Here is a 63,692-nt window from a genome sequence, read left to right on the forward strand (position 1 = left end):
GCCCCAACTTAGCTTTAACTTAATTAATAATAATTGAAATTCTGCCAAACAAATTAATTGAATCTTAATATTATGGCTTTGGTTTCATTTCATACTATCACAAAAAAAAATCAAGGAACAAGATTAGTAACTAATTGTTGGAGTAAATCAGAGAAATGACATCAGGGAAAATGAAGGAAATTGATCATTTTTTTGGGTATTAGGGCAATTGATCATTATTTCATTGTCATTGTCATTGACAAACACATACACTTATAGAGATAGGAGTGTGGGAAAACAAATAAAAGAAGGCCTTTGTTTCTTTAATCTTTAGGGCTTTAAGAAACTTTGGTCACACTCTTACAAGGAGAGTCTTTCAATAATACTTAAAAAAAACTAAAATAAACTTTCCAGGGAGGAGGAGAAAAAAAAGAAAGAAAGAAGGCTTCAACCTTAAATCAGCCAACAACTCGCTTCGAGAGGATCAAAACACGCCGGATTGAGTCTTCAAACTATTTTGGAAGTGGAGCGGTTCGGAGCGAATTCGCTCCTTCCTTTGGTTAGTCGCAATGATGCTATTTTAACAAATGTCAATCAGTAGAAGAAGACATTTATCTGCCTCTACTAGCTACCCGCGCTGCAACTACCTCATAGAGGACGTCCTTCCTGTGTTACGTGATTGTCCTTATGCCAAATTAGTATTGTTACGGACCAGAGTCCAACCCCACTAGTCGTCGGGTCGGGGCGCCACCCCTGACCCAGGCCTAAGCCATCCCTCACGACAGGAAGAGTCCGACGGGTCAGTTTCCAACAATCGACCGGGGGCATGCCCGGCTTACACTCCGTACGACCCAGGTCACCAGTCGGGTCGGTATCCTTGGGGCCGCCCCCGAGTCCCCGATCCAAAGTCTGGAACGACCTGTTCCTCCCACGTGGACTAGGACAGTTCATAGAAGCTCCTTGACCAGTGGGCTAGGTCATCCATGGGCCCGCCCTGCACAGTATATAAGGGGAGAGGACAGCTCTCCCCCCAAGGTACGTCACATCTTACCTAATTTGGTCATCCCCTCGTACGGACACTAACTTGACCGTTGGAGTGTCCTTGCAGGAAGCCACCCCCTCGTCCTCCTCTCCTCCGGCACCATCAACTCACTGAGCACACCTCAAACGCCCGTTCCAGATTAACCCAGGGTTTCCCTCTCTAACCTTCTCATCACCACCCGATCCATCGAGCACTTGAGATTCCACGGTAACGAACATTGGTGCCATCTGTGGGGACCCTGGAGTAGACATGGAGAAGTTCCAGATAGGGAAGTCGGTAGAACAGTTTACCTTCATAAACAAAAATCTTCCCCATGAACTCAAGGGCCCCCTCATGGAGGTCGTAAGGGCAAACAGTGACCTCTTCGCGTGGACGCCATCAGACATGCCGGGCTTGGATCCCGAGGTCATGTCCCACCGACTAGCCGTCAAACCAGACGCAAAGACAGTAGCACAGCAACGAAGGAAAATGTCCCAAGAAAGGGCTAATGAGGTCGCCAAACAAACAGCCGGGCTACTTGAAGCCGAGTTCATCAAAGAGCTCGAATACTCGACATGGCTATCCAACGTCGTCCTGGTCAAAAAAGCTAGTGGAAGATGGAGAATGTGTGTCGACTATTCCGACCTAAACAAAGCATGTCCTAAAGACTCTTTCCCCCTCCCCAACATCGACACCTTAGTAGACTCGGCGGCAGGATATCGTTTCCTCAGCTTCATGGATGCGTACTCCGGCTATAATCAGATCCCGATGCACCGGCCTGATGAGGAGAATACGGCGTTCATAACACCAGGAGGCACTTATTGTTACAAGGTAATGCCATTTGGATTGAAGAACGCGGGGGCCGCCTATCAAAGACTAATGAGCAGAGTCTTCCATGACCTCATCGGCAAGACAGTAGAGGTTTACGTCGACGACATCTTGGTAAAAATAGCAGAGCCAAGCAGCCTTATAGACGACCTCCAAGCTGTCTTCGAAGCGCTAAGGAAATTCAAAATGAGGCTCAATCCACTCAAGTGCGCGTTTGCTATGGAGGCTGGAAAGTTCCTAGGTTTCATGATAACACAATGGGGGGTAGAAGCTAACCCAAACAAGTGCGAAGTCGTCCTCAAAATGACAAGCCTAGGGTGTATCAAAGATGTGCAGCGACTCACCGGGAAGCTTACGGCTCTATCCCGGTTCCTCGGAGCTTCGGCGGAAAAGGCCCTCCCATTCTTCAACCTAATGAAGAAAGGAATGACCTTCGAGTGGACCCCGGCATGCGAAGAAGCATTCAGCCATTCAAAAAGATACTTTTAGAACCACTCGTGCTCAACAAACCAAGAGAAGGAGAACCTCTGTACCTATACCTAGCAGTGACCACACAGGCCATGGCGGCGGTTCTTGTCTGAGAAGAAGATAAGACCCAGCGCCCAATATACTTCATCAGCAAAGGACTCTAAGGGGCGGAGTTAAAGTACACCAAGCTGGAAAAGCTGGCTTATGCCCTGCTAACCTCATCAAGAAGACTCAAACAGTACTTCCAAGGGCATGTGATCATCCTAAGAACCAACCAGGCCATTCGGCAAGCTCTCCAGAAACCCGACCTTGCAGAGAGGATGATGACATGGGCAGTAGAGTTGTCCCAATATGATTTGCAATACGAGCCCAGGCAAGCAATCAAAGCCCAAGCAATGACAGATTTCCTGGTAGAGGTCACAGGAGAGGCACCCGACATACCGAACACACGGTGGAAGCTCCACGTTGACGGAGTATCCAACCAAACGTCCGAAGGGGCCGGGATCATTCTCGAAAACTCGGCAGGGGTAGCTTACAAGCAGTCGATCAAGTTCAATTTTTCCGTCTCCAACAACCAGGCAGAATATGAAGCACTGATAGGAGGGCTAATCCTAGCTAAAGAAGTGGAGCATCCAGGGTAGAAGTTAGTAGTGACTCCCAGATCGTCACATCCCAAATAAACGGCAGCTACCAGGCCAGGGACATACTACTACAAAAATACCTAGAAAAGGTAAAAGAGTTGTGCAAAAACTTCAAGGAAGTCATAATCCAGCATGTTCCTAAGGAAAGGAACGCCCGAGAAGACCTCCTCTCCAAGCTAGTGAGCACCAAGCCTGGGACAGGGAACAGGTCTTTAATCCAAGGACTGGCAACTGAACCAGCAATCATCTTATGTGCAACCTAGACCCCAAGCCCCACCTGATGGATAGACCCTATCTTCCGATACCTGGAACACGACGAAATACCCCAAGACGAGAAGGAAGCACAAGCCACCAGGAGGGAAGCCCCCAAATATGTGATCATACAAGGGCAATTGTACAAGCGAGGGCTCCACCAACCCTTGCTCAAATGCCTGCGCCCCGACCAGACGGACTACGTCCTAAGCGAAGTCCATGAGGGTGTTGTGGTCACCATATTGGAGGAAGGTCGCCGGCAAGGAAGATCATCCGAGTAGGGTATTACTGACCCACGATGATGTTGGACGCTCAGAGGTTCGTCAGGAAATGCAAGAAATGCTAAGAAAATGCCAACTTCCACAAAGCTCCACCTGAGGAACTTAGTTTGATGATGGCACCCCGACCTTTTGCCCAATGGGGAGTCAACATCTTGGGGCCATTCCCACCCGGGCCAGGACAAGTGAAATTCTTGATAGTAGCTACAGACTACTACACCAAATGGGTAAAGGCATAATCACTAGCCAGCATATCCTCAGCAAACTGTCAAAAATTCATGTGGAGGCAAGTGGTCACCAAGTTCGGAATCCCAGAGTCTTGTCATATCAGATAATGGGGCACAATTCACTGACAAGAAATTTAAAGAATTTCTCTCAGGACTAGGGATCAAGCAAAGGTTCTCCTCAGTCGAGCACCCTCAAAGCAACGGACAGGTAGAAGCAGCCAACAAAGTTATCCTAAAAGGGCTAAAGAAGTGACTCGAATGAAAGAAGGGCTCATGGGCAGACGAGCTAGCCTCAGTCTTATGGTCTTACAGAACCTCTTCCCATTCATCTACCGGTGAAACCCCATTCTGACTCAAATACGGGGTCATCCCAGTCGAAATAGGGGAGCCGAGTCCAAGATTACTTCTTGGGTAGAGGAAACGAGGCAATTGAAAAAGACCTAGTTGACGAAACAAGACAGATGGCACACCTGATAGAGACAGCAATCAAGTAAAGGATAGCCCTAAGATACAACGGCAAAGTGCTAAGGAGAAGCCTCGGGGAAGGCGACCTGGTCTTACGACGTAACGACATAGGGCCGCCAACCCCGGGAGAAGGCAAGTTAGACGTAAATTGGGAAAGACCTTACAGGGTCAGAGAAGTCCTCGGAAAGGGCGCATATAAGCTAGAAAAGCTAGATGGAAGCGAGGTGCCGAGGACATGGAACATGGCAAACCTAAAAAGATTTTACTCATAGGAAAAAGCGACCTGACGGGCTGACGACCCCTTCACATCCACTTTAATTTTTTCCATTTTCCTTCGTTTCCATTTTCTTTAATTATGTATCACATTACCCCTTTATTTTAAGTTCTACATATACATATATAACAACTCTGTCTTTTGCAAGATTTTCGCCAAATACAACAAAAAGACAAAAACTACGAGCGGTCGATCTAACGGAAACCCGGGACTGATCACCCTGGGAACCAAAGGGACCCAAAGGTAAAAAAGTAACAAACGATTAAAACGGTAAATACCATAAAAGCGATAAACCAAAAGGCCACGATGGCCCGGATAAGCAAAATCAATAAAGTAGGCAAAAGCCACGACGGCCCGAGCAAGCGAACAATTATCATAAAACGGCTTAATTAAAAGGCCACGACGGCCCGGATAAGCAAAATCAATAAAGTAGGCAAAAGCCACGACGGCCCGAGCAAGCGAACAATTATCATAAAACGGCTTAATTAAAACGAAGTATCAAAATATTCATTACAACCAAAGGCGCCTTAAAAGGCCCAAAAGCAAAAAGCAAAATTACAAGAACAAAGGCAAGGAGTATAAAAGCTGAAAAGAAGAAGAATCCATCTCAAGGCTTGAGGATGTCAACAATCTTCCCGTCCTCAACAATCTTGAGAGTGCCCACTGGAGAAAAGTCGAGGTCGGGAGCTAGCACAGCAACCTGAAGCTTAATCTCCTCCTCAATCAGCTTCACGGCCTCCCAGGCCCCTTAGCAATCTCCTTATTTTTCTTCTTCAGAGCGGCTGCTTCCTGACGGGCAGCCGTTGCCAAGCTCTCCGCCAGTTTCAGCTTTTCCTCCAAGTCTTTGATCTTCTTCTCGGAAGTAGCGGTCTCACCACGGGAAGTGTTCAAATCCTTCATCAAGGTGATGTCCCGCTCCACCAACCTATTGATTTCCTTGGCATCTTCCTTGGCCTTCTCCTCCTGCTCAGATAACTTCTTCTTCAAAGACTCCTCCCGGGACCTTGAATCAGTCAAATCCTTTTGGGAGTTCCGAAGCTTCCCTTCCATAGAATGAATATTTCCCAAGATAGGCTCCACCTTCTTAGCGATAGCAGCAGCACAGAGAAGACTACGATAGATCCACCTCGTAAGGTTGCAGATACCGAGATCTCTAGATATTCGTAGACCATTTCAAAACAGCGAATAGCAGCCCAGCTATACGGGTGCAGCTGTGACGGAGCAACATCGCACCGATTTAGCAAACCCATGACGAAGGAAGAGAAGGGAAGGCGAACTCCCAAGGTTGTGAACATGGGTTTATAAACCCACAACCAATCAACAACTCGAGGGGAGGCCAGGTTCTTTTGAGAAACACGCTCCCGATCGGCAAGAACGTAAACCTGGTACAACGCCTCCTCGGGTCTTCCTCTGCACAAGAGTCCGGCCTGATGAAGATCCTGGAGGCTCTCACGGGTGACCTTAGAAGGGGCGTCCTTCACATCGGAAGTAACCCAGGCATAGTGATCAACAAAATCGGCTAGTGGCCGCTGAGCCATGTTCGGGAGCACAAGGCGGTCAGCCATACCTACAGCGGGGGTACCACTTAGTTAGAACGGGAGGTCGGGAACCCTAAAAGTAGTATAAACAAACTACAACTCCCTAAACCACCCCTAGGTACCCCTACACTAACCCAGAACTCAAGCAAAACCTAAGAAAAACCCAGTGGTGCCCCCTCTAAAAGAAGAAGCAGCAAAAGCAAACAAAAACCCAGGCATGCATAGGGAAAAACGCATGAAAAAAGCACAAAAGGAATACCAAAAGAAAACCAAAAAGCAATGAAAACCATAAACAACATGCCAAAAAAATGCAGAAGTTGGGGAAGGAATCCAAAAGAAAGAAAGAAATCTGGAAGCGCGAACGGAATCAAAGCAGCAGCAAAAGAAGAGAGTAGAAACAGCAGCAGTTCAAGGAAACAGAAGAGGGAAAAAAGAAGAATGGGGAAATGAGGAGGTTATGAAAATAAAAAAGGGGGCGAAGAGTGTAACCGTCAAGGAAGAAGCGCCAAAAGGTAGGGACATACCTGTCATTTCACGCAAATTTCAAATCACGAAATGATGGACATTTAATGCCCAGCGCAGACACCAAGGAGGCAGCGTCAGAGACGAGATGACCACGCGTGAGAAACATGAAACGCTATCAACGAGCTCCCGAGAAGAAGAGCACATCCCATCTCGGCGAGTAGGACAAATGCGCCAAGCCACGAGCCCCAAACCTCAAGGCTGATGCGTTGGGGCACTGTTGTGGACCAGAGTCCAGTCCAACTAGTCGTCGGGTCGGGGCGCCACCCCTAACACAGGCCCAAGCCATCCCTCACGACAGGAAGAGTCCGACGGGTCGGTTTCCAACACCGACCCGGGGCACGCCCGGTTTACACTCCGTATGACCCAGGTCACCAGTCGGATCGGTATCCTTGGGGCTGCCCCCGAGTCTGCGATCCAAAGTCCAGAACGACCTGTTCCTCCCACGTGGACTAGGACAGCTCATAGAAGCTCCTTGGCCAGTGGGCTAGGTCATTCATAGGCCCGCCCTGCACAGTATATAAGGGGAGAGTACAGCTCTCCCCCCAAGGTACGTCATATCTTTACCTAATTTGGCCATCCCCTCGTACGGACACTAACTTGACCGTCGGAGTGTCCTTGCAGGAGGCCACCCCCTCGTCCTCCTCTCCTCCAGCACCATCAACTCACTGAGCACACCTCAAACGCCCGCTCTAGATCAACCCGGAGTTTCCCTCTCTAACCTTCTCATCACCATCCGATCCACCGAGCACTCGAGATCCCACAGTAACGAACAAGTATGGAATCTACTTCATGCGCATCAGTTTGTTCAAAACTTTTACAACCTCAATGCTAGAGATTGACTCATTAGTAATCTCTCAGCGAAGAGTGATTGAAATTGCCGACTTGGTGTTGCAGCTTCTTCTTTGTGGTACTATATATATAGAAATCTCCTCATCTTTGAAGGAAAGAGTTTTCTCCCCGTTGCAACTGTTAGTACTATTCAAGCTCGGTTTGAAGACATTCAAACTGCATTGAAGAATAACTTCAAACGAAATTCTGCTACAAGAAGCTTCGGGCAGCTCATATGTTAGGTCTTTCTACTAAGATTGTGTGAAGCTTAATGTGGATGGTTCTTTCCTCTCCTCCAATAATAGTGTGGCCTGTGGGGGTGTTCCGAAATCACTTGGGCAGATATATTGTTGGATTTTTGTGTAATTTGAAAAGTTGTTCCATCACTCATGCCGAGCCTTGGGAGATTGTTGAAGGCCTTCAGATTGCTAATACACATAATTTCCAACACCTTATTATTGAATCTGATTCTTGGACTTTCCATTAAGTTTATTAAAGATGGGTGTCCAGCCTCTCATCTATGCAAACCACTGTTAGAAGACATAGCAATTTTGGAGAGACGTCTTCAGAAGGTGGAGTGGATCCATATTCTTAGAGAAGCTAATGTTGTAGCCAACACCTTGGCTAAAAAAGGTCAGGAGCTCCCCATAGGTCTTCATTTGTTTGAGAGGCCACCTTCTGATGTTACACATGCTCTACTTTCTGATTCTCGTGGAACTCTTAGAATAAGGCTTGCTAAAATTTTTATTTTCTATGAGAAAAGTTAATTTTTAAAAAATAATTTTTAAAAATCGTAATATTTATATTTGGTAAATCAAATTAAAAATAGTTTTTAATAAACACAAGTAATAATAATTGCATTTAGTAAAATAGTTTTTAGAATTTAAAAATATTATAATAAATATAAATGCAAGCATTAAATTTAAAAATTAGTTAACATATGAGGTTATATTAGACTTTTAAATTTTGAAAAGTACAAGCCAATTTTAAAAAGTTTTATCTTAGGTGCTTTCAAAATATCTTAATCTTTTAAAATCTGCAAACACAAGCATATGATCTTTTTTATTTACCAAATATAAAATGAAAAACTTGAGTTTTTAAAAAACACAACCACCTCTTCAAAAAATTTTATCAAACCAAACCTAAGAAGAGCTGATTAGCCTTGTTTTATTTGTTCTGTTTGGGGTATTCACATTAACCCCCTTTTCTAAAAAAAATTAATAATATGATTAAGTAGGTCTAATAATATATATTTTGAGTATTTGTAACTAAAAAATTGTTATTATTATAATTTTATGTAAAAGTTAATTATATATAACCGTTGTTTTTTAATTTAATTGAGTAATAATAGATATTAAATTTAATTGACTAACATGATAAAAATTTTTGTTTTTTTATGTGAATTTTATTATTTTTATATTGCAATCAAGTTGTATTAATCTAATAGTTAGATCACTAATTTACTTAAACAAATGTCGAGAGTTTGAATCTCTCCTTATATAAATAAAAAAAATAATATGCTTTAAACTCAATTTTTATATAAATAGATAAATAAATGTATGTTCAAAATTATCACTTACACAAAATTACTTACATGAAAAAACTAAAAAAAAAAAGTAACATACTATAAACTCAAACTTTTAGTTAAATGAATTATTAACTCTTTCAATATTTGTCTGTCCTAAATTATTAACTCTTTCGCTAGTTATCCTTGCCTACAAAAAAGAAACAAATTTAACCATTTCAGTAATTAATACGCAAAACTAAAATTTGAAAGAAAAACTAAAAAGACAAAAGAGTAGACACTTCTTTCTTCCAATCAATCCGAACAGTTATGATCATCAGACCAAGTACTTGAATGACAAGGGCACATATAATTCCAAGCCAAAGTCCCCGCAGAATATTTATTTTTATTATATAAAATTTGATATTTAAATTTTTTATATTATATTTAAATTATATTTTTTAATAATTTTATATTAGTAATTTTACTTACCTAAAAATTAACTAATTATCTTTTAAGAAAAAATTAAAAAAATCTTAACTACAATTATTTAATTAAAACATAAAATATTAATAAAACACAATAAATATATTAAAAATATTATAATAATAATTATAAAAACTTTTAGTTACAAATATTAAAATTTGACAACTTAAACATATTAATAGTCTAACTATTACATTATTTAATCTTTTTATGCATACTATAAGACTATGCTACTCTTTCTTTCTTAATCTCTCGTATTAATTAGTAAAATTTTTTTCAAATAAATTTAAATTTGTCGTATTTTCTTACTAAATACATTTAAATATATTATGATTATAAAATTAATTTATAATTTTATATTTATATTTTAAATATTTTTTATTCTCGTTCATTTTTTTAAACCCAAATAAGTTTAAATTTGACACATCTTTTTAATAGGTATATTCAAATCTATCATAATTATAAAACTAATTTATACTTTTGGTATTTTTATTCTCATTTATTTTTAAAATATTTTTTAATTATTTACAACTCAAAAAACACCATATAAAAAGACAAAGTATGATAACTAAAATAAATATAAAAATAAAAGCAACAAATGAAGATATAATTTTGCATAACTCTAATATAAAAGTCTATGTCTTTTTTTTTAAAATAGATATTCAAATTTTTTAAATAATAAATTATATTTTAATTTATATTATATTTTAATTGAATAATTATAAAAAATTATATACAAATTATTAAATAAATATTCTATAAAATATTTTTAATATAAAATAATTTAAATTTAACATTAATTTATATATTATTTAATTAATTTTTAAATAATATAATACTTATTAAAACACACTATATAATATAATTAATTTACTTTTTTGTGTATCGGGCATATCTCAATCTAAAATAATTAAGACCGTCCACAGATAAAAACAATAGATTTCAATTTGGTATTTATATACCTTTACTTCAAGATGTAAGGCGAAAGCTAACACAATAGCTGACGAAACTCCAACTACATAATATGACCCTAAGTTAATAAAAGTACCCATTTTTTGCCAACTGCATCCTACAATTCCTGAAACAACACCCTGCAGCCCGTCCAACAAGAAGTTGAACACAAAGTTAGTCGATTCAATAGAAACAGTTGGCAATGAATTAGTAATCGATTCTAGTTTCCATGCCATGGAGGGGAGTAATCGGATTTGGTGTTGAAATATTTTCATAACTAACACCGAACAAAATATTGGGATGGTTCAGTTTGGATTACATTTATTTGATATTTTTTAATAAATTCAAATTATAAAGGAAAAGAAGAGGAGAAAAATCCGATTAGTGAAATCGTAAAAAGAGTGTTAACAGATATAAAAGGAACTGACTACTAAACCAATGCTAAGAAACTCAGTATATTTTATCCGAATCCTTATTTTCCCTCTCAATCATGAGCAACTAATCATCCATTGTTAAGGTTAGGAGCTCGGTCTATTTCTATGGATTAATTTAATTACTTTTTTCTATTTTAATTCATGTATGGATTTATAATTTAAGAATTATTTTTGCTTTTTATTTTATGAATTTGGGTGGAACGGAAGTAGGACCCTCTTTTTACTTGAGTTCTTGTAAAACTTGGAAAAGCTCTTTACTTGAACAACAGTTTGAAAACATATTCTCCTAAATTTTAATTATCTGGATTTAACGGGATACGTGACATATAATCCCTTTATTTTTGGGTAATTAGAGTTTTTGTAGCATACAAACTGGAATTTGATCATCACCCTCTAATTGGAATTAATTGACCAAAGAATTGGCTGTTGATAAATTTTAGAGGAGACTAGGAAGGTCTAAGGAATTAGGGTCTAGTCACATATAGTTTGCCATAAATTAAATCCTACATAATTAAAATAGTTAGTAAGAAAAGTTAATCGGAAGAATAGATAACTCTGAAGCCTTAACTATTTTCTCCATATTTTTTGGCCATGGAAACGCCGGAGAGAGCCAACTCACTGACATGATCCATAAACATTATGGAAATAAGCTCAATGGCGAAATTAAGAAGATTCACCATAATTAAAGATACTGCCAGACATATTTGCTTTCTCACTTCTTTAACCACTGATCTTAACTTATATTTCTTGGATACATTAGGCTCAACAGAGACACGGGTACTAGTCTTGTATTCTCCCTCCATGGACTAATTTATATATTCTTACATAGGTTGTGAAATTAAGAAGTTTATAAAGAAGAACAAGTTAGTCTCAGATGATAGAGCTTATGAAGAGTGTGTTGTAACACAATAGATTAAGTTTATATTTAGTTGAGTTTTATGGAGGCATAAAAAATAGTAGCTAAGAATGACATTAGGTTAATCCCCTGTTTGAAATAATTTTTTTTTAAAATCTACTCTCTTTTTTTTTTTTTTTTTTTATCAAAGATAGGATTGAGACTCGAATTAAATTAAAATTATATATACATATTGTGTTTTAAAATTTAAATTTCATTTGGATGTTTTTTTTATTATTGTTAAATAAAAAAGTTTTTGTAATTATTGAATTTTATAATATTTAAAAAATTTTATTCTTTTATCCCAATTATATTTGTAGAAATGTTTTTATTTAGTATTTTGTTAAATTTTTTGTGCGGATTTTAAAGTTCGAGAGTTTTATGTGTTTTAGTGTCTATAAAAGTATAAATATCAATAATAGTCTATTTTAAATATAATATTAAAATGTAATCACAATATTTAGATTGAAATTGCATAATAAGAAAGAAAATTAGTTTTTAAGAATACTAATAAAGTGAAAGAGTTGTGACAAATAAAATTAAAAAAAAAAGATAAATAGAAAAAAATAAAGCATTACTATTATTGGAAAATTTTTTTTTACTAATTTAATTTCAATTATTTTTACACTGATAATTACAAAAAAAAAAACGAATTAAAAAGCACGTTAGCATATATTTAAATATAATACATTAATTTTCAGTCTCAGTAATTTTAATTTTATGTAATTTTTTTAAAAGAAATAAACAAAACAAAATGAAATAAATGACAATTCAATTATTTTAAGAAAGTATTAATTAAATTTTATTAATTAAAAATTCAACTATTAAGTATAAAAATGCTCATCAAATTCAGAATCTTAAAAATTTTCAATAGCAAAATTAAAAAATTTTTGTATTAAAATTAAAATATTTTAGCGTCACCATTAAGAAATTTTATTAAGCATGGCTTACTGAACGTGTACGCCTAACATGCCATGCTGTCCTACTCCATATGATTGGTCATAAAAGGTATCCAAGGCACCTGCCATTCCCATCTGTTATTATATGAAACCAACAAGGAGTTGAACACAAGGTTAGTCGATTCAATAGAAACAGTTGGCAATGAATTAGTAATCGCTTGTAGTTTTCATGCCATGGAGGGGAGTAATCGGGTTTGGTGTTAAAATATTTTCATGACTATCACCAAACAAAATATTGGGATGGTTCAGTTCGAATTATATTTATTTGATATTTTTTAATAAATTCAAATTATAAAGGAAAAGAAGAGGAGAAAAATTCGATTAGTGAAACCGTAAAAAGAGTTTTAAGAGATATAAAAGGAACTGACCACTAAACCAATGCCAGTGACAGAAGAAAAGGAGTTGGTCATGGAAACTCCAGAGAGAGCCAACTCGCTGGCATGACCCACAAACATTATGGAAATAAGCTCAATGGCGAAATTAAGAAGATTCACCATGATTAAAGGTTCTGCCAAACATATTTGCTTTCTCACTTCTTTAACCATCGATCTTAATTTATTTTACTTGGATATATTAGGCTCAATAGAGACATGGGTATTATTCATGTATTCTCCCTCCATGGACTAATTTATATATTTTTGCATAATTTGTGAAATTAAGAAGTTTATAAGGAAGAATAAGTTAGTCTCAGATGATAGAACTTATGAAGAGTGTGTTGTAACACAATAGATTAGGTTTATATTTAGTTGAGTTTTATGGAGGCATAAAAAATAGTGGCTAAGGATGACATTAGGTTAATTCCTTATTTAAAATAATTTTTTTTCAAAATCTACTCTTTTTTTATCAAAGATAGGATTGAGGCTCGAATTAAATTAAAATTATATTTACATATTGTGTTTTAAAATTTCAATTTCATTTGGATGTTTTATTTATTATTGTTAAATAAAAAAATTTTGTAATTATTAAATTTTATAATATTTAAAAAATTTTATTCTTTTGACCCAATTATATTTATAGAAATATTTTTATTTAGTATTTTATTGAATTTTTTGTATGGAATTTAAAGTTCGAGGGTTTTATGTGTTTTAGTGCCTATAAAAGTATAAATATCAATAATAGTCTGTTTTAAATATAATATTGAAATGAAATCACAATATTTAGATTGAAATTGCATAATAAAAAAGAAAATTAGTTTTTAAGAATACAAATAAAGTGAAAGAGTTGTGACAAATAAACTTAAAAAAAAAGATAAATAAAAAAATAAAGCATTACTATTATTGGCAAATTTTCTCTTACTAATTTAATTTCAATTGTTTTTACACTGATAATTACAAAAAAAAACGAATTAAGAAGCACATTAGCATATATTTAAACATGATACATTAATTTTCAGTCTCAGCAATTTTGATTTTATGTAATTTTTTTCAAAGAAATAAACAACCCAAAATGAAATAATTGACAATTCAATTATTTTAAGAAAGCATTAATTAAATTTTATTAATTAAAAATTTAACTATTAAGTATAACAAGGTTATTAAATTCAGAATCTTAAAAAATTTTAATAGCAAAATTAAGAAATTTTTGTATTAAAATTAAAATATTTTAGCCTCACCATTAAAAAATTTTATTAAGCATGGCTTTCTGAACGTGTAAGCCTAACATGCCATGCTATCCTGCTCTATACGATTGGCCATAAAAGGTATCCAAGCCACTTGCCATTCCCATCTGTCATTATATGAAACCAACAAAGAATTGAACACAAGGTTAGTCGATTCAATAGAAACAGTTGGCAATGAATTAGTAATCGCTTCTAGTTTCTATGCCATGGAGGGGAGTAATAGGGTTTGGTGTTGAAATATTTTTAAAACTAACACTGAGAAAAATATTGGATGGTTCACTTCGGATTATATTTATTTGATATTTTTAATAAATTCAAATTATTAAGGAAAAGAAGTGGAGAAAAATCCGATTAGTGAAACCGTATAAAGAATATTAAGAGAAATAAAAGGAACTAACCACTAAACCAAAGTCAGTGACAGAAGAAAAGAAGGTGGCCATGAAAACGCCGGAGAGAGCCAACTCGCTGACATGACCCACAAACATTATGGAAATAAGCTCAATGGCGAAATTAAGAAGATTCACCATAATTAAAAGTCCTGCCAGACATATTTGTTTTCTCACTTCTTTTACCACTGATCTTAACTTATTTTGCTTGGATACATTAGATCAACAGAGACACCGGTATTATTCTTGTATTCTCCCTCCATGGACTAATTTATATATTCTTACATAAGTTGTTGAATGAAAAAGTTTATAAGAAAGAACAAGTTAGTCTCAGATGATAGAACTTATGAAGAGTGTATTGTAACATAGTAGATTAGATTTATATTTAGTTGAGTATTATGGAGGCATAAAAAATGGTGGCTAAGGATGACATTAGATTAATCCCCTGTTTGAAATAATTTTTTTTCAAAATCTACTCTCTCTTTTGTTTTATCAAAGATAGGATTGAGACTCGAATTAAATTAAAATTATATATATATGGTGTTTTAAAATTTGAATTTCATTTGGATTTTTTTTATTATTGTTAAATAAAATTTTTTTTGTAATTATTGAATTTTATAATATTTAAAAAATTTTAACCTTTGACCCAATTATATTTGTAGAAATATTTTTATTTAGTATTTTGTTGAATTTTTTGTGCAAAAATTTAAAGTTCGAGAATTTTATGTGTTTTAGTACCTATGAAAGTATAAATATCACTAATAGTCTATTTTAAATATAATATTGAAATGAAATCACAATATTTAGATTGAAATTGCATAATAAAAGAGAAAATTAGTTTTTAAGAATACTAATAAAGTAAAAGAGTTGTGACAAATAAAATTAAAAAAAAGATAAATAGAAAAAGTAAAGCATTACTATTATTGGCAAATTTTCTCTTACTAATTTGATTTCAATTATTTTTACACTAATAATTACAAAAAAAAAACGAATTAAGAAGCACGTTAGCATATATTTAAACATAATACATTAATTTTCAGTTCCAGCAATTTTAATTTTATGTAATTTTTTTCAAAGAAATAAACAAAACAAAATAAAATAAATGACAATTCAATTATTTTAAGAAAGCATTAATTAAATTTTATTAATTAAAAATTCAACTATTAAGTATAAAAACGGTCATCAAATTTAGAATCTTAAAAAATTTCAAAAGCAAAATTAAGAAATTTTTGTATTAAAATTAAAATATTTTAGCATCATCATTAAGAAATTTTATTAAGCATGGCTTTTTAAATGTGTACACCTAACATGCCATGCTGTCCTGCTTCATATGATTGGCCACAAAAGGTATCCAAGGCAATTGCCATTTCCATCTGTCATTATATGAAACCAACAAGGAGTTGAACACAAGGTTAGTCGATTCAATAGAAACAGTTGCCAATAATTAGTAATCGGTTCTAGTTTCCATGCCATTGAGGGGAGTAATTGGGTTTGGTGTTGAAATATTTTCTTAACTAACACCGAACAAAATATTGGGATGGTTCAGTTCAGATTGTATTTATTTGATATTTTTTAATAAATTCAAATTACAAAGAAAAAGAAGAGGAGAAAAATCTGATTAGTGAAACCGTAAAAAGAGTGTTAAGAGATATAAAAGGAACTGACCACTAAACCAATGCCAGTGACAGAAGAAAAGGAGGTAGCCATGGAAACGCTAGAGAGAGCCAACTCGCTGACTTGACCCACAAACATTATGGAAATAAGCTCAATGGCAAAATTAAGAAGATTCACCATAATTAAAGGTCCTGCCAGACATATTTGCTTTCTCACTTCTTTAACCACTAATCTTAACTTATTTTGCTTGGATACATTAGACTCAACAGAGACACGGGTATTATTCTTGTATTCTCCTTCCATGGACTAATTTATATATTCTTACATAAGTTGTGGAATGAAGAAGTTTATAAAGAAGAACAAATTAGTTTCAGATGATAGAACTTATGAAGAGTGTGTTGTAACACAATAGATTAGGTTTATATTTTGTTGAGTTTTATAGAGGCATAAAAAATAGTGGCTAAGGATGACATTAGGTTAATCCCCTATTTAAATTTTTTTTTCAAAATCTACTTTCTTTTTTTTTTTTATCAAAGATAGGATTAAGACTCGAATTAAATTAAAATTATATATACATATTGTGTTTTAAAATTTGAATTTCTTTTGGATGTTTTTTTATTATTGTTAAATAAAAAATTTTCTGTAATTATTGAATTTTATAATATTTAAAAACTGTTATTCTTTTGATCCAATTATATTTGTAGAAATATTTTTATTTAGTATTTTGTTGTATTTTTTGTGCGGAATTTAAGTTTGAGAGTTTTATTTGTTTTAGTTCCTATAAAAATATAAATATCAATAATAGTCTATTTTAAATATAATATTGAAATGAAATCACAATATTTAGATTGAAATTGCATAATAAAAAAGAAAATTAGTTTTTAAGAATACTAATAAAGTGAAAGAGTTGTGACAAATAAAATTAAAAAAAATAAATAAATAAAAAAAATAAAGCATTACTATTATTGGGAAATTTTCTCTTACTAATTTGATTTCAATTATTTTTATACTGATAATTACAAAAAAAAACACGAATTAAAAAGAGCGTTAGCATATATTTAAACATAATACATTAATTTTCAGTCTCAGCAATTTTAATTTTATGTAATTTTTTTCAAAGAAAAAAACAAACCAAAATGAAATAAATGACAGTTTAATTATTTTAAGAAATAATTAATTAAATTTTATTAGTTAAAAATTCAACTATTAAGTATAAAAACGGTCATCAAATTCAGAATCTTCAAAAAATTTCAATAGCAAAATTAAGAAATTTTTGTATTAAAATTAAAATATTTTAGCGTCACCATTAAGATATTTTATTAAGCATGGCTTTCTGAACGTGTATGCCTAACATGCCATACTGTCCTGCTCCATATGATTGGCCACAAAAGGTATCCAAGGCCCTTGCCATTCCCATCATTATATGAAACCAACAAGGAGTTGAACACAAGGTTAGTCGATTCAATAGAAACAGTTGACAATGAATTAGTAATCGCTTCTAGTTTCCATGCCATGGAAGGGAGTAATCGGGTTGGTGTTGAAATATTTTCATAACTAACAACGAATAAAATATAAGGATAGTTCAGTTCGGATTATATTTATTTGATATTTTTTAATAAATTCAAATTATAAAGAAAAAAAGAGGAGAAAAATCTGATTAGTGAAACCATAAAAAGAGTGTTAAGAAATATAAAAGGAACTGACCACTAAACTAATGCCAGTGACAAAAGAAAAGGAGGTGGCCATGGAAATGCTGGAGAGAGCCAACTTGCTGACATGACCCACAAACATTATGGAAATAAGTTCAATGGCGAAATTAAGAAGATTCACCATAATTAAAGGTCCTGCCAGACATATTTGCTTTCTCACTTCTTTAACCACTGATCTTAATTTATTTTGCTTGAATACATTAGGCTCAACAGAGACATGAATATTATTCTTGTATTCTCCCTCCATGGACTAATTTATATATTCTTACTTAGAACAAATTAGTCTCAGATGATAGAACTTATGAAGAGTGTGTTGTAACACAATTTCGTAGCGGTTTTCACTGCCCAGCCGCTATCGAGGGCCATTTTGTGCCTTCTACCAGACCGCTGCTCACCTCTGTCGCAATCCTTCCAATTTGTGGCGATTATGAGCACGGTGCTATTTACCCGCTGCTACTCTTTGCCTCTGTCGTAGTAAATTATAATAAAGTTAATCAATCTAATAAGACTAGTTATCAAAGATTAAATTATCATAAAAAAATAGCATTAACTACCCATTCTACATTTACACAGCTTTCTATTATTAGAACACAATAAAATTTTTAAGTTATTCTTTTAATTAGTGCACAAAGCATATTCCAATACACTGAGAGAATAATCTTTGCTAGAATGTTATAAGAATAATAATTAAAATTTGTTATATTATTAATAACGGTGTAATGTATGTGTCCTGTTTTTTTATTCAGGATTTTAGTGAAAAGAAAAGATAAAAAATAATAAAAATAACTATTTTTATTTTTTATTTTTATCTTTTTTATTTTTTCATATAGAAAATATTTAAAAAATACAAATCAAATGAACACTTAATTTCTTATATGAGATAACAACATATTATATATATAACTATTTAAATATATTATTATTTTAAATTTTTAGAATAAATGATTTTGTGATGATATTGTTTTCCTTTTATGCAATGATCTAATTATTCATTTAAATGTGTATTAAATTTTATAATTTATATTATCAATAATAATAACCTTATTAAATGTAGGTCCGTTTCTAATTAACATACAGTGTGGTGTATATAAAGTATTTTCAGTGAAATTCATAATATGTATAAAAAAAATTTTAATAATATTTTTCTTATATTTGCAGATATTAAAGATTTTATTTAACCAAAAAATTTAATAAGACTTTCACATGGGTAATTAGCGGATTCTCCCTATCAATGTTTTATTACCGTGAAAAAATGTGTACAGATTCTAGAGTTTGAAATAAAATTGTGTTAAATAAAATTTGTCATATTTAAAATTTAAGCAACCGATCAAACTATCAAAATTATGAGCATTTTTTTTTTGGTGTTTAAACAAGGAAAGAAACAAAGCAAAAACTATCCTAAATTCGAGCGAATGATTCGTTGGAGATCAACACCAGGCTCAGACCAAATAACATGATTAGAGTTACTCTTGGCACCATATTTAGCCATCCAATCTGCAGCTCTATTTGCTTCTCGGGACACCCATTCAACGTGAACAAGCCAAGGACGAGATAAAAACTCCTGAATCTTGTGAACCAAATCTGTTACTTCAGATGAATACCCACTTGTAAGCTCATGCATGATGGGCAGAATGTCAAGACAATCCGTTTCACATATAATATTCCTCAAACCGCAATCTCAAGCTAAAACCAGCCCCCTCCAAGCAGCAAATAATTTACATCTGATTATAGACCAAGGGGGAATGCTTCCAGAGCAGCCCGAGATCCAATCTCCCTTAGAATCTCTAATAATACACCCAAATCCCGCTAAATTTGAATCCATATGCAAGCTTGCATCACAATTAACTTTAAAACTATTGCCTACCGGTGGTTCCCAACACAGGCAATTTCGGAGAGACCTAAAGGCATTGCTTCGATTCCTGTAAACCTGTAAGTCCTTGGCGGTAATTCTGGCCAAGGCAACAACCTTATGGTCTGTCCAAGGGTTGTCAGTGTTGAATATGTCATTGCACATATGTCTCCATACCCACCAAAGTCCTGCACCAAAGGACGCCTCATTGTTAGCCAAGGCCTTCCGAAACCACTCTTCAAGAGCAGTACCAGCCGTCGAGTCCAGGATACTAGGATCCAACATATACCAGATTGCCTTCGATCGTTCACAGTCTCTAAGGCAATGCTCCATAGTCTCCTACGCCTTGTTACATCTCTTACACATATCTGAAGAAGCTAAATGCCGTTTGAATCGAAAGGTCTCAGTTGGTAGAGTATCATGTAAGCTAAGCCACATAGTAAATTTGAACTTCTCTGGAATGTTTGTGTTCCACAACCAGTTCCAATTACTGTTGGCATTCCAATTTAATGTTTTCTTTAATAACCATCTGTAACCCTCCCTTGCACTATACTTTTTTGTTGCTGCAGGCCACCACTCCCACTGTGGTTCCAACTCAGTCAAACTAGGATATCTTAGACCACAAATAAACTGCTTAATCTCATGCGGAATAGGCATGGTAAGACTATCAACCTCCCAAGACACCCCTTTCCACAAGTCAGCCACCATGAAATCTGATTCAGAAATATGTACATAAGGAACAAGGTTGCAAAGCTTACCAAAAGGAGTCCACTCATCATACCAAACTGATTTGTGGACATCTCCAATATTCCAATGAAGCCCTTCCTTGAGATGCTCATAGGCACTAACAATGTTCTTCCAGGTAGCCGATGAAGAATTTCTACTGTTTCCGTTCATACCAGATTGATTCCTGAGATATTTATGCTTCAGAACCTGCATCCATAACTTCTCACTATTATTTAGACAATCCCATACCAACTTTCCCAGAAGCGCCATGTTAGCACAGGAAGTATCCCTAATACCCAATCCTCCTGCCTTTTTAGGAGTTATGGCGACCTCCTACCTTACCAGAGGCAGCCCTTTTCCAGTCGCTTGGCCTTTCCACAAGAATTGTCTCATCAAGGAATCAATTTTATTACATGCATATTTCGGGAGAAGAGAAATTTGCATTTCATAAACTAGGATAGAGGCCATAACCGATTTAACAAGACAAAGCCTCCCTGCCTTATTCAGTAAGTGTCCTTTCCAACTGGAGAGCTTCTTCAAAATTTTTTCAATAATCTCCTGAGCCGTCTTCCTGGAAGCTCTGGCATGACCGATGTTAATTCCCAGGTATTTACCCAAATCATTGCAGAACCGGATGTTAGAGACCCTTGAGAGAACCCCTTTTCTCCTCTCCGACACCCTCTTGGAACACTAGGCCTTTGACTTATGAAGATTTACCTTTAAACCTGATGCTTTAGAAAACAAGTCCAAACAATGCATGACCTCTATTACTTGAGCTTTTGATGCCTTACAGAAAAGCAAAAGATCATCTGCAAATATTAAATGAGAGAGTCGTGGTCCATTCCTAGAAACCGCAACTGGGTTCCACAAACCTTGGGAAACTCTATGAGAGATAAAGCAGGCAAGCATTTCTATACAGAGTACAAATAGATAAGGAGACATAGGATCTCCTTGCCTCAACCCTCTCTTCGGATTGAAATTTTGGAGCCTGTTCCCATTCCACAAAACTGCCAATGAAGAGGAAGTCACACAATTCAATATAAGATTAATGGTAGCCTTTGGAAACCCAAACCGGACCAAAGTAGCTTCCAGAAAATGCCAGTCTACCCTGTCATAAGCTTTTTCCAAATCAATCTTGAATGCCATGGTCCTTTTTCGAGACTTGGTGTTCCTCATGAAGTGCATAATCTCCTGAGCAATGATAATATTCTCTGTGGTTCCTCTTCCTGGAATGAACCCTCCTTGCAAAGGACCAATGATCTCCGACAAGAAAGGTCTAAACCTGTTAACTAGAACCTTTGTGACAATTTTATAAATTACATTACATAAGCTAATAGGCCGAAACTCCCGTAAGGAAGAGGGAACTTCCACTTTAGGAATTAGAACAATGAGAGTATCGAAAATAGCCGCATTCAGTAACTCACCCTCAAAGGCTCACTTGACCAGTCCACACACATCGTTGCTAAGAAAGTCCCAGAACTCTTTGTAGAAAATTGCTTGAAATCCATCTGGCCCTGGGGCTTTAAACGAACTCATGGTCATCACAGCTCTTTTAACCTCTTCAGACGTCACCGGTTCCACTAACTTTTGACAAGCCTCAGTACTAAGAGACGGGCAAGGAAAAGGCCCCATGGCGTCCAGGTCAATATCCTCCCTTGTAGAAAAGAGCTTTTGAAAGAAAGAATTTGCCGCCATTTCTAGAGTCGTAGTCTCCGTGGCCCAAGACCCATCCTCTAAAAATAACCCATGAATTTTGTTCCTCTTTCTCCTGATAACTGTCTGCAGATGAAAAAATTTTGTATTTCTGTCTCCACATCTCACTCATTGTTCTCTAGATTTTTGATACCACAACAACTCTTCTTGAAGAAGGACAGCATTCAGTTCCTGATGCAAAATTTGCTCTTTGATCCTAAGCTGTTGATCCTCCCGACTCTCCAGAGTAATCTGAACGTCATTCAAAAGCCTCTCCAACTCCCTTTTCTTAACAAAAATATTGCCAAAAACCTTTTTATTGAAGCTAGTTGCATCTTTTTGAACCTCCAACAAACATTTGACTACATCCGGAGCTCCTCTATTCCAAACTGTATCAACAACATTCCTAAAAAGAGGATGAGTCATCCACGCAACCTGGAATCTGAACGGACGATGGCCCTTGGTAGCCCTCTTTGCCATCTTGCACCTAGTGAATAATGGGCAATGATCAGAGTGAAGGCGCGCCAGCACCTCAGTATAAGCTTCCGGAAATATTAGTCGCCAGTCCTAGTTGATGACTGCTCTATCAAGCTTCTTGGCCACCTGCACCCCACCTTTCACATTCCTATACCAAGTGAATCTTCTCTCAATAGCCCCCATATCAAACAGCCCACAATCCTCCAATGTTTCCGCAAATTGTTCTGCTCTGGCAAGTCTAAATTGCCCCCCTCTAACTTCACTCTGCAACAGAACATCATTAAAGTCCCCTAACACAATCCAAGGTCCGTGGATCATATTAGCAATCCTTGTCAAGTCACCCCACAGTTCTTTACGCTGATGTATATGCGGATTAGCATACACCGTACTGCAGTAACTAGATGTATTGCCCATAGTGATTTCAAAACTGATACATTGATCAACTACATTCAATACTCTCACAGAAATATTTGAATTAGAACATAGAACCCAGATACCCCCACTATGACTATTAGCCTCAACAATACCAACACCCTGGTAACCTAGATTATTCCAAAAAGATTTCATCCTCTCGAAAGCAATATGGGTTTCAAACAGAATGAAAAAAGTAGGGTGAAATTTATTCACTAACTCCTTACTATGAACCCGGGCCAATTTATTAGAGGCACCTCTAATATTCCAAAATAGAAAGCTTAAATCAAAATAATCCATAAAACAATTTGTATTGTAAAAAGGACCAACCTCAGCTGAAGTCCCTAACGAGATGATGAAGATCCACCATCATATCCCCCTGAGCCTTGCTTGTCCTTGTCCGGTTGTTGCCCGGTTTGTCTGTGTCCCTCCACTGACAAGTGACAACCTTTCCAATTTGCCGATTTACTGCTTGCTGGTGTTGCCAAGGCAGTCCGGATTCGACTGCGAATTCTGCAAAGAAGAAGGGCACAATCTCTTGTGTCCGTTTTTGATAATGGCAGTGAAAGTCGGCACCGCAACGGAGACAGCTTTGCCCTTCACCCCTTGCTGTTTGGAAGATGCCATGCGTGCCTTAGATCCGCTAACCGACCCGGTCTTCACCCCTGATTCGGCTCCTCTCATACGTAGCCCAAAGTCACGGTTCTGGTCCAATTTCTAATTTGAGCGCACCGGCATTTTATCTTTAGATGTTTGTTCGGCTTTGTTTGATTGACTCAATTTTCCTCTCCTTTTACCGCTGACTTTGGTCCAGCCAGCCTCATTTTCCAAATGCTGGGACCCCACTTTCTTTCCATGCAACGTATCATCTAATTCCTCCCCAATTTCTGCAACTATCACTGACTCTTTGGGATTGCATCCAAATTCAAAAATTTTCTCTTTTGAGGCTTCCTGTGGCTGCACCACCTGGGCCGCCGTCTCGGTCACTGATGTTTCCTTTCGATCCACCCTTTCTGAATCTATTGGGGTCATTCTGCAGTCAGTTGCTGGATGTTCGAAACAATTGCACTTGTCACAAATAAGGTGTAAGCATTCATACTCCACCTTATATTCAAACTCATCGACAATCACACTCCGGACCACCGGTAAACCAAGATTAATTTGCACGGAAGCCCGAGCAAATTTCCCCTCTCTGCCAACTTAGTAGCCAGATCCACCTTGACTGGTCTTCCCACAGCAGAAGTGATTCTCATCATGGCTTTATCCTGATAGTACCATATGCTCAAACCAGAGATTTGAATCCAAACCATAGTCTCCCCGAAAGTGTCCTCACAAGGTTTAAAATCCGGTGTCCATGGCTTGACCGCAATATAGTGACCGAAGATCATCCATGGCCCCATAGTAAAACCTTCTCTCGATCGTCCATGCGATCAAATTTAACGAGGAAGTACCCAAAACCCACATCCAAGATTTCATATCCACCGGTGATCCTCCATACCCCCTTCAATTTGTGAAACATGGCCGTGTAACTAAGGTTTTTTCCAAGAACCTTAATCACAATTGCTTCCTTGTATGGTTCAGAAATGATGTTCCTAACCTCTTCGGAGAAGCAAACTCTTGGAGGCATAGGATCTCCTTGTTTTCCAATGACCACTGCCATGGAATCCTCGTCTAGAGCTTCAGTCCGATTTATCCCTGTGGCTACCGTAGAACCAATGACCTTGTCACGGAACGAAATCTTGGAAGTCACCCTGGAACTAAGGTCGCCCTTACTTGATCCCTCCTTCACACCTGATGCAAACCCTTCCACACTCTCCCCCTTATCTCTTTCGATGGCATGGCCATCTCCTTCACCGTGTTTCACCCTCAAACGCTCTCTCCCGCTCTCTCCTTCTCTCATTCTCTCTGAGTATGGAGTACGTACTCTTTCTCTGTTAGGATTTTTTTAATAAATAGATACTAATTGTAGATTAACATAATTAAATAAAGATATATTGAAAGTGATAATGTGTCCATGTTGTCAACTATGTTGTCTATGACATAATTTTTCGAGCAGGACCAGGATACTTGCATTATTATTGGTATTCATAGAAAATTTTGTAATTTATTACTCCTCCTGAATTATAGTGTATATGTACTTTATCTATTAATTTTAGTAACGATATTATTCTCCCTTATTTAATAAGGGTCAATTTTTGCATAATTTATAATAAGAATAATGTATGTTGATTTTGATCTTGAAATAATATATACAATTTAATTTGTTTTTTCTTTCTTTTAAAAATTCAATATTTTTAGGGTAAAACACTTGTATAAACCAAATCAATACTAATATTACATAAATCACTCAAATAAAAAAACGTTAAATAAATGTCTCAAACCATATTTCTATATAAATCAAATTAAATTAATTCGAATTATACAATATAATAGTAAATCAAAACACTTTAATTTGAATTACATGGAACAATGTTTAAAGTATAAATCGAATTGGTTAAATTCGAATTATACACTATAGTACTAAATCGAATCAGCTTGATTCAATTTACTACTTGTATCAGATTATTGACATAAATGTCAATAAAGAAGTACCCCATTTGGATTCAAGTAAAATATAAAAAAAATTAAAACAAATAATAGAAATCCAACTTTTGTGTTTTAGTTCAAATTTTAGAAAATCTACATTTTTATAAACTTGTGAATTTAAACGAAACATTAAACGATTTCTAAAAATTCATTAAAAATTATCCTTTGACTTATTAGCATCTAAAAAATCATTACCGGGACTTTTAATATTGAAAAAGTTAATATAAAGTATAGCCCTCCAAAGTAGCATAGGAGTTAAAACTTGAATTTTTTTCGAAGTCAGAAATAACAATTAGTTATAAATTATAAAATGACCAATTATATTTATACAATATGTAATTTGAGAAATAAATAAAATACAGTATAAATATAATTGGTCAAATTACATATTGTATAAATATAGTTGGTCATTTTATAATGTATAACTAGTTGTTACTTTTGACTCTAAAAAAATTTCAAGTTTTAACTCCTATGCTATCTTGGAGGGCTATATTTTATATTAAATTTTTTTCAATATCAAAAGTCCCGATAATGGTTTTTCTATGCTAATAAGTCAAAGGATAATTTTAATGAATTTTTAGAAATCGTTTAATATTCTGTTTAAATTCATAAGTTTATAAAAATATAAATTTTCTGAAATTTGAACTAAAATACAAAAGTTGGATTTCTATTCTTATTCGTTTTGATTTTTTTGATATTTTATTTAAATCTAAATGAGGTACTTCCTTATTGATATTTATATTTTAAAATTAATATAGAATAAATAAATAATTAACTTTAAAGTAGTAAATGTCAATAATCTGATACAAGTAATAATCGAATCAAGCTGATTCGATTTAGTACTATAGTGTATAATTCGAATTTAACCAATTCAATTTATACTTCAAACAATATTCCCATGTAATTGGAATCAACGTATTTCGATTTACTACTATATTATATAATTTGAATTAATTTAAATCGATTTATATAAAAGTATAGTTTGAAATATTCATGTTGTAGCGACCTCAGTTTTAAAAATATAAATATAAATAAGTTATAATTTATTTTACAAAATTAGAATTTTTTATTTTTAAAAAAATTATTTTTATTATCAGTAATTGAACTAATTTTATAATAATTTAAATTTAATCAAATCCATATTATTATTATTATTATTATTTTTATTATTATTATTATTATAAACATTGTATATAATTTCTGTAAGTATTAAATTGTATTATAAGTTTATATATATTATATTCATTGCATTACTATTAGGGGTAAGTACGATTTTGGTCCCTTAAGTTTAGTGCCAGAATCGAATTCGTCCCTCTTGTTATTTTGCCATTAAAATCGTCCTTAATGTTTTTTTTCGTATTAAAATCGTCCTTTTCAATAAAATTTTTTGTTTTATTCCTAAACTACCCCTATCCTATTTTAATAAAAAAAAATTATAAAAAAAAAAAAAAAAAGAAAACGCGTAAAAACGCGTTGGGGGTGGGAGAAGAAAAGGGTTACGAAACGAAGGGGGAGGGGAGGGGAGGGGAGGGGAGGGGAAGAGGGGGAGGGGGAGGGGGACGGCGCCGGGGAGCCTCCGTCATCGCCACCGTGATCTCGTCGTCGCCTCCTCCTCCTCCAGAACTCTGATGATGATGACGATGAAGGGGGAAGGGAAGTCGCCGTCCCGCCGCCGCCTTGCCGCCCTCCGGCACCGCACCGCACCACCGTCACCTTCTTCTTCTTCTTTGTTGATTTGTTGCTTTCTATTTTTGCTTATGTTAAATTTGTGTTGGATTTGTTGATTTTCTGCTTTGTTTCTGCTTCTCTGGTGGTGGTGGTGGTGGAGGTGGAGGTGGAGGGTGGGGGAAGGGGAGACGGGGAAGGGGTGGGGCCGCGTGGTGGGAGTGTGGGTACGGGGAAGGGGTGGGGCCGCGTGGTGGGAGTGTGGGTGCGGGAAAGGGAAAACAGGGAGGGGGAGGTGACGCGGGGTGGGGTGGGGGTGCTGGGAAGGGAAAACGGGTAGGAGGGGTGACGCGGGGTGGGAGTGGGGGTGCGGGGAAGGGAAAACGGGGAGGGGGAGGTGACGCGGGGTGGGGTGGGGGTTCTGGGAAGGGAAGACGGCGAGGGGGGTGACCGGGGTGGGGGTGGGGGTGCGGGGAGGGGAGGGGGAGGGAACGCGGGGGTGGGGGTGCAGGGAGGGGGAGGGGGAGGGGGAAAGCAGGGAGGGAGACGGCGGCGGCGTTGGTGGTGGTGCTGGTGGTGGAGGTTGTAGCGGTGGTGTTGGTGTTGGTGGTGGTGGTGGAGGATGAAGTAATTATGTGGGTAGTGGTGAGGGTATTTTTGTCCAAAAAAAATAAAAAGGACGATTTTAATACGAAAAAAAACATTAAGGACGACTTTAATGGCAAAATAACAAGAGGGACGAATTCGATTCTAGCACTAAACTTAAGGGACCAAAATCGTACTTACCCCTTACTATTATTATTACTATTATTACGTTTATTATTATCATTATTACATGACCATCATTACAATTGCTAGTATTATTATTACTATTATTGATTATAAAATAATATTATTGATTATAAAGCATAGAAAATAAAAGGTGATTTATATTTTACATTAGGTTACATATATATTATTAGGTTATATATAATAATATTATTGATTATAAGGCATAGAAAATAAAAGGTGATTTATATTTTACATTAGGTTACATATATATTATTAGGTTACATTAGGTTTTATATATATATAAAATAGACCCAAGGCGGTTTATACATAATAATAAAGAAAGTCAAGGCGGTCATATATATATTATATATATATATATATATATATATATATATATATATATATATATAATGCCAAAACATAGGGTTTGGTGTCCAATTTTCTATTTCCTATTTTAACCCTACTAACATAGTTCAAAAATATTTTACAGTTACTTTTTTCTCTAACATATTTCACTACACACTAACAGTTACAAAACTCACGCATAACTTCTATTAAATTCTTTACTCTCACAATTTCTCTTTTTTTATTTTTTTTATTTTTTCTGGCCATGTATGAAATGAAAAAAAGAATAATTAGAAGTCAACAAGTGTTTAACCAGTAATGATAAATAATTTTTTTTATAGATTTTATTATATTCTAAAGTATTCATTTAAATTTATAATCTATAACAATATAACAATATATAATGCCAAAACATGGGATTTGGTGTCCAATTTTTTATTTTCTATTTTAACCCTACTAACATAATTCAAAAATATTTTACACTTACTTATTTCTCTAACATATTTCACTAACAGTTACAAAACTCACGCATAACTTCTATTTAATTCTTTACTCCCACAATTTCTCTTTTTTAATTTTTTTATTTTTTTCTGGCCATATATATAACAATATATAATGCCAAAACATGGGATTTGGTGTCCAATTTTTTATTTTCTATTTTAACCCTACTAACATAATTCAATAATATTTTACACTTACTTATTTCTCTAGCATATTTCACTAACAGTTACAAAACTCACGCATAACTTCTATTTAATTCTTTACTCCCACAATTTCTCTTTTTTATTTTTTTTATTTTTTCTGGCCATATATGAAATAAAAAAAAGAATAATTAGAAGTCAACAAGTGTTTAACCAGTAGTGATAAATAATTTTTTTTATAGATTTTATTATATTCTAAAGTATTCATTTAAATTATGTTTTGTTTAATTTTATGTTAGCCTTTGTTTGTATAGTGTTGTTTTAAGTAATGTACTCTAATGGACTATCCAGCAATTTAGCCTCATTCTAATTATTCTATTAGAATTTTTCTTTAATAATAAAAAATATATCTTTTTTTATTATTTTTTTATAATTTTATCCATTCTACTACTTCTTTTTTGACCTCTTAATACACTTTGTTATATTTCTCTTACTACTATTATTTTTTTACCTTTAATACCATCGATTTCATCACATCCATCATTACAAATTTTATTTAGTTTTACTGCAATTACTATATTCACGTATAACTTTCACCTATATTTTTTTTCTCTTTAATTTACTTACCCAATTAATATTTTTATCGTTCTTTTACCTTTTTGATTTGTCACCATCACCAATGTTTCACATACAAAGATAGTATTCTATCTTTTTCTCTTACTAAGGAAGAACTAATTTTTTTCATCTCATATGTATTTTTTTTATTTTTTTTAAATATGTTTGTACCTATTAATGATGAATTAGAAAAGTCTAATATTTTGTTAAATTCTTTTTTTTTAAATTACTTTATATGTGATAATATTATTTTTTAAATTTTTAAATTATTAATTATACAAAATATTATATTTAAAATTTGAGTACATGAATATTTATTTTTAAATTAAACTAAAATAAATGAATTATATTACAAAAATATAATTTATTTTAACTTCTGTAATATCATTTGTTTAGCATATGGCACTGATTATTTGATTAACATATAAAAGATGTAACATATAAATACTTGGTGATAATTAATTACGGTGGAATGAAGAGAAGGTGAAAGGAGACAAAAAAATGAGAAAGAACAAAGTAATATAATAATGACGACTACACAATGACAAGTATGTGTATAGAGAATAATAATAAGAGAAAGAACAGTGTTTGATATAGTAAGGGGATATAATAAAAATTATAAATTAATAATTTTGAAAAATAATGAAATCAAAGAAAATTTTAAAAATTAAATATAAAATTAAAAAGAAAAATAAAATATTTTTTATCAATTGAAATTATGCATGAAGATAAAGAGTCCTTGAATATAAATTTTTATCTCAACTTCAAATTAAATACTATTAAAAATAAATAATTAAACTTAATAACATTTATAAATAGTTAATTTGTAAATAATATTTTTAAATTTTTATTTTAATTTTGTTATGCATAATAACAACATAATAAATTTGTTTAATATCTTATTTAATTTAAATTTATAAATTTTATACATTCTAAAAGTTAATTTGATCATTTGGGTAAAAATTTTAAATGCTTTATATCTTCCTTTTTTTAGCGAAACTTCAACAACTCATAAAAGTTAACAGAATAGATAGTTATAAATCAAAGTGAAGTTGCTGCGATAATAATACTTGGTAATAATTAATTACGGACAGTCGGGTGAAGAGAAGATGGAAAGAAAAGGAAAAAATGAGAGAGGAGAATAAGGTAATACAATGATAATAATGGTGATGAGACAATGATATGTATGTGTATAGAGAATAATAGCAAGAGAAAGAATAATATTTGATATTGTAAGAGATATAATAAAAATATAAATTAATAATTTTAAAAAAATAATAAAATTAAAGATAATTTAAAAAATTAAATATAAAATTAAAAAAAATATTTTTTAACAATTAAAATTATGCATGAAGATAGAAAGTCTTTGAATATAAATTTTTATCTCGACTTCAAATTAAATACTAATTAAAAATAAATAATTAAACTTAATAACGTTCATAAATATTTAATTTGTAAATAATGTTTCTAAATTTTATTTTGATTTTGTTATACATAATTTTTAATTGAATAATCTTAAAGCGTTTATATATTTATTTTTATGGTTAATAAATCTCACCGTTTTTAAGATTAAAGAAGTTATTGATAAGATATATGATGAATTAGGAAAATTTTTTTTCAGATACACAATTTTTATACTCTCCTATTTTTTTTATTAATTATTCTTATATTTTGATATTTAAAAACGAAAAAATAAGCATGCTCATTTATTCTATTTTTTCATTATTTATAAAAAAAATGAAGACCTCTTCGTATTTAGATTCATATTTTACCTATCACTTAGAAAAAATGAAGACAAATATGAATATCCATGACATTTAAGTAAAAATTATCTTTTATAAATAATTAACATGTATTTTGGTTTATACATACTCTTTTTGAATAAGAATAATGTTATTATCATTATTTTTTGAATTATATTTTGGTTTATAATAATTTTAAAATAAAAACATTAAAATAAAAAATACTTATCTAATAAATTTAAATAGTGAATGATATATTAACACAAAAATAAAATTAATTTCTTAAAAATAATAGAAAAGTGGCTGATAGTGCCTGTTGAGCCGCTAGTATATATAATGGGAAAACCTATTTTTGGTGTCCAATTTTACTTTCTATTTTTATCCTTTTTAATAACTTACTTACAGTTACAGCATTTTACTACTTCATTTCTATCCACGTTCACTTCAATATAACTTCTCCACGTTAATTCCCACTACTGCATCATCAGTTACAGAATTCTACTATTTAATTTCCACTACTGCATCAGTTAATTTCTCTCATATCAATTACTGCGTCAATTGTATTATTCCCATTTTTTTCTCTTAATCTCTCTCACTTCACTGGTTACTCCATATTTTTCCATAATAGAAAAAATTTCCTTCGTTTTTCTTTTATCTTCTCCTGCCTTCTTCTCACTTTGCTTAAATATAATGTAAAATTTATTGTAATTTATTTTTCGTCATTAAATAAAAGTGTAGAACTGTTTTTATATGTTTCTTTGATTAATTATAGTTGACAACATATCAATCGAAGATTCACGTGGAAGTGGTCGACGAACTTGGCAAGACTATGCCAGACAACAAAGACAAAATATGAGTGAAGAACACAGACAGCATCACCTTAAATTATCAAATTACATTATTTTCAGCTTAATAATGAATTTTTTACATATACAGATACTTATAATAACACCGGAACTGGTTCAAATAATATACTAAACGATCCAAATATGGGTAGGAATCCTATATTTATATTTATTTAATTAATAATAATTTATTTTTTCTTAAATTTTGATTCAATAAATCTTTTATTATTGGCCTAAATAATAATATTATATTATCTTAAATGTACGTTACATCATTATAATCTCAATTATTAAATACTTATCTAATAATTTTTTAATATAATATCATACAAATATAAAATTTAGTTAACTGTATTATTATAAGAAAAATATATATATTTACTGTTTAATAATATATTTGTTATTAAATATTTTGACTCTGTAACAAAAAAACTTAATAAAAGATTCTGATATTTTTTTAAACTTTTTTCTACAATTTAGTTCACCATTTAATTTGAATTATTTTTACAATATCTCTATGTTACTGTACTCTACTAAATATACTCTTAAATTCTCAGCCTACATTATTTTCATGTTAAGAATAAATTTTTTAAATATTTAGATACTCATAATAAAAGCAAAACAGATTCAAGTAATAGACCGAATGGTAATAAATATGGGTAGGACTCCTGTATATTTATTTAATTAATAGTAATTTATTTTTCCATAAATTTTGATTCAATAGATCTTCCATTATTATCCTAAATAATAAATAATATTATTATAAGAATAAATAAAATGTTCTCGCGCCGTATCATTATAAAAAAAAATTATATCTATAACAATATATAATGGCAATACATGGGTTTGGTGTCCAAGATTTCTTTTCAGTATTACTCTTTCTATTAACTTCTCCACTTCTTGGCCACCTTTACATAACTTCTATCCGTTATCTTTCACCTCTCATCCGTCCTCACTTCTCATTTCATCTCTTATTAATATTATTAAATACAAATAGAAATTTTTTTATTTAATTTATTTTTAATCTAATTTATCTTTTTTTTAAAGATATCACAAAAAGAAATAGACTCATGTATAGAATTATTGTCCTTCAATATTTTACTTGAGGTATTCTATCTGAATTAATTATTATAAATTATAAATAATAAGTTTTTCGTTTAGATCTATGTTTTGATTATTACTATTATACTTTTTTTTTTACTCTTAGTAGCTATAACTTATATAAGAAATTACTTTATTATTGGTAAAATTAAAAAATACATTAATCTCATATCAATAATATATTTACTTTTTAAACATTCAGATACTGAAAATAACAGTAAAATTGGTCCAAATCCAAATAATAGATGGAACAATAATAACATTAGTTAACAATATATAATGGCAATACATGAGTTTGGTGTCCAAAATTTCTTTCCAATATTACCCTTTCTATTAACTTCTCCACTACTTGGCCACCTTTACATAACTTTTATCCGTTATCTTTCACCTCTCATCCGTTTCTCACTTCTCATTTCATCTCTTATTAATATTATTAAATGCAGATAGAAATTTTTTTATTTAATTTACTTTTAATCTAATTTATCTTTTTTTTTTTTAAAGATATCACAAACAGAAATAGACACATGTCTAGAATTATTGTCCTTCAATATTTTACTTGAGGTACTCTATCTAAATTAATTATTATAAATTATAAATAATAAGTTTTTCGTTTAGATCTATGTTTTGATTATTACTATTATACTTTTTTTTTTTTTACTCTTAGTAGCTATGATTTTTATAAGAAATTACTTTATTATTGGTAAAATTAAAAAATACATTAATCTCATATCAATAATATATTTACTTTTTAAACATTCAGATACTGAAAATAACAGTAAAATTGATCCAAATCCAAATAATAGATGGAACAATAATAACATTAGTGGGTATAAATTATCATTTTCTAAAAGCTTTAATTCATAATTAGTATACTTTTAATTATTTCTAACATAATATGTTACATATATCTATAATACAGCGTATTATGATTGATAATTGTTCACTTAAAAAATTTACACTATTAATTTTATATTTGAATTTTTTTATTATGGTACTATTTTAATATACTCTAGATTTTTATTATATATTTATAATTTTGATGAAAATTATTCTTAGAAGAAATATTAATTTTATTTCTTAATTTTTTTTAGTCCAGACAATATTAAAGTATTTATATTAAAAGATTTAGATAATTCAAAAAATATTATTTATATGTTAATAATCTGTTTTTTAGATATTCAAGTATTAGAATTAGTCTAAACTAGCGGCTCAACAGGCACTATCGTGCCTGTTTAACCGCTTTTCTATTTTTTTAAAAAAATTAATTTTTTTTGGTAATATATTATTCACCCTTTAAATTTATTAAATAAATATTTTTTATATTATTTTAATATTAACGTGATCTTATTTATATCATATTTTTTTTACCATAAAATTACTATAAAAAAATTTTAAAATGTTAAATTATAAAAGCACACCATAAACAGGTAAGAAAAAACATAGTTCAAAAAATAATGATAATAATATTATCCTGATTTAAAAAGAGTATATATAAACGAAAATAAATGTTAGTTATTTATAAAAGATAATTTTACTTAAATGTCATGAATTTTTATATTTATTTTTATTTTTTATAAGTGGTATGCTAAAATATAGATTTGAATCTGGATAGGCCTTTATTTCTTTATAAATAATGAAAAATTAATTAAAGAAATGAGAATGCTTATTTTTTTATTTTTAAATATCAAACTATAAGAATAATTAATAAATAAAATAGGAGAATATAGTAATTAATGATAACTGTTTCAATTGTTTTGGGTTATCTATAACAATATATCTATCTATAACAATATATAATGGCAAAACCTGTTTTGGTGTCCAACATTTTTTTCCATTTTTATCCTTCTTAATAACTTACTTCAGTATTCGTCAGTTATTCCGTGTTACAAAACCCGCACTCCCTCGTCTTCATTCACGTTCTCTCCTAACTCATAAATCTACATCACTTCTATAATTTTCTCTCATTCTCTCTCACTTCACATTATTATTACTATATAATATAACGGAAAACGTAATATAATTTGTTTTTCGTCATTAAAGTATAAAACTATGTTTATATATTTATTTTGATTAATTAGATTAATTACAGCTGACAGGATTGGAAGATTCACGTGGAAGTGGTCGACCCACTTGGCAGGATTATGAGTTTATGACAGGTGAAGAAGTCAAAATATGAGTGAAAAATAGAGACAGCAACCGAGAGAGTATTAGACGAGAAAAATAAATTGATACATCGTGGTACAACACCATTAGAAGATATCACAAATATGCTCGTTCATCAATACTCTGTTCTAAGTTATACTTCTCATTGATAAATTTATGTTGTTAGTATATCATTTAATATGAATTATTTTTTTACAATATATCTATGTTATTGTACTCTTAGTACCATTTATGTATAATTTATCTCTTGAATGTACTCTTAAATTATCAAATTATGCTTATTTTTCATGCTAATAGTAAATTTTTTAAATATTCAGATATTCATAATAACACTGGAGTTGGTTCAAATAACAGACTGAATGGTCCAAATATAGGTAGGAATCCTGTATATTTATTTAATTAATAATAATCTATTTTTCTTAGGTTTTGATTCGATAAACTTTCCATAATTATCCTAAATAATATTATTATAGATATTATTATAATATCTTAATGTACTTTAAATTAAATATTTATAACAATATATAAAGGGAATATCAGAGTTTGTTATCCAATTTCTACTTTTCTATCTTAATCCTATTAATAAACAGTGTTTAATATAATTGTTCTCCTCAAATTTGGTCCAAAATATAATTATTAGTTAATTTTTTTATTTTTTGTACAGTTACTTTTTTATTCTATACATAACTTCTATCCATGTTGTCTTTCTCTTTATTCTATAGAGTACATGTAGTACTCTCTCCCTATTTTTATTTCACTTAATTAAAAAAATAATGATAAATATGTGTATAAAAAATGGTAAAAAATAATGAAAATAAAAATTAAAATTTTTAAAAAATAATAGAACAAAAGATGATTTAAGATATTGAATATAAAATTAAAAGAAAATTTTTTTAACAATTAAAATTATGCGAGAAAAAGAGTTCTTTAAATTTAAATTTTTATATCTACTTCAAATTAAATAAGATTAAAAAAATAAATTTATAAATATTTATAAATATTTATCTTGATTGTTACATATAATAACAACGTAACAATTTTAGTATTATACTTAAATTAATTTAAATTTTATTATTCTATACATTTAAAAAATTAAATAGAAAGAATAGTATAAAATATGATGAGATAATATAATCAAAATAAAAATTAATAATCTTAAAAAATAATAAAATTAAAGATAATTAAAAAAGTTTAAGATAAGATTGAAGAAATATATATATTTTTTATCTATTAGAATTATGGATGGAGATAAAGAATGTTTTGAATATAAATTTTTAAATTTACTTTTAATTAAATAGGATTGAGAAAATAATTAAATTTAATAATATTTATAAATAACTAATATTTAAATAATATCAGTAAATTTTTATATTAATTTCTTAAAATTTAATGATTTTAATATTATACCTAAATTAATTTAAATTTAATTATTTTATATATTAAAAAATTAAATAATTTATATATTTTTTAATTTTTTTATTTAATTATTCTATACAAAATTTTTGAATGTTTGATATCTTAAATTTTTTCTTAAAATGATAAAGTATGATTTAATAAACAAATATGAAAAATAAATATTCATATAACAATTATATATCTATATATCTAAATCAAATAAGAAAATAATTCTCTTAGCATATCTTTAACAACTCAAAAGTTAATACAATGAATAGTTATGGATTAAAGTGATGAAACAAAAATGAGAGTTGCTATAATAGTATAGTGGTAATTGATTATGATTGGGATTAATAGAAGAAGAAAACAAGGAAATTGAATAAAACAAGACAACATAATAGTGACGATGAGACAATAATAGTTATTATACATGTAAAAGAATGATAAGAAAAATGGATATAATCAAAATAAAAATTAATAATTTTAAAATAATAATAAAATTAAAAATAATTAAAATATTCAATATAAAATTAAAGAAATATTTTTTTAACTATTAGAATTATGCATAAAGATAAAGAGTGTTCTGAATATAAATTTTTAAATTTATTTTAAATTAAATAACATTGAGAAAATAAATAAATTTAATATATGAATAACTAATTTGTAAGCAATGTTAGTAAATTTTTATCTTAATTTTATTATACATAATAATATATTTTTTTTACTTTTTTCAATTTAAATTTAATTATTTTATATTTTTTATATATATTAAATAATTTAAAATATTTTATTTTTTATAATTTATTTTTTAATTATTGATATTAAATTTATAATTTTAAAAATAAAAATATAAAAATATTTTTTAACTCAATAAAAAAACAACTGAAAAAAATAAATTAAAAATATTATAAATTAATAGACGACATTTAAAGCTTTTAAAGAAATACAATAGAAGTATTATCATTCTGAAAATACTCTGTGTATTTAAGCATAATTGATAATAAAAATCTACTCTATCGAATATTTCACCTTATATATTATCTAGAACTTTAAACTATGATAATTTTATAATATCTCTTTATTGTATACTTTTATAATTTAACATTTTAAAAGTTTTTTTATAGTAATTTTAATTTCTACAAAATATAATATAAATAAGATTACGTTAATATTAAAATAAAAAAATACTTATTAATAAATTTTAAAAATAAATAATATATTAACAAAAAAATTAATTTCTTAAAAACAATAGAAAAGCGGCTTAACAGGTACGTTAGTGCCTGTTGAGCCGCTAGTATATATATATGTAGTAAGAGAGAGGGAAGAGCATAACGAAGAGAGAAAGAAAGAAAACGTAAACTCTTCCGAACTTTCGGCTTCGATTTCTTGAATCCGTAACTCCAATAAAAAATCTAATTCAGTAAGAGTATTCGTAACCTCCTCTTCTACACGTTGGCACCATTTTTGATTAGTGGAAGTTGACAGTGATATAGCTCATCTTTTCTTTGGGTTTGGCCAATGGGAATTTTAGGAGGCATAGACGATTCTGGATATTTTCTTCTTCGATAGCTCAGTCAGAAAGTTTCTCCGGAGCTTCGAATATTTTGATTCCGTACGATGGTATGGTTTTGGTTTCTCGTAGTTAATGTTTAATGTCACGTGAAAACTTAGGCTAGAAGACTTTAAGATAGGAATGAACTGAACGTATAATTGAAGGATTGTGTATATAGAATAAATTATGTGGTTTAGCTATTGTTAATAATTTGCTATTGAAGTTGGTCGGTTTGGAAAAAGATTTAATATTGGTATTTGTTTGGTTTTGAAATAATTTGTTACTGGAAGTGAATTGAATGATTGAGAGGTGTTTGGTTTGGTAGTTGGGACCCTTGAAGGGTGGCAGAAATTTGAGTTTTAAAGGAGGTACTGCCAAAGTTTCTATAAGAGCTGAAGTTTTCGATTTAAAGTGATATTTTAAAAGAAAGAGATTATCATATAGCTTGTGTATTTGAGACTATTTGTTGACCCTCTGTTGCAAGATGTGACCGGACACTTTAACTCTTCGGATTCCCCCATGGGCATGCATATATATATATATGAACATTGAATATTATATTTGAGTTTGGAGTTTGACTCCATGGAATATTATTGAGCTTAGAGTTTGACTCCATGGAATATTATTGAGCTTGGAGTTTGGCTCCATGGAATACTATATTATTGAGCTTGGAGTGTGACTCCATGGAATATTATATTTGAGCTTGGAGACTGACTCCATGGAATATTATTGAGCTTGGGGATGCGCGCACAGAGGGACTGTCCAATGGTTAACTACCAGGGCTTGTCGAGTTGGCTGTATAACCGACAGATGAGACTCATCAGCCATAGGACATGCATGCATCATATGCATTTGTTTGCTTTGTTTGAGTGTGTGTCGTTTTAGTTTGCTTAACTGCTAAATTCTGCTTATCTGCTACTTGTTCTATTTGCTGTAAATGTTTCTCTATCTGTGTTTTCCTTGCTTGAATTAGATGTGTATATTTTCTGAGAAACCTCTCTTGGCGGAGGTGTGAAGAGGGTTGTCCTACGGGAGATTCAGAGGATTAGAAGCGACAGAAAGTAGAATGTTAAGTTAAAGTTAGATTCAGAACTAGAATACCTCAGATAACTTACCTAACTTTTGGTTTAGTTTATTTTCCTTAAGAATGATTCTGAGTGTCGGAATTCTAGGAATGCCTCTGGCTCTCCCGAGACCTTTTACATTAACTATGCAGGCACCTTTACCATACTGAGAACCTCCGGTTCTCATCCCATACTATGTTGTTGTTTTTCAGATGCAGGTCGAGAGACACCTCGTTGAGCGTCTGAGTATCCTCCTTACAAGCGAAGAACTACCTTTTTGACTGTCAGTCTGTCATATTTTGATTTTGGGCTATGTATACATGTTTATAGAATCTCCACATGTATATTTTGTGTTTTGTCCCTCCTAGAGGTCGACTTGGAGATACAGGGGTTTACTTTGTGGTTTGACTTTTATTTTGGGTTGTATATATATATAATCATATACTCTGGCCGGCCTTAGCTTCGCAGGTTGAAAACATATATATATATATATATGTTTTCAGCTTCCTTTGATTTTTTTCCTGTCCGTTTTACAAATATCCATGCGAGTGTGACACGATTTTCTGTTTATCGTTCTTGTTTAACTAATTCTTCAAGGCTCCTGGATATAATTTTTTTCAACTATATTTATATGTCTTTTCTTTTAGAGGTCGTAATACCTTGCCACCTCTGCTTTACGACTTAAGCGTAAGGCTCTGTGTGGTAGGGTGCTACACATGTAACATTGTTCTATTTAGATAATTTATATAATATTGGTATTGGTTTGGTTTATATATGTGTTTTATCCAAATTTTTATTTAATTTTTGAAAAATATACATGAGAATTAGATTAGATTAAGTGATTAACTTTGTTGTCCAATCCTTAAATATCACATATCACAAAAATATAAAAGTGATTATTTTTATCTTATACTACAGATCAGTAAAAGTCAACAGAAAGTTTAACTTTGTTAATATTTAAATATATCTTTAATTAGAGAAAAAATTAAACATTAAATTTTTAAAAAATTAAGTTAAATTATGTGTGTTTAAAGACCACTTTAAATATTAATCTCTAAAAAATTAAGAGATCACATATATAATATGTAGATATTTTTGAAAGGATATATACTATTTATATAAAATGGAGTTAAAGGTGTAAAGTATAATTTTTTTTTCTTTAAATATAATTTTTATTCATTGCTCTTCTTGTTAAACAAAACGGTTTTTTCAATTTATTTTTAATGTCTTTTATAATTATATAATGTATTTAAAATATTTTTTGTTTTAATAAATAATAATATGTACTATTTTAAAATTCATATATATATATATATATATATATATATATATATATATATATATATTAAAAATAAAACTGGACAGACATAGTATTAATATGTATTTAAATTTTTTTTATTTTTTATTAAGTCACAGTTAGCCACAAAAAATAAAAAATATGAATATCGATAAGTAATGTAGTATCCAAAATATATCCGACATATAAATACGACATCTTAACAAAGTATCCATATTTCATACTTATAAACTTAAATGAAAAATATAACATATCATTAACATCAGTTTTTATTTTTTTTTTTTGGTGACACATCAGTTTTTATTTAACATATCATGTCATAGCATTTCTTATTTCGTATTAAAAAAATACAAAAACAAATGATGAATAAAATTCAAGAGTTAATAAATTAAAATTAAAAATTTCAGTAATTCTAATAACAAAACTTCATTCATTAAAACATGATTATCAATTATTGTAAAATGTATGCAGTGCATCTGATTTTATTTTCACTATTTATATTTTCATAAGTGAGAGGAGAAGAGCTCACCATAAAAATTATTTTTTTTGAATTTTATTTTTTCTTTTAATCCCGTGACTCAAATTTAGATCCAGTGATTCAATGCTTGAATAATATCATGTCATGGTCACAAACAGATCCAATAATGTCAGAAATGAATTTCTAGTCCAAACAAAGTGAAAAAAAGTCCAATTCAATTAATATATATACTTTTAGTACTATGAGGATGTGATGTTGAATTTGACAATATAAAAATTGCTAATAAATAATTTAAAAATTGTCTTATAATTTTAAAATTGACAATAATACATGACAATTATATTAAATTTATTTATATTAAAAAATAAAAATTATTTTTAAAAAATTATTATTGAATTAGTCATTGTGAAAATAGTTAACAGGTAATAAATATGATATTGTTGAGCTAAATTATGAAGAGACATTTAACTTTTAGTACATGAAAATAACAAGCAATTAGCTAATAACTATGTTATGCTAACACGATATGCACAAGGTAAGACCAAAAGAGCCACCGTTTCTACTCAAAAATGATGGAGTATCGCATAGTTGGACTATCAACAATTCATTTGAGAGGAATTGGAATCATTTTGGTACTTACAATGAGGTCCAAAGATTGGTCTTTAGTCGATAGTGTAGAGAAAAAATGTGTAATTACTAATTAGCTACTATTTTTTTGGTACATGTTATTTGGGCTTTGTTATTTGGTTTGGTCCGAATATTTTGTGATCCATAAGATATGATAACAATGTTATATACCAACAAAAACTAATATGGACCTAAAGAAGCAGAAGAAGAAGAAAAAGAATAACAATCATAACAATAAATTACCGAAAAAAAAAAACAATCATAACAATAATAACCATCCTTGTGAAGGAGACACCTCCAACGGGTCTCCAATTTTTGTCAAAATTTTTTAAAACTAATTCAAAATGACCTCCCAATTACTCCTCTTCTCATCCACCCATATTTTTACTCAATTATATACCCAATGAAAAATATATCCAAATTATATATCCTATGAAAAATTAGTAGTGCGCATAGGCCGAATGAAATCGGATTCGTCTTGATCCGACTCGACTCTAAATAATGACTAGATTTATTTTTTAAATTCTTATCCAATTCTAGACCCGGTGAAATCACACTACCAAATCTGAATCAAGTGAAGTTTGAATCTTAATAAATTTTATGTCAAAAATTATAATGCACTTATTTATAAAAAAAAAACATACTTGTATATCGAGAAATTGATATCCACATTTGAACTTGAATTTTTCCATAAATTCTAATTTTATTCTTCTTTGATCTATTTCCTAATTCAACAAATATGATTAAAAACAGAATAATAAGCTTATAATTAATATAACATAATATTAGAATTAATTTAAAGTTTTCCTACGATGCACATGGGTCGGATGAAACTGAATTCGCTTTGATCCGGATCCGACCCTAAATAATAACTTATTCTATTTTTTAAATTCTTACCCGATCCGAAACCGGGTAAAATCACACCAAATCTAAAATATTTGGATCCAAATTTTCATTCAACTTCTACATATTTCAAAAATAGACAAGATATAAATATCGCTCGCACAACAATTTTTTAGGTTTGAATTTCTTATTTCATTGCATGTGTTTTTCGAAAAATAAAATATTTAAATTAAAAAAAATCACTAAAGTTATTTAAAATATTCCCATTAAAAGTTTTTTAACATGAGTAAGTTTGTTGTTATCAAATTAAAATATATCATTCATTTGACTTATATCTATTTACATTTTAAATTAAAAAATTTTATATTTACAATAATTTGATTCCTTTTAGATTATTTCAAAAAATAATTACATTCACTCTAAACTTTAAATCTAAATCACTAAACCATAAATTTTAAACTATAAATCGTAAATCGTAAATTCTTACGCACAAACCTTAACTCTAAACACTAAACCTTTTTATAATCACCAACCTTCTACCCTAAATCCTAAACCATACACCTTAAACACTAAACCCTCACCATAAATTATAAAACCTAACTAATAAATCATAAACCCTCAAATTTAAACCCTAATCAATAACCCTAACACAACTAATTACTAAACCCCCTACAACTAATATTCACCGCCTAAATCGTATATCATAAATCGTAAATCCTAAAACCTAAAGCCTAAAATCTAAAACGTAAATCCTAGTGTATCGATTTTTTCCCCTAAACTACAAAAAACTACTCATTTATTTAATTAAAAACTTTTACGTTATTATACTTTCATTCTTGCATTTTAAATAAATCTAAAACATTCACAAATCCCTTTTTATAACTTTCCAGCTTATTCATTTCCAACATTGAAGGCACTACATCATTCTAAAATACAATACTACAATTTTATTATTTTAGAGCCCACTTAAACAAGTATCAGGAGTTCGAATCCCACTTTGTGTATGTAGCAATCTATTGGCCAGTAACAAACCCTTAAATATAGATCAGTACTGCGACGTATTAGTTTTTGACCTATTGAAGTGGAAAATACCGTGAGAAATCATCAAAAGATTAACATTGTCATATTATATTCGGTACTAATAAATATAACTTACATTACTTTTATACTAAAATATCTATTTGGGTGTAAACCAAAACACTAAATACATTGTTTTTTTTTAATATCACACAATACTTTTTTTTTTGGTAAACCACTAAACATATTTATTCTGTTTTTTTCTCAATTCTAATTTTTTGCCGAGAGTCAAATCTTGTTGATTAACAAAATTTTAGAACAACTCATTCCAGCCTTCAAAAACAAATAATTCAGCATTTTCTTTCACTTTGAATAACTCAACAAATAGCCTACCGTTACAAAAAATGGTTACTCCATCATTTTTGAAACGGCCAACTTTTTACTTATCATCATTAACGCATAATTACCCTCCTCTACTTAACATCTATTTTTTGTTATTTCTGCCAAGTATTTTTAAGAAATATAATTGGTGTTGTTAAGCATGAATTAGGATCTTTATGAGTAGTTTCATAATCTATTTCGCATGAATAAGTAGTTGTTGAAGTTTTCTTTGTCAGTAGAGAGTGGTCAGGGTAGAGTCTTGAGTTTAAAGAAGCATTTTAGCAAGTTATGAGTCAAAATATATGTTGCTTATTTCAGGTGTATTGAGTATGTAATATATAATTGGCAAATGCAAGTGTATCAATCTTGGAATGTGATGAGATGATCGTTAATTATTTTTCAACGGACATATAACATACCTGATTGGATGGAAATGAGTTTTCAAGTGATATAATGCTTTTTTTTTTAAGCTCACCCAAACAAATCCTATCTCAATAGCTGAAAAATATACCATCTTCAAAACTCATATATTGCTACAAACCTTAGATACCTTCCTTCTTCTTTTTGTTGTTTGAAATTTTGTTTTACAATATTTTAAAGGAAGAATAAATATTATTCAAATGAATAACTTAAATTAGAATCACCACTAATAAGTACTTTTGAATGTAGTCCTCATGCATTGACATTCTATAACTATCCTCAGTGTTAAAAGCTTATATTAATTCTCTTTTATTTATAACTAAGATTCAAGGTACCACAATTTCATTTTCAACACTTGAAACTACCGTCTTATACAATAACATGAATAATTGCTGCGAAACTTCATTTGTTGTTTGAGATGTGAGAGAGAACAAATTATAAAAGTTTAATTTATTTTATTTTTTATTAAAAAATTTTAAAACGAAAAATATAATTATAAAAAATTAATAAGAATAATAAAATAAATAAAAAATAGGTTGTATCTCTTGTTATTATTTCTATGTCTTTCGTGTCATAATGAATACACAATATCTTTGTCTATGTTTCATCTGCCAAACACAATTTTGTGTCTCTATATCCCTATTTTAATGTCGTGTCTTGTAGAGGTCTTCTGATCAGTGCCGTACTCAGACCCTTAGACTATGAATCCCTCTACAATTTCCTAATCATCCATGATATTTTTCCTGTTCATACTGGCTGATGAAGCTGAGTTTTGTTCTATTGCTCCACCTATTCTATTTGTGTATACTTGTTTATGTTCTCAAGGACCACACTTGGTTTTTGCCATTTGTCCTCATCTTTACAACATTATCCAGCCTCCAAGTTCTATTTGTTTTCCTTTTTTAATGTTATTTAAAGCCTTTGTTGGCAACCTTAAATCACATAACTTCATAAAATTTTAAAATAAATTCTATGTACTTATCTTCACCGTTTATGTTTGTCACCAATGACCCATAATATGGTATCTATTTCAACTATAGACACATTCAGTCCCTGTTAATATAAATATATCTCTAAATCTAACTACAACTTCCATTCAATCCCTAATTTTTCTGTATTTTTTTCTATTTATTTGCTTCATATGTTTGTTTTATTTCTTTGTTGAACTTTATTTTAGCTAACCAAAGCATAACTAACATGAAAGTTATGTGTTTTTTTAAAAAAAATTCTAATTTGATTTGTAGCAAAATGTTTCAATTTTATGGAATGTCTCTACATGGGAAGCTACATTCAATAGTACTTAGTTAAGATGATCCTAATGTAAGTTATGCATGGGCATGACAATTTTAGAATGAGCATGCATGGGATGCCAGCATTAATAGTAGTTAGTAGTAGTGATTCTATTGTAGATTAAACAGGGCAATAATCATTTTTAAGTTTTTAGAACAATACAAAACTAAAGAGTTGAATAACAATACGATGGCAGCTTAACTATTACGAATGCATATGTGTGGCTTGTGATTAGACATATGCCCGAAAACGGGTTTAGAGGAAGAACGACTTAGCCATAGCAGCTAACAGTTTTTGGGTGATCTGGAGAGAAAGAAATTTAAAGGTCTTCGAAGGCAAAAAAAAAACTCCCCTGATATAATGCTCTCTCAGCCATTGGAACTCCATTCTCAAACACAAGCCGACAAATTTTTATGAATGTTCACTTTCTTTCTCGTTCTTCTTTCCGTTCACTTTTTTTCTTTAAGTTTTTTCAATTAATGCTATAACTCTATAAGGGGACAGTGAAAAATTCCTTTCTCTATTTTTGTTGTCCAAATATGAATCGAATTCAACATTATATTTATTTCTGAAGTTGAAATGAATAAATGTCTAACTAAAAAAAAATCTAAAGTAATTTCTTTTGTATTTGATCTTACATTGTATTATATTTTTTTTGGTGAACAACCAAAAGAAAAAAATAAAAGAGCAGAAAAGAAAAAGAAAAGAAATCAGGTTCTTAATAGTAAGAGAGGACAAACCACTTCTGGTGGCTGATGCCAAAGGTGAACTTGTCGAACCACTTGTAAATTGTTACTGTAAACATGGCCCCAAACATTGCGTATAATTATCATCAGTGTTGCAACCAAGATACCCTCAATAATGGCTGCTACTACCACTACATGCACTGGTAAACGTGCAGACCAAGGATTACCAGCTCCAAGTTCGTTAGATACACGAGTACTGTAACACAAACAAACAATTATGCAATTACAATTGTTACTTTGATCTCAACATTTGTTGTCACAGAATTCTAAATATTCATAAGCACGTAGCAGTAATTAAGTTACCTTATAGCTCCACTTAATCCAAACGGGATCATCCAAATAGTTAATGATGTATTCACAATGTAATTTCCAACATTAATTAATATAGGTGCAAATAATAATATCCACAATAACATGTAAAGTGCTGGTAGCTAAGAATTGTGAGAACTACATCAAATGTGGAACTAACCAAATAGAAAATATTGATGTTTGCAACTTTGGATTTGGAAGACGACCAGATAGGAGTACCATCAATTCAAACGACCACAGTTCCAAGCTGCTCAGCACAATGGGAACCAAACAAAAACTCATTAGTAGAGGATCTCGAACAGTATAACGGTGAGAAAAGCAACAGTTAGTAGAAACTTACCAAACCATAAAAGCAGAAGGAATAGCAAGTTTCAAAAAAGAAGGAATGTCATGGAATGCCTCCACTGAAAACCCGTCCAAGTTTGTGAACATTTTGGAGAAAACTTAATATATAACGCAAGTATCAACACATTCACCCAATACAATATACAATTTGATATGGCAGCTCCTCTACTCCCTAAGTCATATTTTAACACTAACGCCCAACACAAAGCAGCATGCAGTGCAGTAGCTACTCCAAAGCTGAGCATCATTGAAACTCCAATGTTCTGTGTCTGTAGAAATCTAGTCTGACACTGAAGAACACTAGAGACAAAAAGGTATGGAATGATTAACTGAGCATATATTCCTACTTTTGTGGAGATTTCGTGATCTTGGCTAAATAAAATCAATATGGATTTTGTGTTTGCCCAAATAATAGAGATGGTACACATAAGATGATAAGAACAAGTATGGCTTTCTGAACGTGTACGCCTAACATGCCATGCTGTCCTGGTCCATATGATTGGCCACAAATGGTATCCAAGGCACTTGCCATTCCCATCTGTCATCATATGAAACCAACAAGGCGTTGAACACAAGGTTAGTCGATTCAATAGAAACAGTTGGCAATGAATTAGTAATCGCTTCTAGTTTCCATACCATGGAGGGGAGTAATCGGGTTTGGTGTTGAAATATTTTCATAACTAACACCGAATAAAATATTGGGGTGGTCCAGTTCGGATTATATTTATTTGATATTTTTTAATAAATTCAAATTATAAAAGAAAATAAGAGAAGAAAAATTCGATTAGTGAAACCGTAAAAAGAGTGTTAAGAGATATAAAAGGAACTGATCACTAAACCAATGCCAGTGACAGAAGAAAAGGAGGTGGCCATGGAAACGCTGGAGAGAGCCAACTCGCTGACATGACCCACAAACATTACGGAAATAAGCTCAATGACGAAATTAAGAAGGTTCACCATAATTAAAGGTCCTGCCAGTCTTATTTTTAATATATATATATATATGGAATGAATTTTAAAATAGTACATATTATTATTTATTAAAATAAAAAATATTTTAAATACATTATATAATTATAAAAGGCATTAAAAATAATTTGAAAAAACCGTTTTGTTTAACAAGAAGAGCAATGAATAAAATTATATTTAAAGAAAAAAATTATACTTTACACCTTTAACTCAGTTTTATATGAATCGTATATATCCTTTGAAAAATATGTACATATATATATGTGATCTCTTAATATTTTTAGAGATTAATATTTAAAGTGGTCTTTAAACACACATAATTTAACTTAATTTTTTAAAGATTTAATGTTTAATTTTTCTCTAATTAAAGATATATTTAAATATTAACAAAGTTAAACTTTCTGTTGACTTTTACTCACCTGTAGTATAAGATAAAAATCATCACTTTTATATTTTTGTGATATGTGATATTTAAGGATTGGACAACAAAGTTAATCACTTAATCTAACCTAATTCTCATGTATATTTTTCAAAAATTAAATAAAAATTTGGATAAAACATAACCCGACCACCACCGCCATAACTCGACCACCACCGCTGGCGTTGCTCCACCGCGACGACTCCCTTGAAGGTTAGAGCCATCAGGTACAATGACATCCTCTGCCTTAGTGAGTACATAAACTTTATAACCTCCTTCTACAACTTAGATTAGGAATAGGAAGAAGAAACGAACGGAAAAAAGGGAAGAAAAAAGAGGAGAAAGTGCTGTCAACCACTCACATGCGCATCGTTTTTTTTAGTGCTTCTTTTCCCAAACCCAAATTAAATTAATGAACATTTTATTTTTTTCATTGTTCATTTGTATTTGGTCAGCCCCAACTCAGCTTTAACTTAATTAATAATAATTGAAATTCTACCAAACAAATTAATTGAATCTTAATATCATGGCTTTGGTTTCATTTCATATTATCACAAAAAAAAATCAAGGAACAAGATTAGTAACTAATTGTTGGAGTAAATCAGAGAAATGACATCAGGGAAAATGAAGAAAATTGATAATTTTTTTTGGTATTAGGGCAATTGATCATTATTTCATTATCATTGTCATTGACAAACACATACACTTATAGAGATAGGAGTGTGGGCAAACAAATAAAAGAAGGCCTTTGTTTCTTTAATCTTTAGGGCTTTAAGAAACTTTGGTCACACCCTTACAAGGAGATTCTTTCAATAATACTTAAAAAAAACTAAACAAAACTTTCCAGTAGAGGGAAGAAGAGAAAAAAAAAAGAAAGAAAGAAGGCTTCAACCTTAAATCAGCCAACAACTCGCTTCGGGAGGATCAAAGCACGCCAGATCGAGTCTTCAAACTGTTTTGGAAGTGGAGCGGTTCAGAGCGAATTCGCTCCTTCCTTTGGTTAGTCGTCAATGATGCTATTTTAACAAATGTCAATCAGTAGAAGAAGACATTTATCTGCCTCTACTAGCTGCCCACGCTGCAACTACCTCATAGAGGACGTCCTTCCTGTGTTACGTGATTGTCCTTATGCCAAATTAGTATTGTTACGGACCAGAGTCCAACCCCACCGACGGGTCGGTTTTCAACACCCGATCGGGAGCACGCCCGGCTTACACTCCATACGACCCAGGTCACCAGTCGGGTCGGTATCCTTGGGGCCGCCCCCGAGTCCCCGATCCAAAGTCTGGAACGACCTGTTCCTCTCACATGGACTAGGACAGCTCATAGAAGCTCCTTGGCCAGTGGGCTAGGTCATCCATAGACCCGCCCTGCACAGTATATAAGGGGAGAGGACAGCTCTCCCCCCAAGGTACGTCACATCTTACCTAATTTGGCCATCCCCTTGTACGGACACTAACTTGACCGTCGGAGTGCCCTTGTAGGAAGCCACCCCCTCGTCTTCCTCTCCTCCGGCACCATCAACCCACTGAGCACACCTCAAACGCCCGTTCCAGATTAACCCGGGGTTTCCCTCTCTAACCTTTTCATCACCACCTGATCCACCGAGCACTCGAGATCCCACGGTAACGAACATTGGCGCCATCTGTGGGACCCTGGAGTAGACATGGAGCGACTTCCCACGTCGGAAGAGCTTCGCAAAGGAGGAGGGGCCCGCCTGAGTAGGGCAAGTTTGACGGCTCGTGCGACCGAACACCCGCGGTCCTCCGTTCAGCCTAACCAACAGATCTACACCAAAACCCCCGAAAGGCGTCCCTTCGGGGGGACGGGAGCCGATAGCGCCAAGATCATGCAGGAACTCAGAGACTCCACGGCCTACAACATCATTCTAGGAAGAAAGACTATCAACGAATTTTCAGCTGTGATATGTACTAAATTCCTAACAATGAATTTCGTGACGGACAAAGGAGCTGTTGGCTCCATTAGAGGAGATTTGGAAGCGGCGATTGCCTGCGACAACGCCAATCTCTCCCTAAGAAAAGAGTCTAAAAAGGCAGCCAGCATGTTTTTGGCAGACCTGGATGTAAGGATAGAAGACAAGCCAAGACCAAAACCAGAGGGGGACATGGAGAAGTTCCAGATAGGGAAGTCGGCAGAACAGTTAACCTTTGTAAACAAAAATCTGCCCCATGAACTCAAAGGCCCCTCATGGAGGTCGTAAGGGCAAACGGCAACCTCTTCGCGTGGACGCCATCAGACATGCCGGGCTTGGATCCCGAGGTCATGTCCCACCGACTAGCCGTCAAACCAGACGCAAAGCTAGTAGCACAGCGACGAAGGAAAATGTCCCAAGAAAGGGCCCATGAGGTCGCCAAACAAACAGCCGGGCTACTTGAAGCCGAGTTCATCAAAGAGCTCGAATACTCGACATGGCTATCCAACGTCGTCCTGGTCAAAAAAGCTAGTGGAAGATGGAGAATGTGTGTCGACTATTCCGACCTAAACAAAGCATGTCCTAAAGACTCTTTCCCCCTCCCCAACATCGACACCTTGGTAGACTCGGTGGCAGGATATCGTTTTCTCAGCTTCATGGACGCGTACTCCGGCTATAATCAGATCCCGATGCACCGGCCTGATGAGGAGAAGACTGCGTTCATAACACCAGGAGGCACTTATTGTTACAAGGTAATGCCATTTGGATTGAAGAACGCGGGGGCCACCTACCAAAGACTAATGAGCAGAGTCTTCCATGACCTCATCGGTAAGACAGTAGAGGTTTACGTCAACGACATCTTGGTAAAAACAGCAGAGCCAAGCAGCCTTATAGACGACCTCCAAGCTGTCTTCGAAACGCTAAGGAAATTCAAAATGAGGCTCAATCCACTCAAGTGCGCGTTTGCTATGGAGGCCGAAAAGTTCCTAGGTTTTATGATAACATAACGGGGGGTAGAAGCTAACCCAAACAAATGCGAAGCCGTCCTCAAAATGACAAGCCCAGGGTGTGTCAAAGATGTGCAGCGACTCACCGGGAAGCTTATGGCTCTATCCCGGTTCCTCGGAGCTTCGGCGGAAAAGGCCCTCCCATTCTTCAACCTAATGAAGAAAGGAATCGCCTTCGAGTGGACCCCGGCATGCGAAGAAGCATTCATCCATTTCAAAAAGATACTTTCAGAACCACCCATGCTCAGCAAACCAAGAGAAGGAGAACCTCTGTACCTATACCTAGCAGTGACCACACAGGCCATGGCGGCGGTTCTTGTCAGAGAAGAAGATAAGACCCAGCGTCCAATATACTTCATCAGCAAAGGACTCCAAGGGGCGGAGTTGAAGTACACCAAGCTGGAAAATCTGGCTTATGCCTTGCTAACTTCATCAAGAAGACTCAAACAATACTTCCAAGGGCATGTGATCATCCTAAGAACCAACCAGGCCATTCGACAAGCTCTCCAGAAACCCAACCTCGCAGGGAGGATGATGGCATGGGCAGTAGAGCTGTCCCAATATGATTTGCAATACGAGCCCAGGCAAGCAATCAAAATCCAAGCAATGGTAAATTTCCTGGTAGAGGTCACAGGAGAGGCACCCGATATACCGAACACACGGTGGAAGCCCCACGTTGATGGAGCATCCAACCAAATGTTCGGAGGGGCCGGGATCATTCTTGAGAACTCGGCAGGGGTAGCTTACGAGCAGTCGATCAAGTTTGATTTTTCCGTCTTCAACAACCAGGCAGAATACGAAGCACTGATAGGAGGGATAATCCTAGCTAAAGAAGTCGGAGCATCTAGGGTAGAAGTTAGTAGTGACTCCCAGATCGTCACATCCCAAATAAACGGCAACTACCAGGCCAGGGACACACTACTACAAAAATACCTATAAAAGGTAAAAGAGTTGTGCAAAAACTTCGAGGAAGTCATAATCCAGCATGTTCCTAGGGAAAGGAACGCCCGAGCAGACCTCCTCTCCAAGCTAGCGAGCACCAAGCCTGGGACAGGGAACAGGTATCTAATCCAAGGACTGGCAACTGAACCAGCAATCATCTTATGTGCAACCCAGACCCCAAGCCCCACCTGATGGATAGACCCTATCTTCCGATACTTGGAACACGGCAAAATACCCCAAGACGAGAAGGAAGCACAAGCCACCAAGAGGGAAGCCCACAAATATGTGATCATACAAGGGCAGTTGTACAAGCGAGGGCTCCACTAACCCTTGCTCAAATGCCTACGCCCCGACCAGACGGACTACGTCCTAAGCGAAGTCCATGAGGGGTGTAGTGGTCACCATATTGGAGGAAGGTCGCCGGCAAGGAAGATCATCCGAGCAGGGTATTACTGGCCCACGATGATGTCGGACGCTCAGGGGTTCGTCAGGAAATGCAAGAAATGCCAAGAAAATGCCAACTTCCACAAAGCTCCACCTGAGGAACTTAGTTTGATGATGGCACCCCGACCTTTCGCCCAATGGGGAGTCGACATCTTGGGGCCATTCCCACCCGGGCTAGGACAAGTGAAATACTTGATAGTAGCTATAGACTACTACACCAAATGGGTAGAGGCATAATCACTAGCCAGCATATCCTCAACCACTGTCAAAAATTCATGTGGAGGCAAGTGGTCACCAGGTTCGGAATCCCGGAGTCTTGTCATATCAGATAATGGGGCACAATTCACTGACAAAAATTTTAAAGAATTCCTCTCAGGACTAGGGATCAAGCAAAGGTTCTCCTCAGTTGAGCACCCTCAAAGCAACGGACAGGTAGAAGCAGCCAACAAAGTTATCCTAAAAGGGCTAAAGAAGCGACTCGAAGGGAAGAAGGGCTCATGGGCAGATGAGCTAGCCTCAGTCTTATGGTCTTACAGAACCTCTCTCCAGTCATCTACCGGCGAAACCCCATTCCAACTCACATACGGGGTTGACGCGGTCATCCCAGTCGAAATAGGAGAGCCGAGTCCAAGATTACTTCTTGGGGAAAGGAAACGAGGCAATCGAGAAAGACCTAGTTGACGAAACAAGACAAATGGCACACCTGATAGAGACAGCAATCAAGCAAAGGATAGCCCTAAGATACAACGGAAAAGTGCTAAGGAGAAGCCTCGGGGAAGGCGACCTGGTCTTACGACGTAACGACATAGGGCCGCCAACCCTAGGAGAAGGCAAGTTGGACGCAAATTGGGAAAGACCTTACAGGGTCAGAGAAGTCCTCAAAAAGGGTGCATATAAGCTAGAAAAGCTAGATGGAAGCGAGGTGCAGAGGGCATGGAACATGGCAAACCTAAAATGATTTTACTCATAGGAAAAAGCGACCTGACGGGTTAAAGACCCCTTCACATCCACTTTAATTTTTTCCATTTTCCTTCGTTTTCATTTTCTTTAATTATGTATCACATTACCCCTTTATTTTAAGTTCTACATATACATATATAACAACTCTGTCTTTTGCAAGATTTTTGCCAAATACGACGAAACGATAAAAACTACGAGCGGTCGAGCTAACGGAAACCCGGGACTGATCACCCTGGGAACCAAAGGGACCCAAAGGTAAAAAAGCAACAAACGATTAAAACGGTAAATACCATAAAAGCGATAAACCAAAAGGCCACGACGGCCCGGATAAGCAAAATCAATAAAGTAGGCAAAAGCCACGACGGCCCGAGCAAGCGAATAATTATCATAAAACGGCTTAATTAAAAGGCCACGACGGCCCGGATAAGCAAAATCAATAAAGTAGGCAAAAGCCACGACGGCCCGAGCAAGCGAACAATTATCATAAAACGGCTTAATTAAAACGAAGTATCAAAATACTCATTACAACCAAAGGCACCTTAAAAGGCCCAAAAGCAAAAAGCAAAATTACAAGAACAAAGGCAAGGAGTATAAAAGCTGAAAAGAAGAAGAATCCATCTCAAGGCTTGAGGATGTTAACAATCTTCCCGTCCTCAATAGTCTTGATAGCGCCCACTTGAGAAAGGTCGAGGTCGGGAGCTAGCACAGCAACCTGAAGCTTAATCCCCTCCTCAGTCAGCTTCATGTTCTCCCGGGCCCCTTAGCAATCTCCTTATTTTTCTTCTTCAGAGCGGCTGCTTCCTGACGGGCAGCCGTTGCCGAGCTCTCTGCCAGTTTTAGCTTTTCCTCCAAGTCTTTGATCTTCTTCTCGGCAGCAGCGGTCTCACCACGGGAAGTGTTCAAATCCTTCATCAAGGTGATGTCCCGTTCCACCAACCTATTGATTTCCTTGGCATCTTCCTTGGCTTTCTCCTCCTGCTCAGATAACTTCTTCTTCAGAGACTCCTCCTGGGACCTCGAATCAGTCAAATCCTTCTGGGAGTTTCGAAGCTTCCCTTCCATAGAATGAATATTTCCCAAGATAGGCTCCACCTTCTTAGCGATAGCAGCATCACAGAGAAGACTACGGTAGATCCACCTCGCAAGGTTGCAGATACCGAGATCTTCAGATATTCGCAGACCATTTCAAAACAGCGAATAGTAGCCCAGCTATTCGGGTGCAGCTGCGACGGAGCAACATCGCACCGATTTAGCAAACCCATGACGAAGGAAGAGAAGGGAAGGCAAACTCCCAAGGTTTTGAACATGGGTTTATAAACCCACAACCAATCAACAACTCGAGGGGAGGCCAGGTTCTTTTGATAAACACGCTCCCGATCAGCAGGAACGTAAACCTGGTACAATGCCTCCTCGGGTCCTTCTCCGCACAAGAGCCCGGCCTGGCGAAGATCCTGGAGGCTCTCACGGGTGACCTTAGAAGGGGCGTCCTTCACATCGGAAGTAACCCAGGCGTAGTGATCGACAAAATCAGCTAGCGGCCGCTGAGCCATGTTCGGGAGCACAGGGCGGTCAGCCATACCTACAGCGGGGGCACCACTTAGTTAGAACGGGAGGTCGGAAACCCTAAAAGCAGTATAAAAAAACTACAACTCCCTAAACCACCCCCTAGGTACCCCTACACTAACCCAGAACTCAAGCAAAACCTAAGAAAAACCCAGTGGCGCCCCCTCTAAAAGAAGAAGCAGCAAAAGCAAACAAAAACCCAGGCATGCATAGGGAAAAACGCACGGAAAAAGCACAAAAGGAATACCAAAAGAAAACCATAAACAACGTACCAGAAAAATGCAGAAGTTGAGGAAGGAATCCGAAAGAAAGAAAGAAATCTAGAAGCGCGAACGGAATCGAATCAGCAGCAAAAGAAGAGAGTAGAAACAGCAGCAGTTCAAGGAAACAGAAGAGGGAAAAAAGAAGAATGGGGAAATGAGGAGGTTGTGAAAATAAAAAAGGGGGCGAAGAATGTAACCGTCAAGGAAGAAGCGCCAAAAGGCAGGGGCATACCTGTCATTTCACGCAAATTTCAAATCACGAAATGATGGGCATTTAATGCCCAGCACATATGCCAAGGAGGCAGCGTCAGAGACGAGATGACCATGCGTGAGAAACATGAAACGCTATCAACGAGCTCCTGAGAAGAAGAGCACATCCCATCTCGGCGAGTAGGACAAATGCGCCCAGCCACGAGCCCCAAACCTCAAGGCTGGCGCGTTGGGGGCACTATTACGGACCAGAGTCCAGCCCAACTAGTCGTCGGGTCGGGGCGCCACCCCTGACCCAGGCCCAAGCCATCCCTCACGAAAGGAAGAGTCCGACGGGTCGGTTTCCAACACCCGACCCGGGGCACGCCCGGTTTACACTCCGTACGACCCAGGTCACCAGTCGGGTCGGTATCCTTGGGGCCGCCCCCGAGTCCCTGACCCGAAGTCTGGAACGACCTGTTCCTCCCACGTGGACTAGGACAGCTCATAGAAGCTCCTTGGCCAGTGGGCTAGGTCATCCCTAGGCCCACCCTGCACAGTATATAAGGGGAGAGGACAGCTCTCCCCCCAAGGTACGTCATATCTTACCTAATTTGGCCATCCCCTCGTACGGACACTAACTTGACCGTCGGAGTGTCCTTGCAGGAGGCCACCCCCTCGTCCTCCTCTCCTTCGGCACTATCAACTCACTAAGCACACCTCAAACGCCCACTCCAGATCAACCCGGGGTTTTCCTCTCTAATCTTCTCATCACCATCCGATCCACCGAGCACTCGAGATCCCACAGTAACGAACAAGTATGGAATCTACTTCATCCGCATCAGTTTGTTCAAAACTTTTACAACCTTAATGCTAGAGATTGACTCATTAGTAATCTCTCAGCGAAGAGTGATTGGAATTGCCGACTTGGTGTTGCATCTTCTTCTTTGTGGTACTATATATATATAGAAATCTCCTCATCTTTAAAGGAAAGAGTTTTCTCCCCGTTGCAACTGTTAGTACTATTCAAGCTCGGTTTGAAGACATTCAAACTGCATTGAAGAATAACTTCAAACGAAATTCTGCTACAAGAAGCTCCGGGCAGCTCATATGTTAGGTCTTTCCACCAAGATTGTGTGAAGCTTAATGTGGATGGTTCTTTCCTCTCCTCCAATAATAGTGCGGCCTGTGGGGGGTGTTCCGAAATCACTTGGGGAGATATATTGTTGGATTTTTGTGTAATTTGAAAAGTTGTTCCATCACTCATGCCGAGTTTTGGGAGATTGTTGAAGGCCTTCAGATTGCTAATACACATAATTTCTAACACCTTATTGTTGAATCTGATTCTTGGTCTTTCTATTAAGTTTATTAAAGATGGGTGTCCAGCTTCTCATCTGTGCAAACCACTGTTGGAAGACATAACAATCTTGGAGAGACGTTTTCAGAAGGTGGAGTGGATCCATATTCTTAGAGAAGCTAATGTTGTAGCCGACACCTTGGCTAAAAAAGGTCAGGAGCTCCCCATAGGTCTTCATTTGTTTAAGAGGTCACCTTCTGACACATGCTCTACTTTCTGATTTTCGTGGAACTCTTAGAATATGGCTCGCTAAAATTTTTATTTTCTAAGAGTAAAGTTAATTTTAAAAAAATAATTTTTAAAAAATAATTTTTTAAAAATCGTAATATTTATATTTGGTAAATCAAATTAAAACTAGTTTTTAATAAACACAAGTAATAATAATTGCATTTGGTAAAATAGTTTTTAGAATTTAAAAATTAGTTAACATATGAGGTTATATTAGACTTTTAAATTTTGAAAAGTACAAGCCAATTTTAAAAAGTTTTATCTTAGGTGCTTTCAAAATACCCTAATCTTTTAAAATCTGCAAACATAAGCATATGGTTTTTTTTTATTTACCAAATATAAAATGAAAAACTTGAGTTTTTAAAAAACACAACCACCTCTTCAAAAATTTTATCAAACCAAACCTAAGAAGAGCTGATTAGCCTTGTTTTGTTTGTTCTGTTTGGGGTATTCATATTAACCCCCTTTTCTAAAAAAAAATTAATAATATGATTAAGTAGGTCTAATAATATATATTTTGAGTATTTGTAACTAAAAAATTGTTATTATTATAATTTTATGTAAAAGTTAATTATATATAACCGTTATTTTTTAATTTAATTGAGTAATAATAAATATTAAATTTAATTGACTAACATGATAAAAATTTTTGTTTCTTTATGTGAATTTTATTATTTTTATATTGCAATCAAGTTGTATTAATCTAGTAGTTAGATCACTAATTTACTTAAACCAATGTCGAGAGTTTGAATTTCGTCTTATATAAATAAAAAAAAATTAATATGCTATAAACTCAATTTTTATATAAATAGATAAATAAATGTATGTTCAAAATTATCACTTACACAAAATTACTTACATGAAAAAACTAAAAAAAAAAAAGTAACATACTATAAACTCAAACTTTTAGATAAATGAATTATTAAATCTTTCAATATTTGTCTGTCCTAAATTATTAACTCTTTCGTTAGTTATCCTTGCCTACAAAAAGAAATAAATTTAACTATTTCAGTAATTAATACGCAAAACTAAAATTTGAAAGAAAAACTAAAAAGACAAAAGAGTAGACACCTCTTTCTTCCAATCAATCCGTACAGTTATAATTATTAGACCAAGTACTTGAACGACAAGGGCACATATAATTCCAAGCCAAAGTCCCTGCAGAATATTTATTCTTATTATATAAAAATTAATATTTAAATTTTTTATATTATATTTAAATTATATTTTTTAATAATTTTATATTAGTAATTTTACTTACCTAAAAATTAACTAATTATCTTTTAAGAAAAAATTAAAAAAAATCTTAACTACAATTATTTAATTAAAACATAAAATATTAATAAAATATAATAAATATATATTAAAAATATTATAATAATAATTATAAAAATTTTTAGTTACAAATATTAAAATTTGACAACTTAAACATATTAATAGTCTTACTACTATATTATTTAATCTTTTTATGCATACTATAAGACTATGCTACTCTTTCTTTCTTAATCTCTCGTACTAATTAGTAAAAATTTCTTCAAATAAATTTAAATTTGTCGTATTTTCTTACTAAATACATTTAAATATATTATGATTATAAAATTAATTTATAATTTTATATTTATATTTTAAATATTTTATTCTCGTTTATTTTTTTAAACCCAAATAAGTTTAAATTTGACACATTTTTTTAATAGGTATATTCAAATCTATCATAATTATAAAACTAATTTATACTTTTGGTATTTTTATTCTCATTTATTTTTAAAATATTTTTTAATTGTTTACAACTCAAAAAATACCATATGAAAAGACAAATTATGACAACTAAAATAAATATAAAAATAAAAGCAACAAATGAAGATATAATTTTGCATAACTCTAATATAAAAAGTCTATGTCTTTTTTTAAAAATAGATATTCAAATTTTTTAAATAATAAATTATATTTTAATTTATATTATATTTTAATTGAATAATTATAAAAAATTATATACAAATTATTAAATAAATATTCTTTAAAATATTTTTAATATAAAATAATTTAAATTTAACATTAATTTATATATTATTTAATTAATTTTTAAATAATATAATACTTATTAAAACACACTATATAATATAATTAATTTACCTTTTTGTATATCGGACATATCTCAATCTAAAATAATTAAGACCGTTCACAAATAAAAACAATAGATTTCAATTTGGCATTTACATACCTTTACTTCAAGATGTAAGGCGAAAGCTAACACAATAGCTAACGAAACTCCAACTACATAATATGACCCTAAGTTAATAAAAGTACTCATTTTTTGCCAACTGCATCCTCTGACAATTCCTGAAATAACACCCTGCAGCTCGTCCAACAAGGAGTTGAACACAAGGTTAGTCGATTAAATAGAAACAGTTGGCAATGAATTAGTAATCGCTTCTAGTTTCCATGCCATGAAGGAGAGTAATCGGATTTGGTGTTGAAATATTTTCATAACTAATACCGAACAAAATATTGGATGGTTCAGTTCGGATTACATTTATTTGATATTTTTTAATAAATTCAAATTATAAAGAAAAAGAAGAGGAGAAAAATCTGATTAGTGAAACCGTAAAAAGAGTGTTAACAGATATAAAAGAAACTGACTACTAAACCAATGCCAGTGACAGAAGAAAAGGAGGTGGCCATGGAAACGCCAGAGAGAGCCAACTCACTGACATGATCCACAAACATTATGGAAATAAGCTCAATGGCGAAATTAAGAAGATTCACCATAATTAAAGGTACTGCCAGACATATTTGCTTTCTCACTTCTTTAACCACTGATCTTAACTTATTTTTCTTGGATACATTAGGCTCAACAGAGACACGGGTATTAGTCTTGTATTCTCCCACCATGGACTAATTTATATATTCTTACATAGGTTGTGGAATTAAGAAGTTTATAAAGAAGAACAAGTTAGTCTCAGATGATAGAGCTTATGAAGAGTGTGTTGTAACACAGTAGATTAGATTTATATTTAGTTGAGTTTTATGGAGGCATAAAAAATGGTGGCTAAGGATGACATTAGATTAATCCCCTGTTTAAAATAATTTAACGTACCTGGTTTCACTCCTTAACAGGACAGTGACTTACGTACCTTGTTCTTGATGTCTGACGGATGATTAGTCGAGTGAAAAGAGTCGTTTCACTCCTTCGGTAGCTTCATGCTATGCTCGAAGAAGGGAAGTGAGAATCCTCAAACTAACCAAATAGTCCGATCGAACCCAAGTCCTTTGTTTGGTAAGAAGTTGTTACTGAATATCTGTCCTTACTTAAGAAACAAGTATGGAAGGTTCTCTCATCGCCCGAGATGTACTAAAGGGATAGGATAAACCAACCAAAACGGAAGAAGGGAATTAGCCACTCTTTGAAGAAAGATGGAAGGTTCTCTCTCTTTTTTTTTTTTATCAAAGATAGGATTGAGATTCAAATTAAATTAAAATTATATATACATATGGTGTTTTAAAATTTGAATTTCATTTGGATTTTTTTTATTATTGTTAAATAAAAAATTTTTTGTAATTATTAAATTTTATAATATTTAAAAAATTTTATTCCTTTGACCCAATTATATTTGTAGAAATATTTTTATTTAGTATTTTGTTGAATTTTTTGTACGGAATTTAAAGTTCAAGAATTTTATGTGTTTTAGTGCCTATGAAAGTATAAATATCAATAATAGTCTATTTTAAATATAATATTGAAATGAAATCACAATATTTAGATTAAAATTGCATAATAAAAAAGAAAATTAGTTTTTAAGAATACTAATAAAGTGAAAGAGTTATGACAAATAAAATTAAAAAAAAAAAGATAAATAGAGAAAGTAAAGCATTATTATTATTGACAAATTTTCTCTTACTAATTTGATTTCAATTATTTTTACACTGATAATTACAAAAAAAAACGAATTAAGAAGCACATTAGCATATATTTAAACATGATACATTAATTTTCAGTCTCAGTAATTTTGATTTTACGTAATTTTTTTAAATAAATAAACAACCCAAAATGAAATAATTGACAATTCAATTATTTTAAGAAAGCATTAATTAAATTTTATTAATTAAATATTTAACTATTAAGTATAAAAACGGTTATTAAATTCAGAATCTTAAAAAATTTCAATATCAAAATTAAGAAATTTTTGTATTAAAATTAAAATATTTTATCCTCACCATTAAGAAATTTTATTAAGCATGGCTTTCTGAACGTGTACGCCTAACATGCCATGCTGTCCTGCTCCATACGATTGACCATAAAAGGTATCCAAGCCACTTGCCATTCTCATCTGTCATTATATGAAACCAACAAAGAGTTGAACACAATGTTAGTCGATTCGATAGAAACAGTTGGCAATGAATTAGTAATCGCTTCTAGTTTCCATGCTATGGAGGGGAGTAATCGGATTTGGTGTTGAAATATTTTCATAACTAACACCGAACAAAATATTGGGATGGTTCAGTTCGGATTATATTTATTTGATATTTTTTAATAAATTCAAATTATAAAAGAAAAGAAGTGGAGAAAAATCCGATTAGTGAAACCGTAAAAAGAGTGTTAAGAGATATAAAAGGAACTGACCACTAAACCAATGCCAGTGACAGAAGAAAAGGAGTTGCCATGAAAACTCCAGAGAGAGCCAACTCGCTGACATGACCCACAAACATTGTGAAAATAAGCTCAATGGCGAAATTAAGAAGATTCACCATAATTAAAGGTCCTGCCAGGTATATTTGCTTTCTCACTTCTTTAACCACTGATCTTAACTTATTTTGCTTGGATACATTAGGCTCAACAGAGACACCGGTATTATTCTTGTATTCTCCCTCCATGGACTAATTTATATATTCTTACATAAGTTGTGGAATGAAGAAGTTTATAAAGAAGAACAAGTTACTCTCAGATGATAGAACTTATGAAGAGTGTGTTGTAACATAATAGATTAGGTTTATATTTAGTTGAGTTTTATAGAGGCATAAAAAATGGTGGCTAAAGATGACATTAGGTTAATCCCCTGTTAAAATTTTTTTTTTCAAAATCTACTTTTTTTTTTTTAATCAAAGATAGGATTGAGATTCGAATTAAATTAAAATTATATATACATATTGTGTTTTAAAATTTGAATTTCTTTTGGATGTTTTTTATTATTGTTAAATAAAAAATTTTCTATAATTATTAAATTTTATAATATTTAAAAACTTTTATTCTTTTGACCCAATTATATTTGTAGAAATATTTTTATTTAGTATTTTGTTGTATTTTTTGTGCAGAATTTAAAGTTTGAGAGTTTTATTTGTTTTAGTGCCTATAAAAGTATAAATATCAATAATAGTCTATTTTAAATATAATATTGAAATGAAATCACAATATTTAGATTGAAATTGCATAATAAAAAAAAATTAGTTTTTAAGAATACTAATAAAGTGAAAGAGTTGTGATAAATAAAATTAAAAAAAAATAAATAAAAAAATAAAGCATTACTATTATTGGCAAATTTTCTCTTACTAATTTGATTTCAATTATTTTTATACTGATAATTACAACAAAAAAAAACGAATTAAAAAGAGCGTTAGCATATATTTAAACATAATACATTAATTTTCAGTTTCAGTATTTTTAATTTTATGTAATTTTTTTCAAAGAAATAAACAAACCAAAATGAAATAAATGACAATTTAATTATTTTAAGAAAGAATTAATTAAATTTTATTAATTAAAAATTCAACTATTAAGTATAAAAATAGTCATCAAATTCAGAATCTTAAAAAATTTCAATAACAAAATTAAGAAATTTTTGTATTAAAATTAAAATATTTTAGCGTGACCATTAAGAAATTTTATTAAGCATGGCTTTCTGAACGTGTATGCCTAACATGCCATGCTGTCCTGCTCCATATGATTGGCCACAAAAGGTATACAAGGCACTTGCCATTCCCAGGGACGGACCCAAGCATACAAATGAGGGGGCACTTGCCCCCATGATTTTTTAATTTTTGTTTTAAAAGATATAGTTATATATAATATGCCCTCACTTCAAATTTTAAATGACCCCACTACAAATAAAATAAATTCAATTAGCTAAAATTTTAAATTTATTTTTTATTTTTTT

The 63,692-nt window shown here is 32.7% G+C and overlaps 1 protein-coding gene and 1 pseudogene across 1 annotated transcript; one reads left to right on the forward strand and one right to left on the reverse strand.

The window, feature by feature from the left end:
• Positions 1 to 8,676: 8,676 nt before the first annotated feature.
• Positions 8,677 to 48,233, reverse strand: LOC112740649 (protein DETOXIFICATION 16-like; annotated as a pseudogene).
• A 3,412-nt stretch (positions 48,234 to 51,645) lies between these two features.
• LOC140178404 (uncharacterized) lies at positions 51,646 to 53,667 on the forward strand. Its single transcript, XM_072215325.1, has 2 exons — positions 51,646 to 52,495; positions 53,285 to 53,667. The coding sequence occupies exons 1-2, from the start codon at positions 51,646 to 51,648 to the stop codon at positions 53,665 to 53,667; spliced, it is 1,233 nt and encodes a 410-aa protein (XP_072071426.1).
• The last annotated feature ends 10,025 nt before the right edge of the window (positions 53,668 to 63,692 follow it).

Source organism: Arachis hypogaea, chromosome 14 (genome assembly GCF_003086295.3).
Source record: "Arachis hypogaea cultivar Tifrunner chromosome 14, arahy.Tifrunner.gnm2.J5K5, whole genome shotgun sequence".
In the NCBI taxonomy this organism is placed as follows: domain Eukaryota; kingdom Viridiplantae; phylum Streptophyta; class Magnoliopsida; order Fabales; family Fabaceae; genus Arachis; species Arachis hypogaea.

Coding starts and splice junctions, on each gene's coding strand:
- LOC140178404 (XM_072215325.1), top strand. CDS start 51,646: ATGACAAGCCCAGGGTGTGTCAAAGATGTGCAGCGACTCACCGGGAAG. Junction 52,496..53,284: donor CGTCACATCCCAAATAAACG/GCAACTACCAGG, acceptor AGTGGTCACCAG/GTTCGGAATCCCGGAGTCTT.